General features: G+C 38.2%; 1 non-coding gene across 1 annotated transcript; it reads right to left on the bottom strand.

Moving 5' to 3' along the window:
- Positions 1-41,452: 41,452 nt before the first annotated feature.
- LOC130832165 (small nucleolar RNA SNORA11) lies at positions 41,453-41,582 on the bottom strand. The gene has a single exon (XR_009048242.1). It is a non-coding gene; the product is annotated as a small nucleolar RNA SNORA11 (small nucleolar RNA).
- Between the last annotated feature and the right edge of the window lie 30,507 nt (positions 41,583-72,089).

The raw sequence follows: 72,089 nt of genomic DNA, 5'->3' as shown, positions 1-72,089 counted from the left end.
AAGGAGAAATAAAGACTTTCCCAGACAAACAAAAGCTGAGGGAGTTCATCAGCATTAGACCTGCCTTACAAGAGATGTTGAAAAGACCTCCACTACCAGAAATAAAAAGGCAAAAGTACACAAAACTGTCAGGTGATAAATACACAGAATCAGAACATTGAAACTCTTTATCAGGATTGGTTGTTTTTTTTTGGGGGGGGGGCAGGGTACACCAAGTTCAATCATCTGTTTTTATACACATATCCCCATATTCCCTCCCTCCCTCGACTCCCCCCCACCCTCCCTCGAGTCCCCCCCACCCTCCCCATCCCACTCCTCTAAGGCATCTTTCAGGATTGGTTTTTAAATACTTTCTTATATTATAAAGGTTAAGGGGAAAAATAAAAATAAAAAAATTTTAAAAAAAGGTTAAGGGGAGGGAGCAGAAAAAATAAATAGCTACTTCCATTTAGCAACAAACTCACTACATAAAAAGGGATAATTTGAGACAACAAAAACACAAAAGGGGTAAAGGATGGAACCCATGTAAATAAATGAAGATAAGATGCTATCAGAAGAAAAAGGACAATGTTACCTATGAGATGTTTTATACAAACCTCATGGTAACCACAAAATGTAAATCTAGAGCAGAGAAGCAAAGCATAAAAAGGAGGAAACTGAGAAAAAATATCATAGAAAACCACCAAAGCAAAATGGCAGAGAGAAACACAAAGAAAAAGAAACAATGCAGATAAAGAGCAGCCAGAAAACAAAAGATAAGATGGCAGTACTAAGTGCTCATCTATTAGTAATCACCCTAAATGTAAGTGGATTTAATTCACTAATCAAAGACACAAAGTAGCTGGATGGAGTAAAAAACAAGACCCAACTATATGCTGCTTCCAGGAGGCTTACCTCAGCTTTGAAGACAAACATAGGCTCAAAGTGAAGGGGTAGACCACATGTTGGAACACAAAACAAGTCTCAATAAATTTAAGAAGATTGAAATCATATCAAGCATCTTTTCTGATCACAATGGTATAAAACTAGAAATCAACTAGAAAGAAAGCTGGCAAAGAAGAAGAAGGCTGGCAAAGTCACAAATACGTGGAGGCTGAACAACATGCTACTGAATAACTATTGGTTCAATGAAGAAATCAAAAGAGAAGTAAAAAATTACCTAAAGACATCAGTCTCCCAAGGCAATAGAAATAAAAACAAAAATAAACAAATGGAACCTAATCAAACTTATAAGCTTTTGTACAGAAAAGGAAACACACACAAAAGAAAACAGGAAAAGACAACCTACAGAATGGGAGAAAATATTTGAAAATGATGCAATTGAAAAAGAGCTTAATCTCCAAAATATACAAACAGCTCATACACCTCAACAACAACAACAAAAAAACTAACTCAATTGAAAAATGGCCAGAAGACCTAAATAGACATTTCTTCAAAGAAGACATACAAATGGCCATTAGGCACATGAAAAGATGCTCAACATCACTAATTATTAGAGAAGTGCAAATCAAGACTACAATGAGGTACCATCTCACACTGGTCAGAATGGCCATGATTAAAAAGTCTATAAATAACAAACACTAGAGAGGGTGTGGAGAAAAGGGAACCCTCCTACTCTGTTAGTGAGAATGTAAGTTGGTACAGCTGCTATGGAAAACAGTATGGAGGTTCCTCAGAAAACTAAAAATAGAATTACCATATGACCCAGCAATCCCACTCCTGGGCATGTACCCAGACAAAACTATAATTCAGAAAGATACATACATGTTCATAGCAGCACTATTCACAATAGTCAAAACATGGAAACTACCCAAATGTCCATAGACAGATGAATGGATAAAAAAGATGTGGCACATATATACAACGGAATACTGCCTAGCCATAAAAGAACAAAATAATGCCATTTGCAGCAACATCGATGCAGCTAGAGATTATCATACTAAGTCAAGTCAGAAAGAGAAAGACAAATACCACATGATATCATTTATATGTGGAATCTAAAATATGGCACAAATGAACTTATCTACAAAACAGAAAGACTCACAGACATAGGGATCAGACTTGTGGTTGCCAAGGGGGAGGGGAAGGGAGAGGGATAGACTGGGAGTTTGGGGTTGGTAGATGCAAACTATTACATTTAGAATGGATAAACAAGGTCCTACTGTATAGCACAGGGAACTATATCCAACCTCCAATATTTTTTTAAGAAGAATGTATATATATGTGTATAACTGAGTCACTTTGCTACACAGCAGAGTTGTTACAACACTGTAAGTCAACTATACTTCAATTAAAAAAAATAAAGGTATAGAGCAATAGGAAAAAAAATTACCTAAACACAAATGAAAATAAAAATATAACACACCAAAATCTATGAGACACAGCAAAAGTGCTACTAAGAGGGAAGTTTATAGCAATACAGGCCTACCTCAAGAAACAAGAAAAATCTCAAATGAACAATCTAACTTTATACATAAAAGAACTAAAGAAAGAAGAACAAAGTCCAAAATCAGTAGAAGAAAGGAAATAATAGAGATCGGAGAAGAAATAAATGAAAAAGAGACTGAAAAGACTAGAAAAATGAGTGAAACTAAGAGCTTATTCTTTGAAAAAGTAAACAAAATTGACAAACCTTTAGCTACATCTACTAAGCAAAAAAAGAATGCTCTGATAAATAAAATCAGAAATGAAAAGAGAAACAACAGTAGATATCACAAAGGCTTATAAGAGAATGATTTCTACAACTACATACCAACAAATGGACAGGTAGAAGAAATGGACACATTTCTTAGAATCATACAACCTTCCAAGGTTGAATCATGAAGAAATAGAAAATCTAAATAGACTGATCACTAGTACAGAGTTTGAGACAGCAATCGAAAAGCTCCAAAAAAACAAGTCCACGATCAAATACTTTCACAGTTCATTCCATCAAACATTCAAAGATCTAATATCTATTCTTCTTCAACTATTCAAAAAAATTGAAGAGGGGAGAACACTTCCTAACACATTTTGAAAGGCCACCATCATCCTGATATCAAAAACCAGATAAAGGCAAAACAACAAAAAAGAAAAGTATGGGTCAATCTCCCTGATGAACATAGACACAAAAATCCTCAATACAATATTAGGAAACTGAATACAACAATACATTAAAAGGATCATAACACTCTGATCTCAGATTTCCAGCCCCCAGAACTGTGAGAAATAAATTTGTTGTTTATAAGCCAAAAAAAATTATCGATTTTTTTTGTATGGATGAATTTATGGATGAACTATGAATTTCTCCATTTTTTTTTCTTACAATTTGTTTAAATCAGGATATGTTGCATTTGGTTGACATGTGTCTTAAACCTCTTTTAATCCATAGGTTTCCTTCCACTTGTTGTTCCCTTGCAATTTCTATATTGAGGAAACGTGATCATCCTGTAGTGTTCCCCACAGTTCATTTTTCTGATCCCATGCAGCGAAATGGACTGTTCCTCTTGTCCCTCTGTCCCCTATATTTGCTGTAATTGGTTATTACATCTAGATATTTGATCTGATTCAGGTTTAATGTTTGACAAGAATACTCCATCAGTGACTGTGTGTGTTTCTATGACAAGTACATAATTTCTGGTTTTATTTTTGTGATGTCAGCCATACTTGATTATTGTTTTCTGATCCTTTAATTCATTAAGGAAAATTGTGATTTTATAATGCTATCTTTCCTTCTTCATTTATTAACTGAAACTCTTCTTTAAAGGAAAACATCCCCCTCATCAACTATTTAGCTACCCTTATTTATGCTCAGTTCACATAGGAAGGAAGAGTAAATGCTCAATTTTTACTTTACTGAATAATTAGTTGGTTCTCTACTACCCTCCAAAGGCAATTAATGAGGGATTTTTGTTGTTGAAATATTTCATTAAAAATATTTCAATAAGTGAAAAGAAGACAATAAGCTGGTTGTGTGATGAATTTAAAAACCCTGTGAAGAATTTTTAGAGAGGTAGAAAGGCAGAAATAAGATAGTAATTTAAGGAACTAGCAGTGTTGAGGAAAAAATAGAAACTGGTCTTACAAAAGTTGTTTCATTTGAGTGTAACTCAAAATGGGTTTAAAAACAAATATTTGTTAAATGGAAATTTTGAAAAATAGAAGAACAGAGAGGCAAATCAAGTATCCATTTACTGACTGACGGACTTACACAGTAAGTGTGTCTTACATAAATTCAAAGCAAATGTGAGAAAAAAAGGTGTCATAACACAAGCGTTATTATTGGAGTACCATGTACATGCTGAAGAGCCCTGCTTATTTGCTTGGGATGGGTCACACATCTGCTGCATGATTCATATTACCCATGAATTTGCCTTAAAAATCAGTGACTCGGGAAACACACAAGAGGTGATTAGAGAAAGTTCTCCAAGGATGGTCATCAACAGCACACCATGAGAGGTCATGTACTAAACACGTTTAAGAACGAATTTCACTGCCCTCCTCATGCCATCACTTCTCATCAGCTCAGAGTCTATTTTATACATCAACCTGCCAGGTAAATATCTGTGCCCTTTCCAGGAGGAATATAGTGTAACACTTTTTATGGCCTCATTTCCAACTTTTGAATATACATTTTTTAACATACTATTTTTCAGGACAAAAAGTTAGAAATAGTACAGAAAGTTTCAATATACTTCATTCTCAGTTTCCATTTTATTAACATCTGAGATTAGCATATGTTACAGTTAATGAACCAATATTGATAATTATAATTAAAGTCCATATGTTATTCAGATTTCCTCAGTTTATGTCTATTGTCCTTTTTCTCTTATGTTTAGTCATCCTGTCTCCTAAGACTCCTCTTGGCTGTGACAGGTTCTTGGGCTTTACTTATTTTTGATGACTTTGACAGTTTAGAGGAGTATGGGTCAGATATTTTGTAGAATGTCCCTGTATTGGGATTTGTTGGATGTTTTTTTCTCATGACTAGACTGTGTGTTTGGGGAAAGAAGACCATAGAGATAAATAAATATGTTTTCATCACCTGTTAAGGGTATTGAACAAATTTAAAAGGGAATTTCACTCCCCTCCTCACATCCTCATCCTTCATGTGCTCAGCACCTTTTTCAGTGTCAACCTACCACATAAAGGTCTGTGCCTTTCAACATGCCATCAACATGACTTCTCACTGATGACACTGACCACAATCACCTGGCTGAACAGTTGTCCAGTTTCTCCACAGTAAAGTAACTTTTTTCTCCTGTGCTATAGATTGAATATTTATGTACCTCCCCCTCCCCCAAACCACATGTTAAAAATCTAACCCCCAAGGTGCTGATATTAGGAAGTGGAGCCTTTAGGAGTGCTTAGGTCATGAAGGTGGAACCCTCATGAATGGGATTAGTGTCCTTATAAAAGAGACTGCAGAGAGATCCCTCACCCCTTCTACCATGTAAGACTTGTTGGCCTGAAACAGAGTGCCAGATATTTTTCTAACAAAGATGTGTTTATCCAAGATCAGTAGAGAAGTGTTAGTCAGGGTATACAATCACGTGTGTGCACACTGCCCACACAGGAAAGGAGAACACTTTTACAGAGGGGAAAGAGAAGTTGGCAGGGCTATCTGAAACAAAGAGTCCATGGCTTCTCATTGGCTGAGTCCTTTCCAGACAAGAAGAGGACTCTTTCTTCCTGTTGGCTCCGCTATCCTCATTGGCTATGAGAGCTTCCCCTTCTGGCCTCCCAATTCTGTCTAACTGAGGTTTCTGTTATTATTATTATTATTATTATTATTATTATTATTTACAGATTACAGGGAAAAGACATCCAAGAAGCCCTCTCTGCACACCAAACCTCCCGGCCCTTGATCATGGATTTCCCATTCCCCAGGGCCGTGAGAAATAAATGTCTGTTGTTTATACACTGCCCCGTCTATGGTGTTCTGTGATAGCAGCTCATTTCATTACTGACACACTCCATCTAGTAGCTGCCATCAACAGGCTGTTCTTATTCCTCTTCCCCCTGATCTAAATTTCTGACTGAATTCCTAAAAGGAATTTATTTTGACTGATATCCTCCTGTCTCCACTCTGTCCTTCTTAAGTAATAGCAGCAGATTTCTCTCTAAACACTAATGCCTGTATGGGAGTGATAAGACTTACCATGCCCTTATTTGAACTTGATCCCCAAAGGTTAATTCTCTCCCTGGGACCCCCTGCCAATGTCTTTGATTGTTCCAGATTCCTAGCTGCTTCCTGCTTCTCCCCTGTTTTCTGGGCTTCCATCTGGTACCAGGAAGCCTGTCCTGCCACCTGCGGGAGCCAACACTGACACTCCCCAAGATTCCCAGTTATTGCTTGTGCCAAGTTTCATTTACACAGCACACACGAGTGTCTTGAGATACTTTAAGAGCCGTTCAGCAGCTGTGTAGCAGTTTTTTAAAATGTAGGAATAAAACAAAGTGGTACTAGTCCCCCCACTATCCTTTTTTAACTTCACTCTATTATAAAACTACTATACATAAAATTCTCTGAGTTATAAATTATTAATTTCCTTATTCATAGGCTATCTATATGCTTTATGGGCAGGCCTACTTATATCCCAGTGTTTTCATGGAAACTGCTTATAAGCAGATAAGTGTTGGAAGAAATGCTAAATGTTCATTTTCATTGAAATATCATAAATCCAATCCATGAGGAGTTCACTAAAACCATGAGTCAGCCAGAACCTATTCTCTGATGTAGCGACTCACTCATTTGAAAAACATTGCTTGGCACATGCCCAGTAACTAACCATGCTGTAATGTCCTTTGCTATAATTGCATTGACATACCTTTCTGCTGTTATGATTTTTTTTGTAATTTTCCGCAATAGATATGTACTACTGTCACACAAAAAAAGGAAAGAAAAACATTAAAAAAACAAAACAAATAATTTCATTTGCAAGAATACTTTCCTCAAAATTCCACCAGAAATTCAGTCAATAAAATAGTGAAATGTAAATAAGCAATTTTTAAAGCATTTTGTATAACATATCTTCATTTGAAAAGATGAAATGAACTCTCTTCTATAGTCTCTGTCCATGCTTCAGATGTAATCATTAGAATAGATTTTTAGAATGGAATTACTGGCTTAAAAGGTATGAAAAACTTTAAGACTTGACAAATACTGCCAAAATTCCTTGATGTTAATTCTCTAACATATATATTTTTGTATTATACATACACTTATCTATTTCCTTTGCAATTATTGAAGTAGTATAAATTTAGTGTCAAGTATAAGGAAAGTGCAACAAGTTTTTAAAAAGGAAAAGGGAAAAAAAAAATCACAATCTCAGTCCTAGAAATAATTACTTGATGTTTCCACTTCAGTGTGCCTTTTTTTTTTTTTTTTTTTTTTTTTGGCCTTGCCACTTGGCATGTGGGATCTTAGTTCTCCACCCGGGGATTGAGCCTGTGTCCCCTGCATTGGAAGTGCAGAGTCTTAACCATAAGGGAAGTCCCCTGTTTTCCTGTTTTTGTCTTTTTTTTTTAATGCATAGGTTTAGAAGATAGTCATTCCATTTTCTTATTTTATGAATATTTATATTTTGAAATTCTATACACTTTATTTTCCCAAATCATCATATCAAGAAAAATTATCTATTGAGTTTCATCTTACAAAATTACGTTAGCACATTTTTATTTCCCTTGCACTTCCCTTTCCACAATTTCCTACTCTCCATTTAAATAATCTGGAGATTCTTAAATTATATCTCATCACTTAAGAGTTACTTTTTAATTGCTGCATTATTTTATAACCATAATTGCAATATTAATTTAGACCCAACTCTAAGTTTGTTTTAATTCTTACTGCCACTGCATTTATATGATTTCCTCTTTCTTGAATAAACTGTCTGATTAAATCTTCATGAATCTGAAGTAAAAAGTTTTCAGAATGACTATATGGGTAGCACACAGGTTAAGCCTTTGCATCTTTAAGAGTAACTCTCACTTTAGTCAACTTTTTGTCTTTAACAACTGTAGATAAAATGCCCCTGTCTTCTGTCATTTCATTTCATTTATTCAACTTCAATAAATATGTTTGAACTCATCTATGTTTTTTTAAAAACCCTTCCTGGATGCCTGTGTAAAAGGTATAGATAGAAGGAGACAGAAATAAAGATGGCAGAGATAGAGATGACAAAAAATATAGATATATGGAAAGTTAACAGTGTAGCCAGGAAATGCCCGAGTCATTGTTTCATCAAAATAAGTTCTATGCAACACTGTTTTTACACATGTTGATAGTGTTACCCACGCAAAAGAGGTCATATAAATTATTTTAACACACTAGGTTAAAATAAAATGGACTTATTTGATTTTCCTAGTATTACTTCATCTAACTAGCAAGTATACAGTGTGACTCTTTCAGAAGCCATTATGTTATGTGAATTTTCCCACACTTTTCAGGCCATGAAACCATTTTCTAAATGAGCATGTAAAAAAGTTAACAGACAAAGGGACTTCACTGGTGGCACAGTGGTTAAGAATCTGCCTGTTAATGCAGAGGACACGGGTTCAATCCCTGGGCCAGGAATATCCCACATGCCACAGAGCAACTAAGTCCATGTGCCACAACTACTGAACCTGTGCTCTAGAGCCCTCAAGCCACAGCTACTGAGCCCACATGCCACAATTACTGAAGCCCAAGCACCTAGCGCCCGTGCTCCACAGCAAGAGAAGCCACTGCGATGAGAAACCCACACACCTCAACAAAGAGTAGCCCCTGCTTGCCATTACTAGAGAAAGCCCACATGCAGCAACAAAGACCCAATTCTGCCAAAAATAAATAAATAATAAATCTTAAAAAAAATAAACAGAAACCTCAGTTAAATAGAGTCCGGAGACCAGAAGGGGAAGCCCTCACACCCTGCAACATTGGCAGAGTCCAACAGGAACAAGAAAGACTCCTCTTCTTTCCTGGCAAGGACTCAGCCAACGAAAAGCCATGGACTCTTTGTATACTATAGCCCTCCCAACTTCCTGTTCCTCCCTGTAAAGGGGGTCTTCTTGCCTTCCTGTGTGGGGCTCACCTTGGCTGCAGACCCTGAACTGCAATTCTCTGCCAACCCTGAATAAACCCATCTTTGCTGGAGAAATATCTGGCAGTCTATTTCAGGTCAACAAGCGTCAAGTAAACATATTGTTCTGTGGAACACATTTGAAGAAATGTAGTTCTAGGTGTTGGTTCATATGTATTAATTTTGTTGAACACTTGGTGAGCATGTTTTTTATTGGTAGATTAGTATGTGTTTCAGGTCAATTTCAGGTCAATTTCTCTTATTTCTATGAGTGCTGCTTCTGATTTTTCCATCTGCCCTAGTTTTCCTCCTGTTATTCTGATTACAATTTAGATTGAAATCTCTAAATATGACTTTACTCTTTCCTCTTTTCTTTCAATTTTCTAATTTCTCTATTCTTTTCTCCTAAATCCTCTTACTGTTTTCCATTAGGATCCAGTTTACCATTGTGAAATTTTTATTTATATAAGAAATATATATATTTGATCTTCATCCTCGTTTCTGCCACAGAACTCTTAAAACCCTCAAAATTTCCTGAAAGGTGTCTTTCATTATTCGCAATAAGCCCCTTTCAAACACACCTTAGTTCATGTTAATGCAGTAACTTTTGGAAAGCCCCTAAGGATGGAGGCTGTTCACCAAATAAATCAACCTTGTGATTAGAGGTTTGGGACTTTCAGCCCCACCCCTATTCCATCCTTCTTCCACCCCATATCCTACCTCTGGGGTGGTTTAATTAACTGCCAATGACCAGTGACTTACTCAACCAGGGCTGCTTAATGAAGCTTCCAAGAAAATTCAAAAGTACAGGGCTCAGAGAGCTTGCAGGTTGCTGAACAGCTAGAGATGTGAAGAGAACAGTGGCTTGGAGAGGGCATGGAACCTCCATGCCCTTTTCCCCACCCATTGCCTTATGCGTCACTTCCATCTGCCTGTTCCTGAGTGACATTCTTTTATAATAACCTGATACTTTAGAGAGTAAAATGTTTTCCTGAGTTCTGTGAGTCACTCTAGCACATTAATCAAACCAGAGGAGGGGGTTGTGGGAACTTTCAATTTATAGTGGTTTTCAGAAGCCCAGGTGGCAATCTGGACTTAAGATTGGCATCTGGAAAATGGTACTGATGAACCTAGTGGCAGGGCGGGAATAGAGTCACAGACTTAGGGAGCAGACTTGAGGACACGGGAGGGAAGGGGAAGCTGGGACAGAGAGAGTGGCATTGACATCTATACACTACCAAATGTAAAATAGATAGCTAGTGGGAAGCTGCTGCAGAGCACAGGGAGATCAGCTCCATGCTCTGTGATAACCTAGGGGGTACCTGGGATTGGGTGGGGGGGTGGATAGGGAGGATGGGAGGGAAGCCCAAGAGAGAGGGGATAAGGGGATATATGTATACCTATAAGTGATTCACTTTGTTCTACAGCAGAAACTAACACAACATTGTAAAGCAACTATACTCCAATAAAGACAAAAAAATAAATAGGAAAAAAATTTTTTAAAAATCTGCATCTGGATTGGGGGAATTGGGGAGATGGGCAGACTGTGGAACTGAGACCTTAACCTCTGGGGTCTGATGCTATCACCAGGTAGTAGTGTCAGAATTGAGTGAAATTGTAGGGTACTCGGCTGGTGTCCCAGAATTGGTTGATATAGGAAAGTCCACACACATATTTGGAGTACAGAGGATCCTCTAAGTAGTAATAGTACAGAAAAATAGGAAGAGGAGTGTTTTTTCTTTATAGCCACTCACCACCTCCATCCTGACTTTACATTTGGTGATAATGTTCTCCATCATCCCACCATATTTCCTGATCACAGATTCTTGGTCACACAGCCAGTCTTACATTATTACATAGATGCAGATGTTTTTCTCTGTTAACTCAGAGAAGGAGAATTCCCCAACAAGAGGCTTCTGAGCAAAGCTATGAAAAACCTGTGAGACCTTGCCTTAATCAAACAGGCAATGAAAACTTATGTATGTAGCACAAATACCTCCCAGGTTCAGCAGCCCAAGTAAATTGGGAAAGATTCAGAACCATGAAGAGTTTCATCAGTAGATTATGATCCTTGGCCATTCTTTCTAGCAACGTCCGGGACATCTTACACACACACACACATACACACACACACACACACAATGACTGGAAGCTCCATCAGCACAAGCTCTGGGTCCTGCTCACCACTGTTTCTCCAGAACCTACCTAGAACAGTGCCTGACTCATAATAAGTTTACTTATCAGCAGCCTATTTGTGGCAAGAGACAGAAACCCACATGAAACCAGATTAAGTATCAAGGGGAAAGTTTGGCCTAAGTAACTGGGAAATCCGGAAGCGCACCTGGTTCCAGAGATGAGTGAATCCAGGGTCCAGAAATAATGTTGTTGGGCTCAGTCTCTCCATCCATCTCCAGCTGAAAGTCCTTAAATCTTAGAGTTCTCATAGGTCAAGTTTAGGGTCCTTTTGTACCTCTAAATCAAAATCTGTGTTTCGAGTGCTGGCATAAACTTAAGAGTCCACTATGCAAAACCAACTCTGGTAACAAAGTTTGGAGGAGGAGGAGCCATGATACACAAGCCCAGGACGGCAACAAGGAGGGAAGAAGGGGGGCTTAACAGAAGAAAAGGGTGGGGTGACCTTACTAGGTAAAGAAGGAAAGGATTCTACAATTCACTACCTCCACAAAGTGGATGATCGAGGAATATGTATTGAACAAAAGAACAGGTTTGTCTCTTACAAATGTCACCCAAGTCTCTCTCAGTCTTCATGTCTTATTATTTCCCTTTCAGTCTTGAACTCAGTGACAATTTTAACTGGGTACAGCTGAGGGAAAGCCAAACCAGGATGCTTTGTCCTGGATCCTTCCTGCTTACTTTTTGGGAAGGCTATGAATGACCTTCCCTAAAATTGTGCTACTGTGTGAAAGCTGTCTCATAAATGTTATTAATAACTGCAACCTTTATATTCACACTTGGCTAATTCAATGATTTTAGCCACCTAAAATACTAAGGATTAGTCCCAAACTTAGTATGTAATGGATTTGCTAAGTTTTCTATTAAGCCTAGCACAGCAGTCAACGTGGATTAAGTCAGCTGTAATTTGTGACACTTCTAGTGCCTTGCACCTAATAGCAGGTGCTGGTTCAGATGAGAGAAAGGAGTTAATTCCAATGGTTGGCAAACTATATTCAATTTATAGTTTCAACAATGACATTTTAATGTCTTTAAAAAGTCATGCCTTGTGAGCCCTACCCATATTCTGCCAATTGTAATTCCTTCCACCAAAATAACATGCTTACATGCTGGGCTCCAAGCCTACCTACCATAGGAAATTGTGCTAACACCTAACAGAGAGGTATGTATAGTTCAACAAAGAAAAGTAATCTTCTCAGAAGGAAAATGCACTTCCTAAAATTTCTCTATGCATTACGTAAGTCTTTGGAAGATCTGAGAAATGTGCCTGTGGTGGTGTTTTACTTGGAATCTGAAATAGATTTCGGTCAGTTTTCCTACTATTTTGCTAAGAAATGGTTAACTTTCTAACTAAAAAGCCACTATGTTTAGGCAGTCATCACTATCCTAAACTCTTATATTTGTACAGAGTTTTAGAGCTTCAGTAGTACTTTCATTCATATATTTGTGAGCCCTACAGCACCCAATATTACTCACTCACAATATCTGAGACCTGAACTATTCTAGATGAAACTGTACCTAAAGTTTGTCTCTTAAAACCAGAAGACCCATACACTTATGGTCAATTAATCTACAACAAAGGAGGCAAGAATATACAGGAGAGAAAAGACAGTCTCTTCAATAAATGGTGCTGAGAAAACTGGACAGCTCCATGTAAAATAATCTAACACTACACACAAAAATAAACTCAAAATGGATTAAAGACCTAAATATAAGACCAGATACTATAAAACTCTCAGGGGAAAACAGGCAGAGCACTCTTTGACAAAAATCACAGAAATATTTTTTTGGATCCGTCTCCTAGAATAATGGAAACAAAAGCAAAAATAAACAAGGAGACCTAATCAAAGTTATCAAGTTTTGCCCAGCAAAGGAAACCGTAAAGAAAACGAAAAGACAACCTACAGAATGGGAGAAAATATTTGCAAATGATGAGACCGACAAGGGATTAATTTCCAAAATACACAAACAACTTATACAGATCAATATTAAAAAAAAAAACCTAATCAATAAACAGGCAGAAGACCTAAATAAACATTTCTCCAAAGAAGACATACAGATGGCCAACAGGCACATGAAAAATGCTTATTGTTAACTCCTAGAGAAATGCAAATCAAAACTACAACGAGATATCACCTCACACCGGTCAAAATGGCTATCACTAAAATGTTTACAAATAACAAACGCTGGAGAGGGTGTGGAGAAAAAGGAATTCTCCTGCACTATTAGTGGGAATGTAAATTGGTACAGCCACTATGGAGAATAGTATGGAGGTTCCTGAAAAAAACTAAAAACAAAGCTACCGTATGATCCAGCAATCCCACTCCTGGGCATATATCCAGAAAAGACAAAAGCTCTAATTTGAAAAGATACATGGAAACCAGTGTTCATAGCAGCACTATTTATAATAGCCAAGACATGGAAGCAAGTGTTAATCAACAGATGTATGGATAAAAAGGAGGTGGTGTGTATATATATATATACACACACACACCATAAAAAAGAATGAAATAATGCCATTTGCAACAACATGGATGGACCTGGAGATTAGCATATCGAGTGAAGTCAAGAGAGAAAGGCAAATATCATATGCTATCACTTATATGAGAAATCTAAAAAAAAAGAACTTATACACATGAGCTTATTTACAAAACAGAAATAGAGTCACCAACATAGAAAACAAACTTATGGTTACCAAAGAGGAAAGGGGTGGGGGGTGGAGGGATAAATTAGGAATTTGGGATTAACAGATATACATTATATAAAATAAATAAACAAGGACCTACTGTACAGCACAGGAAACTATAATTAATATCTTCTAATAACCTATAATGGAAAGGAATCTGAAAAAGAATATATATATACACACATATATCTGAATCACTTTGCTGTACACCTGAAACATTGTAAATCAACTATACTTCAATAAAAAACAAGAGCATAAGGAATTGAATTACCATGTGCATATAATTATAATGCAATATTTTAATGGAGTTAAGACTTCACGTCACCAGCAAGAAAGCAACACTTTGTCAGACAAAACTAATTGAATTAATTTTACATCACTGAAAGTCATTTTCATGTGGATGGACTACATCATCACCAAATATTGCCACTGTGAAAGATCCTGCCTTCAATTATTGCCATAGAATTTTATAATATCAGTGATGATTGTTTGAAAAAGAGGTCTTTTATTAAAATTCCAATGTTTGGGTGTTTGAAGTAAACTCCCACTTAAATGATTTTTTTCTAATATATATATTTGTAACTTTGGGGAGTAAAATTTGTAATGAAATACAATTTTAAAACATTTCTCTTCCTCACCTCATTTCATACACACATTCATTCAAATGGCATTTATTGACTTCTGGCTTCTGAATAGGATGTAAAAAGATGGAAAGAATGTGCTTCTTTAAAAAAAAAAAAAAAACCTAGATAATTTGCAAAATCACAGCTATTAAAACCCCATCAAAAACTTATCATAGGACAATTAACTCACCCAAATCCAAAGAAAGGCAGATGTGTCCAATGAAAGACAGGATATGAGCATGTGTATACGTGGGGTGTATACTGGAACCCATTCAAGCTAGTAAGAAGTATTCGGCTGAAATTCCTAACAAGTTCCTGCAGTCTCACTGTGGCATAGCAGGAGTGTACAGAACCCCTGACAGCCGCAGACAGACCAGCACCACAAAGAAGGCTTTTTCCAGGATCTCTCCCTGCCCCAGACTTTCTCATGATCACCTAGGAAGGTCTGCAAGGGGATATGAATTCTCCTATGTCTACTGCTCTCAGGGGTTCTGTCCTCTCCTGTTTTTGGAGGGTGGTAAATAGGCATACGACCAGGTACTCAACATCATTAGTCATTAGGGAAATACAAGTTAAAATGATAATTAGATATCATTACACACCTATTAGAATGACTACACTAACTCCACCAACTGTTGACAAGGATATGGAGCAGCTAGATGTCTTATACTCTGAGGGTGAAATGCAAACATGATAAACCACTTGACTACAGTTCGATGGTTTCATTAAAAGGTAACTATATACCTACCATGTGACATAGCCACGCCAGGCCTATGTGTTTACAAAGGAGGAGGGGGAGAAGCAGGAGGGGGAGGAAGGAGGAGGAGGAGGAGGGGAAGGAGGGAGGAGGAGAGGGAGAAAGAAGGGGGAGGAAGAAGAAAAGTGTTTGCATCAATATTATTTCTAAGAAGCTAAAACTGGAAACAATCCAAATGTCCATCAACTGGTGAACACTACTCCACACTAGAAAGAAACGAACTCTTGTTGCAAGCAGCAGCATGTCTTAATCTCAAAATAGTTTTGCTGAACAATGCCAGATAATAAAAAGAGTATACATGGTATGATTCCATTTGTATAAAATTCTAGAAAATGAAAACTAATCTACAGAGAAAAAGCAGATAACTAGTAGTTGCCTAGAGAAGGAGGGGAGGGCAGGGAAGAAATTACAAAGGAGCATTAAGAAATTGTGGTGATGGTTCCCAGGGTATATAAAAGGTCAAAACCTACCAAACTATTATTTTAATATATGCAATTTATGGTATGTCAATGATACTTCATTAATGCTCTTAAAAATGACAATTACAGCCACTCAAAATTTGATACAAAATATGAGGACATATGTACTCTTTTATAATCTGCTTTTGTTTTCATACTGTTTCTCCTGCCTTAACCTATCAGAAAACAATCTGATCAAAAACTAATCAAGGGACTTCTCAGATGGCGCAGTAGTTAAGAATCCACCTGCCAATGCAGGGGACACGGGTTTGATCCCTGCTCCAGGTAGATCCCACATGCCTCAGAGCAACTAAGCCCGTGCACCACAACTATTGAGTCTTCGCTTTAGAGCCCAGTGAGCCACAATTACTGAAGCCCACGTGCCTAGAGCCCACGCTCCGCAACATGAGAAGCCACGGCAATGAGGACCCACGCACCACAATGAAGAGTAGTCTCCGCTCAGCCACAACTAGACAAAGCCCATGTGCAGCAACGAAGACTCAACACAGCCAATAAATAAATAAATAAACTAGTCAACAGGACCATTTCATTAAACAGTTGAGCTACATGATTATCTTTGTCATGCTTTTTTTTTTTCTATCACTGGTAGTTTCGGTGTGCCAAAGGGATGGGGCTACTACATGTATATGTCCTTCAACGTTAAACTTAACATACAGTGTCAAAATTTTTATCTATACTTTGGCCTTTTATTTCTAATTATTTTTAAGCCAATATTCTTGCTCTGCATTGTTTGTATTGATAATAGTAGAAATTTGAAACACAACATGTCTATTATTAGAGGATACACTACAGAATATCACACAGCATGGAAATAACTAGGAAAACAGCAATTAAAAGTAGCAAAAGCAAAAAGGTTATTTTGTTGTTACTTTCCTAGAACATTTTGCTTAGCTCATTATTTATTCTTTCTTATCTAATAATAAAACAAAATATTTAAAATGTGAATTTTTTTCTGATTACTGGTTTGTTCAGAATTGGTATAATTTTATGACATATCTAAATATAATATAAATTTCAAATAATTAAATTTCTGAATAAAGTTTTCATCTAGACTTTAATCCAAAAATGATCAGATTTTAGTTAATCATTTGAGATTGTTTTTACCTGCGGTTCCTTTCATACGGAAAGAGAATGATGTCTGTTTGAATTCAGTTTTGACATTTATTGAGTTTCCTCTGGGTTTAACATAAGAATGGTTTTGTAAATGTTATATTGAAATAGAAAAGGACAGTCACTGAGAAAGGTAAAAATTCAATATTAAATCAATTTGTTATAATATTTGAATCTTGCTTATTTTTCCTCAAATTTTATTTGAAAAATTCCAAACCTATAGTAAAATCAAAAGAATATCCCAGGGGACTTCCTAGGTGGCACAGTGGTTAAGAATCACCTGCCAGTGCAGGGGACATGGGTTCAATCCCTACTCCAGGAAGATCCCACATGCCACGGAGCAACTAAACCTGTGAGCCACAACTATCAACCCCATGTGCTGCAACTACTGAAGCCCGTGCACCTAGAGCCTATGCTCCACAACAAGAAAAGGCACCACAATGAGGAGCCTGTGTACTACAGTGAAGAGTAACCCCCACTCTCCACAACTAGAGAAAGCCCATGTGCAGCAATGAAGACCCCACACAGCCAATAAATAAATAATTTTAAAAAATATATATCCCAGGACTTCCTAGGTGGTGCAGTGGTAAAGAATCCGCCTGCCAATGCAGGGAACACGGGTTCGAGCCCTGCTCTGGGAAGATTCCACATGCCATGGAGCAACTAAGCCCGTGCGCCACAACTATTGAGCCTGTGCTCTAGACCCCATGAGCCACAACTATAGAGCCCATGTGCTGCAACTATTGAAGCCCACATGCCTAGAGCCTGTGCTCCGCAACAAGAGAAGCCACTGCAATGAGGAGCCTGCGCACCACAATGAAGAGTAGCCCCCGCCTGCAGCAACTAGAGAAAGCCCGTGTGCAGCAAAGACTCAATGCAGCCAATAAATAAATAAAATAAATTAAAAAAAAAAAGAATAAATGCAAGTTTTCCTTTAAAAAAAAAAAATATATATATCCCATATACCCTTCTCCTAAATTTACAAACTGTTAGCATTTTACCATATTTGTATATAGATAAGAACATAAAAATGTATACAACTGTACCTAATATTCTATTTTTGCAGAATAATTTAAAGATGTTTTAGATATTAGAACTTTAGCATATATCTCCTAAAAATTAGAATAGTATTATACATAACATAATTCTGTTAGCAAAAGGAAGAAATTTGATTGACTTATGTTTTCTAATACAGTCCACATTCAAATTTCCTCAATTATCCCAATATCCTCTGTAGCTTTATTTCTACCAAACTAATCGAATAAGAGAAATCATATGCAGAAAATGCATTCTTATCAACATCCTTTCATGATTAAAAAAAATTCTCAGCAAATGAAGTCTAGAAGGGACTATCCTTCTAATAAAACATTTATAAAAAACTATTACTTGATTATTAGAGAGCTAAGGCCTAGATGAGGGGTTTTGCTAAATAATCAGAAAACAGAGAACAAAAATGACCATCAAAAGTGTTGTAGCAGACTAACACATATATGCAGAATATAGAAAAATGGTACAAATCAACCAGTTTGCAAGGCAGAAATAGAGACACAGATATAGGGAACAAACATATGGACACCAAGTGGGGAAAGTGGGGAGGGTTGGGGGGGGAATGAATTGGGAGATTGGGATACCAAACTGAACACTCTAAATATATGCAGTTTATTGTATGGTAACTGTATCTCAATAAAAGTTCTTTAAAAAAAGGATCATAGTCTTAAATATAAGATCTAAAAATATAAAACTTTTAGAGAAAAAAAAGTGTTGTGGCAGATTATTTTTTCAAAGATGGTTACAACAACATCTGCCATCCTGTGCTTTTCTGCAATGAGAACTTGCCACTCCCCTATCAAGAAGCCTCTCGCCTTGAATCTGGGCTGCCCTTTGTGACTTGCTTGTAACCAACAGAATGTAATGAAAGTAATCCTGCATGATAGCTGAGGCTGTGTCAAGAGAGACCATGCAGCTTCTGCCTGGCTTCCTTAAAATATTTGTTCTCCACGTGGTACTTCTCAGGACATTGCCTCTTGGAACACAGGTTCCATGCTGTGAGGAAGTCCAAGTCACACAGAGGCGTCATGTTTAGGTGCTCCAGTCGACATTCCCATATGAGCCCAGCCTTGGAGTCCTCCCCACCCAGATGCCAGATGGGTGAAGCCTCCACATAATTCCAACCTCCAGTTGTTTGCATCACCTTCAGCTCAATCTGAATCTGTATGCCTCCAAATTGCAGGACGTAGACAAGCCATCCCTGCCAGACCCACAGAATCTGTGAGCATTAAATAGTTGTTTTTTATGCCACTGAGTCTGGGTGTTTTGTTACAGAGCAATAGATAACCAGAATAAGTGAAAAAAGAAGAAACAATTTAATAATGCCCACAGGGAGGCAAGGGAATGAAGAGGTATATAGATGATTCTGTGTCTCTTGCTTGAGGGCTAGGGGGATGATGGTCCCCATTACTAATGGAATGCAGATTTCCAGGGATGGAGGAGAATCAAGGAAAGAGATCAACCTTCTCTGGAGCAGCATGAAAATGAGGGACATTTTTTGTTTTGATGAGAGGCTTGTGATTGGGCTCCCTATAACCACTCTCAGCACTGGGAGGACCACCACCGTAATTCTCAAAAGTATTGAAGTTTCAATTTACTGCAGCCAGGCTGATCCTGAGCAAGGGCTGGCCAGTCCACAAGAATTATTGTCAGTTGTCTGAAGTAGAGTACAGATCTACACACTGAAGTGCCAATGATGAATACATTGCAACATACTGAATTCTTGTGAAAAACTGTTAAATAATGAAAACTACCACTGATGCTTGCTGCAGGCCTTTTCAGATGACCTACATTATGATGGTTCAACAAACACAAAACAAAAAATTATGAGATGAAAGAATTATGTCCAAAATCAAACCATCCTCAGAGGATCCAGTAAAAAAATGTTCTCATAGAAAGCAGCTTTAACATTCTACAAACGTAACTGTACCAAGAAAACAAGCAGTGATGCAGATTAAAATCACAGAGCCTCTAGATGAGCCAGTAATTCATTACAGTTGGTACCCATTATCTTGGCTATCAGGAAAACTAAGGGGAAAAATGGACCATACTTAACAGTGAGGTTTAACAAAAGATTTCTCAAAAAGAACCTCACAAAAAAGCAGTTTTGTTTTGTTTTTGTTTTTTTAATTAGTAAAGATCCCAACAGGCGGCCACACCTATGTTCTTTAGAATCCTCTGGACCTTCACTGTTCATTAGAACTGCTTTATTCAAGAGCACCATAAGACTATTGGCCAAAGGCAGTGTACTAATTCAGCCTACATTCTTAAGTAGTAGGCTGTGCTACACTAAATAAATACATTGGCCTCTAAACTCCCCCCCTCAAAAAAAAACTATTACTAATATCACATGTAGTGGAAAATTATTGAAAATTTTCTTCCTGGGATCAGTAACAACACCTGGATATCTGCTATAATCACTTCTAATTACATCATAGAGGAGAGCCTAGCCAATGCAATAAGGCAAAAAATATATAAATAGTGTAATGGAAAGAAAGAAGTAATCCTGTCATTATTCACAGATGGCGTGATTGCATAGCTAGAAAAGCTAAAAGAACCCAAACTATCAAATTAAGAGAATTTAGCAAAGTTTAATGAAATTAAAATCAATACTACCATATACAATTGCATCAAAAATATCAAATACATAGGAATAAGCTATTGAATTGATACAAAGAAAACTTAAAAACATTTCTGAAAGATATCAGAGAATTACTAAATAAAAGAGGAACTGCAGGGACTTCCCTGGTGGGGCAGTGGTTAAGAATCTGCCTGCCAGTGTAGGGGACATGGGTTTGAGCCCTTGGCCAGGAAGACCCCACATGCCATGGAGCAACTAAGCCTGTGCACCACAACTACTGAGCCTGAGCTCTAGAGCCCACGAGCCACAGCTATTGAGCCCATGTGCCACAACTAATGAAGCCCGTGCACCACAACAAGAGAAGCCACTGCAATGAGAAACCGGCATACCACAACAAAGAGTAGCCCCTGCTCTGCAACTAGAGAAAGCCCACGCAGCAACGAAGACCCAAGGCAACTAAAAATATTTTTTTTTAAAAAAGAGGAACTAGAAGATTCAAATTAAGATGTCAATTCTCCCAAACCTACTTATATACTCAATGTAATTCCAATTATCCAGCACGTATTTTATGAAAATTGGTAAGCTGATTCTAAATTTATACAGATAGGAAAAGAACCTGAAAGAGTCAAAGCAAATTTGAAGAACAAAGTTGGAGTTTCTACACTACCAGATAAGATTCATTACAAATTGACAGTGTGATGTTGACACAGTGACGAACAGACCTAGGAAATAGTGGAGTTTTGTTACAACAGCCCAAGGACACTTGAACACTGGGACAATTGATACTCCACCAGGCTAGCCGCCATGCCCATCCCCACAGGCAATGTACATTCTACCCTCTACATCCCATATCTGCTCATACATTCCATCACTCTCTTTCCTGATGTTGTTAGGATACTGTAATTTCTTCCAATATAACCTTAACAACAAAACTGTCTTTATCTGTATCTAGTAGGCTGTTAGCTCATCTATCAAGTATTGTTTAATTTCAGTGATTCAAGAATTCATTTCTAGGGCTTTATTTTCTAATTTCTCATGTTCTTTTTTCATCATTTTTTTTCCATTGGAAATCTATTTCTTTATTCTTTTAAGTATATTTTTGGTCAATTTCAAATTGCTCTGGTATTTCTGATTCTTAGGGAGTTAATACTCATGTGTATGGCATTGACTGTTGATTTACTGGTTTTTCTTTGTGTTTGTCTTCAGCAGTGGTGATTAGTCTATGATTCTGTACCTACAGTTATGAGAAAAGTTTCGTGTTTACATCTGAGAGGGAACCAGATTTTTCATGGCTGACTTTTCCCGCATCCCAAACCTGGACATGCAGCTACTTCCCAGCTCTGCTCAGGAACAGCGCGTGGAATGTTTCCAGTCCCTTAAACCAGGGCAGCAGGTTGTGGCTCCGAAATTCACGCATGACACTCAGTCCTAACTTTTTCACTTCATGGACACCTGTGTCACTTTTTGACCATGAGAAACCTGGTCCCCAACCACTAAGGGCTTTAGTTCTTCCTTACTATTCACATTTCCATTTTTGTTTTGAGTACTAGTGATTATGGTCTTTTGAGTTCATCTATATACTTATAAGTATTTTTAAGATCGCCCCCTCACACAAGCTCAGATGATCACATTGCTGGAAGGTCAAATATTTGTCTTTAAAAAGGGGTGCCTATTCTATGTACTTTTTAGGTAGAACTGATATGGTCTTATTTACGTTGAGTACGACGTTTTCTATTTTTTGGCCTCATTGGAATTTCTTTTGCTTTCTTTTCCTGCATCCTCGGTAATTGATTTTATTATCAGGGAATATAAAAAGTTACTATAAGCCCCCAAATCTTCAATTCAGCCACTATAAAATTTGAATTTAAAATTTATGTTAAATATTAATTTTTAAGGAAGGAACCTGGTGTACCCATCACCTGCTTTTGATGCTACAAACACTAGGTTCACCTTTAATTTGTTTACTTAGGAAGAAAGAATATGTTTAAGTATTTGAATGACAATTTCCACAAAGTTTATTTTAAATCCATGTTTATTATGAACCTTGTCATCACAAAGTTAGGCTTCTGAGTATCTCTATTTACTAAGAAAGTCAATGATGTCCCCTCAATTATTCAAAAATCTGTTTTAATAATTCTGAGGACTATTGACTTCTAATAATGAAACTAAGTATTTGGCACAGAAAATTACAGTAAGAGAATAGTGTTTTTACTTAATGTTGAAAACTATGTCCGAAGAGGTTATTTTTTCAGTCTGGGAGGCTCTGTGTGATCTCCCTGCCTTGTTCCCTGACCCGATCTCATTTCTTTACATTTCTTCGTATTCCCTCTCCAGCTACACTGGCCTCTCAGCTCTTCCTAGAACACTCCAGACACACTCTCAACAAGGCCCTGCTTCCTTCTTCTGCCTGGAACACTCTGTTCTGATATCGACGTGGTTAATTCCTTCACCTCCTTCACATCTTTGCTTACAAATCACTTTCTCAACCAGACCTACTTTCTCTGACCACCTGATTTACACTTGTAACCTGCCCACCACCCCGGCCCTTCTCATCCCCCTTGCCTTTATCTTCTTTTTCTCTTCTACAGCTGATGACTGTGGATTACCACTTTTCACTCTAAGATGTGCGTTACTCATGCGTGTCATATAACGTGTTATGTTTTGCTATTTATGTCTGTGCACACACACACCCTGCCCTGGCTGATCTTTGTGGTTCATTATTGTTTTGTTGTTGACACTCAAACACATCTCAAGGGCAGAGAATAATATATAAAATATAGTTAACGGCTCAATACATGGTTGTTGAATTGAATCTTTTGAATTTTTCCCCCACAGATTCTGGCGTCACTAATATTACAATAAATTTTTCAATCCGGATAAGAGTGTTAAAGAGTCTCTTGAGGTTAAGAAGAGCATTTTTAAGCGTCTCCCCTCAGCATAGATTGTATGAATAAAAATAAGAGTGGCAGTCACCATTTAAAACAATGTAGATGCTTGACTTTATAAGGATTAAAATCTATTAGGAAAATAGTACTAAGGGAATATTTAGGTAAACAATTACAAGAGTGTAATGTTCTTGGATGTTATTAGGAGTAAAGTTATAACACCTGGGCCCTAAGAAGGGCTCTGAATCCTGCATTATGAGTCCAGGAAACTAGTACTGGCTGAAAGTAAATCACTTAGTCACTCTGTGCAGATGGGGTAATCTATACAAGCCTTCTGTACGCTTGGATTTCTAAAATCCCCCCAAGTTTGTATATTTCAGAGAATATTACAAAGAAAGGTTAATAGTTTGAGGAATTTTCAGGACTTTTTAAAAATGCTTTGGGCTTCCTAGGTGGCGCAGTGGTTGGGAATCCGCCTGCCAGTGCAGAGGTCATGGGTTCGATCCCAGCTCCTGGAGGATCCCACATGCCGCGGAGCAACTAAGCCCGTGTGCCAAAAAAAAAAAAAAAAAAAAAAAAGTCTTCAAATAAAAATGCTTCTTCTGGACATCCACTTTGGCCAAGAGAAAGTAAGACAGTCCAGAATCACCCCACACTACAAACAAATGAAAAATCAGACGAAAATGTAAGAAAGAACAATCTTCAGACATTAGACCATTGTCAGCACCAAGCTGTGATTCCTGAGAAAAGGGAAACACACCTGGTGGGCCCACCCATTGCCTAGGCTTCCTGCCTGGAGGGAATTCCCCCTAAGACAGCAGGTTACTCCACAAGCACCCTCTAATGGAGCACCAGCCATGTTGTACTGTGTCTATTTCTCTTTCTCCTTAAACTATGAAGTCCTGCTGAAGAAGGAACGCTTACCCATCTCTATATTCCCAAAACATACCACAGGGAAGGATCTAAGTAAACATTTGCTAAATGAAATAAACCCTGCAAAGAATGGGGAGTGCAGGTACCAGCATTTACCGACTGAGAATGCCCCTGGCAGCAGACACTTCTGTATTTTCCCATTTCGCAGCCACAACAGCCTTGTTGGAAAAACTCTAACTTTCACATTTGGAAACTGGCTTGTTAAGTGGCCAGAGCTGATCAATTGCATGCACTCTTTCTGCCCCATCTTGCTTCTTCCTACTTGAAACAAGTTGCCTTCTACAAATTCTCCATCATGTAAATGCCCTCAGTCATAAAAACATAACCTCTACAGCGAGGAGTTTTAAAGTATTCTTGGGTTCTCTAAGTGGGCAAAGTCCAGTGGAAAGATGAAATAATTTTCTGGGAGAATTTTAGAATAAAGGAGAAAGCAGCATATCCAAGAGCTGTTGCTCTCTCAGAGGATGAGGACTCAAAATTCATTTATCCAAAGTGACACTGCACGTGGCCAGCTCCCTGTCTTAATTCTCCAGACACAGCCCGAATGACTTCACCACTGCCTTCCTAGAATGTCTGCCTGTGTTGGTATCAGATGCCCCCGTGGACGGTAGGTCCCAGCTGCTGAGTCTGCCTCCTGCCCCGATTTGCTGCCTGGGATTCAATTTGCTGCCTGGGAAACTTTCACTCATTAAATCATGTGTATAAATAAAACAATGCTAAATAGGCATGGACAGTGAGAAGATTATTCACTCAATTGAGAATAGGAATTAAAAATGAAAATGCCTTCTGAAAGGAATTTAAAATGAAATATAAACCTCCCATTTTAAAATAGGAGGTGAGCCAAAGGACAAATTAGTCTGGGGCAGTAAGAGACTGCTTCATAAATGATGAAGGTGACTTTCTAGTTGTGGTCCTCTTTGCTGACGTCAAGATAGTGAGGCCAAGTATATTTAGTTATTCGTATCCTGTGTATATTACTTTTCAACTCACTATTATTTCTTGTGGAAAGGGTCTTTGGCCTTTCAGCTACAGGTTTTTTCCTATTAAGCAACAAGGCTGTTCCATCAGAAGTATTTATATCATTTGATTGCTTTTTGCAAAAAACTATCTTATTTTCAAATTTCAAGTTTTCTGTAAAATTAAAAGCACTTTGAGTGTACCAGATTCCTTTAAATGCTCTTTAGTATTTTAACAAAGTTCTTCTCTAGACTGAGAGAAATTGAAAGAAAAAGAAAGAAATTGAAAGAGGTTGAAAGAGAAAAAAGTTTAAAGAGAAAAAGAGATTGAAAGAGAAACAGACTGAGAGAAAGAGAAAGAGAGAAAAAGACCCTGTAAAGCAGTGTTTTCCTGGCTAGTCGAGGACATTTTACAGATGAGTACATACCATTCCAAGAGCGAATCTCACAGGTACACAGCAGACACTGCAGACTTCTCCAGCCTGCTCTCTGCTTCCCACTCTTCAACAGGCAGAGTGAACATCCCTTCTCAAACAACCACCCCTTTTCATTGCTTTAAAGCAGTAGTTCTCAAAGTGCTGACCCCGCCCAGCCTACATCAGCATCACCTGGGAACTTGTTATGCAAACTCTCCAGCTGACCCAGACCCACCCAATCAGAACCTGGGGGTGGGACTCAGCAAACTAAGTTTAAGGAGCCCTCTGGGTAATGGAGAAACACTGACTTAGAGCAGCCATTTGAAAGCTGGCTGTACTTTGGGCTTCTCTCAGGAGTTTAAAACTACAGCTGTCAGGGTCCTGCCCTCAGATATTATGATGTGATCGGTTTAGGAAGTACCTTGGACACCAGGACTCTTAAAAATTCAGCAGGTAATCCTAATGTGCAGTGACATTGGAGAACCCTTGCTTCAGACCTTGTTTTACTCCTTACCCATGAAAACAAGTCGGTCTGGAACAAGGTGCCAGCTCAGTGGGCTGGACCCACGTACTAAGGAAACTGTTCACAGGGAACCTTCCAGGAGAGACCTTGGTCATATGTAAACCCAGATGCCAGGTACCCTGGATTCTCCTGGGCCATCTGAATCCCAGGCTTCTCCTGAGCACCCAGGTGTCCTACGTTGTACCCAGAGTTCAATCTAACTGACATCACCTGAGGCAGCAACTAGGAGAAGATTGGTGGAAAATGATGAAATATGATTCTTACATTTGATGCTACTTATGAGTTTCAGATTTGAGGGTAAAGCTTTTTCTAATCAATGGAAGGTAGCACCTTGGTATATAAATTTGTATGTCATAAATAGAAGCATAATTTAAGCTACAAAGCATTTGTTCCTTCCTGTTCTATCAAGCAGCCTTGATTGGACCTTCCCTGAGCTCCCATAGTTGCTTTATTTCGACACACATGAGGCTGTCTTCCAGGTAATTGCCCCATGCCTCTCGCTGCTGGTGGGCTGCAAGCAGAGAATGCATTTTATACATCTCTGCACCTCCAGGGCCAGGGCTCAGCGGGCATCCTTTAATATTTTGAATGAGTCAGTGAATGAACTATGAAACCTACTCCCAATCTCTAAGCAAGAATTTGTATAGTCTGTAGGCAGCCACAAAAAAAAAAAAAAAGAGAGAGAGAGAGATTCATGGCTTTCAGCAAGACAGAGGCTATAAAAATGGGGTCAACACACAGGGAACTGAGACTGTCTCCCTTGTCTCCATTCCCCCTTGTTCTCAACAACGTAACTGATCTTCAGAAAGTGAGAAGGTTGACATTTTTTGAAAGAAAGTTCGGACCTTTTAGGAAAAGCAGAGTGGGATACATTTAAATCCCCTTAAAAGCAATGCAATAACAGGACAAAATAGTCTTCAGGGGCTCTACCTCTGCAGTATGTATGGTTACGTGGTTTTGTCCACACAAATTACTCCAGCATGTGTGCTGAGGTCAACGGTGAGATACAAATATGTTTTTGCAAATAATCGAAGCCCTAAGGATACTTTCTTAATAGTTTACTTAGGAACTATATTCTAAATACATTCTCTAAAAAGGGGGAGGTGACCTCCTACACCATTAGAGGGACTGTAAATTGATGCAGTCACTATGGAAAACAGTCTGGAGATTCCATAAAAAAACTAAAAATAGAGTTACCATATGATCCTGCAATCCCATTCCTGGGCTTATATCTGGAAAAGATGAAAACTCTAATTCGAAAAGATACATGCAACCCAATGTTCACAGCAGCACTATTTACAATATATGGAAGTAAACTAAGCGTCCATCAACAGATGAATGGATAAAGAAAATGTGGTACATGTATACATTGGCATATTACTCAGCCATAAAAAGAATAAAATAATGCCATTTGCAGCAACATAGATGGACCTAGAGATTATCATACTAAGTGAAATGTCAGAGAAATACAAACATTGTATGATCACTTATATGTGGAATTTAAAAAAATAATACACATCAACTCATTTACAAAACAGAAACAGACAGTGGTTAAGACTTTGCCTTCCAGTGCAGGGGGTGCAGTTTTGATCCCTGGTCAGGGAGCTAAGATCCCGCATGCCTCGTGGCAAAAAAAAACATAAAACATAAGCAATATTGTAACAAATTCAATAAAGACTTTAAAAAAAATGATCTACATCAAAAAAATTGTTTTAAATAAACAAAATAAGAATAGTATTAAATGCTTTACCTTGAGAAGGCAAAGTGATATAAAACATATGAAAGCACCGAGCACTTGGTAGACATTCCTTAAAAGTTAATTATTCCACCCCCCTCCTTTCTTTTCAGTCTATGAGTGCAGCTCAGACATATTCCTTCCTTTCTTTCTCCTCTGTGGGCATCTTATTCTCCACGTTCATTAGAGCTCAGAACTTCCTGCTTAGGAATCTCATTTATTCAGTTAGTCAACAAGTATTTGTCCAACATCTGGGAGATACTAGGCACTGTAGTATGTTCTTGAGAATTTAGAAGTGAGAAAAAACAACAGATCCTGTCCTCTGTGAATTTACAATACAGTGTGAGAGAAAAACTATACATAAAATAACTAGTGAGTTAGAGCAGTAGTTCTCAGTGGGGAGTGGGGGTAGGGGTTGCCTCCAGGGGACATTTACAATTCTAGAGACATTTTTTGGTTGTCATACCTGGGAGAAAGTTGCCTCTGGCATCCAGTGGGCAGAGGCCAGGAATGCTGCAAAACATCCTACACTGTACAGGACAGCCCCATAACAAAGACACATCCAGCCCAACAGGTCAATGGTGCTGAGGGTTAGAAACCCTGAATTAGAGATATGACAAATGCTAGGAAGGAACAGGGAGCCACCAGAGTGCCTGATTAGATGAAAGGCTTCAGGAAGGTGTCCTAAGGAAGCGACACTCAGGTGAGTCCTGCAGGATAAACAGGAGTTCTCCAGGTGAGGGGGTGGCCAGGGGATGGAGGCCTGGGGGAAGAAATTTAAAAATACTGATGCCTGCATGCCATATTTATCAACCAAATCAGAACCTCCCAGATTCTGTTGATTTTAAAGCTTATCAGATTAAGAGAAACCCATAAGTCTCAAAAACAAAAAGATTGATGGTTGTTCTGAAGCATACTTTTAAGATTGATGGCAAGATGAGGTAGAGAGAGAAGTCAGTGGTGCAGGACGGAGAGGAAATAACAGATGAAAGAGGTCATGAGAAGGGAGGGGAGGGGATCAAAGGAAGGTAAGGGGAAAAAATAACTTTAGAGTGGAGGAACCTGGCACATTCCACCTCTGTCAGACGATCAAGGTCAACATCGACAAGGGTAAACAAGTTGATAGAATTCACCCTTTATATGATGTGTTAAAAATGGCACCTTACTTCCATGGTCCTCCTTCCCCAAAACATAATCTCAGTCTAATCATGAAATAAAACAGCAGGCAAATCCCAACTGAGGGATACTCTACAAGATCTCTGACCAGTACCCTTCAGAAAGGTAAAGGTCATCAAAAGCAAGGGAAGTCTAACAAAGTGTCACCATCAAGAGTAACCAAAGGAGACGATGACTAAATGCAATGTGCCATCCTGGATGGCACCCTGGACCAATGAAGGAACATGAGGTGAAAACTAAGGAAATCTCAACAAAGAATGGACTTCAGCTAATAATCATGTATAATATTGGTTCGCTAATTGTAACAATTACAGTATACTAACGTAGGATGTTTAAGAGTAGGGGAAACCAGGTGCGGGGTATATGGGACCTCTACTGTTTTTGCAGTTTTTCTGTAAATCTAAAATTGTCCTTAAAAAATAAAGTTTATTTTCAAAAAACAAACAAAGTGACACAGGGATGCATTTTCATACATTGCAAGCGGGAATGCAAAATGTTACAGCCACTTTGGAAAACAAATTAACCATTTCTTATAAAGTTAAATATACCGTATGACCTAGTGACCCCATTCCTAGATATTTACCTAGAGTAAAGACTTCACGTTCATGCAAAAACCTTTACAGGAATGTTTCTTTGTCATTGCCAAAAGCTAGAAATAGTGCAAATGTTCCTCAGCTGGTAAATAGGTGAACACACTGTGGTATATCCATACCAAGTAATATCACTCAGCAACAGAAAGGAGTAAACTACCAATGCACGCAGCGCTGTGAACGAATCTCAGATGTGTTATGATGAGTGAAAGGAGCCTGATTCCGAAGCCTCATACTGTATGATTTCACTTATATAACATTCAGGAAAAGACAAAACTATAAGGACTGAACATGAATCCTGTCCAAATCTTCCTACAGAACACAGCCTAGGAGGTTATCTTGATTGTCATTCTCCCTAAATGTACAGCCATCCAGGCATTCAAAGTCTCGTGTTGTTCAGGCTCAGATTAAGTCCCTAAGCTACTTTGGTCAAGGTTACATTTTTTATTGTCACTAGATAAATAAAGCTCCAATATTTTGCTCACATTTTTCTTCATAATCAGAATAGCTCCTTCATTACCTCATGCTTTTCAAAATCCTACTAATAATTGAAAACCCTCAAACCATTACAGCCTAAGTAAATATCCCTGTGCAATCCTAGATTTGTATCCCATATTCTGGTTACTAATTATAATATTAACTCTCAACAGATGATTGCATGTTACCTATTAACCCTCATTACCTCCACTTGGCATATGGAGGTATATATGGTTTTCTTCATTTTATAAATGAGAAAACTGAAGTTCGGAGGTTAAGTTACTTCCCTGAGATTGTGGCTACTAAATGGAGAATCTGGGAAACCTTGAAATGCTGAATCCAAAGGTTGTCTTCTTTGTGCTATATTTCACTATCTTTTATATTGTTTTATTTTTTAATTTTTTTATAAATTTATTTATTTATTTATTTATTTATTGGCTGTGTTGGGTTTGCTGCTGCATGCAGGCTTTCTCTAGTTGCTGAGAGCAGGGGCTACTCTTTGTTGTGGTGCACAGGCTTCTTATTGTGGTGGCTTCTCTTGTTGTGGAGCACGGGCTCTAGGCGCATGGGCTTCAGTAGCTGTGGCACATGGGCTCAATAGTTGTGGCTCGTGGGCTTAGTTGCTCCACGGCATGTGGGATCTTCCTGGAGCAGGGATTGAACCCATGTCCCCTGCATTGGCAGGTGGATTCTTAACCACTGTGCTACCAGGGAAGCCCTTTTTTATATTGTTTTAAATTTGAATGTCTTCATTCCACAACTAAGCCCCTTGAGGACAGGAGCTCTTTTACATACTTATAAGGATGGATAGATGATAGATAGATAGATACTCCTTTTGTATTCTTCAATGGGCTAAATAAAGAAGACACTTCTAAAACAAATTTTTTTAAGGATTTAGAATTATGGCCTGGGAGGAGATCCATGTCCCTAAGGCCATTACCCTCATTCAATAAACAGTAAACCAAGCAGCTTTGTAGTTAACCTATATGAGCAAGTATGGCCTTCATGGGTTGGGTGTACAAACTTTCTGAGCATGTTCTCATACAAAATTAAAAAAAAAAAATCTGAATCCTAGAAAAAAATGCCAAAAATGAAACTAACCAATGTAAGAAGAAAATACCCCCTTCATCCTTAACCACCCAAGTCATATGTATTGTACTATACTTCAAATATTCTTTGAGATCTTGAGCTGCATCCCTTTCTCTTGAGTTTGGAGCTTCCTGTTATTTTTTTCTTTTATCTCTTCCTATTGATTTTTTCCCTTCTTTTTCTTTTGTCTTCATTTTTATATTTTACATGAAGAACTTTTCAAAGATAGAAAAATTCTCTCAAATATCACAGATGGACCAAAATGAATTACAAAACTGATTCTGGAAATGGACATTTTATAATACAGAACAATACTTCTATGAGAGCAAGATAAAAAAAAATTTAGATTTACTTCATCATCAGAATGTATTTAGTTTCAAGTTGTTGTAAATCACTGGCTAGTTTGAATTTTATTAAACATCTGTTTTTGAAATTTTCCCACATATTTCCATATGACTTATAGGATGGCCACTAGATCTTTCCTTTATCATCAACCAATGACACTACAAAAAAAAAAAAAAAATTGTCCATGCCTGCCTTTGTTTCCTGAATAGAAGGCAGCTTAAATAAGATTCAAAATATACTAAATAGACAATATAAATTTTTCCAAGTGCACTCTTTATTTATATATATGAAATGGGACTCAAACTCCCTCTACTCTGAAATTCCAAAGCCTGAATTCTAGTATTCTCAATAATACAATGTTTAATTAAATGTATTTTTTTAGGTTTTTTAAAGTGAGCAAATGATATAATGCATGTGAAACACCTCAGAGTGGTATAGAGTAGCTGCCTCAAATGATGGCTAATACAATCTTACACAGTATAATCTTGTATAACATAATCTTCTAGGTCACCCAAAACCTGGAAGCATTCTCTGGGGCATCTGAATTGTCCCAAGGCATAATACTAAGTACTATGATTTCTGAAACATTTCTTTAGGTGTGTCTATTAAGCAATTATATCAGTGAGTGATGTTGCTTTTAATATTTATTACCTTGGTTTACTCTGCTGCATAGAAACCTTTTAATCTGATGTAGTCCCACACGTTTATTTTTGCTTTTGTTGCTTTTTATTTTGGTGTCAGATTCAAAAAATCATCACTAAGACTTATATCAAGGAGCATGCCATCTATGTTTCCTTCTAGAAATGTTATAGTTTCAGGTCTTACATTCAAGTATTTAATCTATTTTGAGTTCATTTTTGTGTATGGGATAAGATAGTGGTCTAGTTTCATTCTTTTGCATGTGGCGGTTCAATTTTTTCAGCATCATTTATTGAAGAGGCTCTTCTTTTCCTGTTATATATTTTTGGCTACTTTGTTGTAAATTAATCATCATATGTGCATGGGTTTATTTCTAGTCTCTCTGTTCCACTCATCTATGTGTCTGTTTTTATGTCCATATCACACTGTTTTAATTACTATAGCTTTGTAATTGTTAGAAATCAGGGCGCATGATGCCTCCAGCTTTGTTCTTCTTTCTTAAGATTGTTTTGGCTATTGGGGTTTTTTTATGGTTGGTCCCATACAAATTTTAGGACTCTGTTCTATTTCTGTGAAAATGTCATTGGAATTTTGATAGGTATTGCTTTGAATCTGTATATTGCTTTGTGAAGTGTAGAAATTTTAACAATGTTAATTCTTGTTTTCCCATGAGCATGGATTAGCTTTCCATTTATTTGTGTCTTCTTTAGTTTTTTTCATTAATGTTTTACAGTTTTCAACATACAAGTTTTTCACCTCCTTGGTTATATTTATTCTTGGTATTTTATTCTTTGCAATGCAATTTTAAATGGGATTATTTTCTTAATTTCTCTTTCTGATAGTTCATTATTAGTATATACAAATGCAACCGACTTTTGTGCATTGATTTTGTATCCTGAAACTTTATTGAATTTGTTTATTAGTTCTAATAGTTTTTTGATGGAGTCTTTAGGGCTTTCTATATATATTATGTCACCTGCAAATTTTATAGTTATACTTCTTCCTTTCCAATTTGGATGTCTTTTATTTCTTTTTCTTGCCTAATTGCTCTGTCTAGGACTTCTAATACTATGTTGGATAACAATTTAAATACATGAGAAATTGCTGCTCTAGAAATGTTGGAGACTCTTCAATTTGTACCTCAGATTTATATCCATAAAAGGTTTGGAAAGATATATTAACATTAGGTTAAGTGTTCCACCTAGTGGCCAAATCAAGCCTAATATATTTTATCAGAATTCTTGGAAATAGCTAAAAGATTAAAGTAAGTTGGCAGGAACTACCTCCCTTTCTCTAAAAAAAAGAAATGTATATAGTGAGTAAGCCAATCTAGGTTTGAGTCCAGGCTCTGCTATTTACTAGCTGTGTGACCTTAGTCTAGTTAATTAACACCTGGGAACTGGGAAGCTTGAGTTCTAGTCCTTGCTTTGACACTATAGCTGTATATAATCCCATGAAAGTTCTGCCAGGCTGTACCAGTCAATAAAGCTTCCTACAGATGGTATCTAGGCTACTGTCTAAATCCATGTATGACCCTAGGTCTAAAATTGATAATTTTGGATATAACCATGAAAGAATTGATTTCATGAGTGTGAGAGAATTGCTGAGAAGCTCAAACAGCTGAGTACATCTAGTTGAAACTAAGGACAATTACAGCAGCAACCAGTTAGTCTCATAAAAATGGAAGATTTCCACTTCCTCTTTGGAGAATTTCACGTAGGAGCGGCAAGCTCTACAAGGCTGTCCCAGATGCAACTATTTGGACCCTGCAGATGAAGTGCTGCCTCCCTCCTGACCAAAGGAAGATGACCTGGCATCTCAGGGGAATGCAGGTTGCCAAAAGGAGCTTCTCCTTTCCTTTCCAGCTAGAGGCTTAGGTTAACTACTGCTAGACCAGGGGATACGGGAGAGCATGTCCTCTGGAGAGGACATTTCTTCTCTCCCCTTTAAGCCTTAGTATCATAGGAAGCATCAAATAAACACAAGCTTCTGTGTTTAACCTAAATAATGTGCACATGTTAGGCATACCTTCACAAGCACAAAGACACACTTGTGTCTGAAATGAATTTGTAGCCAAATCTGTGACCTGAGACACTTCCATCGCCCATCATCATTTAGTGGCAAAGCACAAAACACTTTAGGCACCCTGGGAAATTGATTAGGGGCATTGTTTAGTCAAAGATTGGCTGTTCATAGCCAAATATTCAAATTTGACTGTAAACCTTCTGCAGTGTTATTTCTTTTGTGAAACAAGGGGTAATAGGTGATCCTTAAGTTCTTTCCAACTCTGAACTTCAAGTGCACAGGGCTGTGCTGGAGCTGGCCCTACCACCTCTCGAGAGCCAATTGTTAAATATTTAGAAATTTTACAAGCCAATGGTTAAAACAGAGATAACATGAAATTGCTGTGTTTGGAATATTTACAGCACAGAAATTGGCAAAGGATACAACTTAGGGCTTTTTTTTTTCTTTTGAGAGCTAGCTTACCAGCATACCACTGAATACAAGCCATTTAACCAAATACCATGCATGTACAGGGCACGGTTTTAGATGCTATAAAAGAATCAGACACTTGGCCACCTTCCCAGGTGCCATTTGAAATGTGAGGATGCATTTTTGTTTGTCAAAACAACAGACGGGCATTATAGGCATTTAACGAGCAGATGCTTGTTATGATAAATATCCCACAATGTGTATGATTGTTTCTCCAAATGAAGAAACATCATGTCTAAAATGTCAAGAGCAACCCCATCGAGAAGCAGTACAAGCAGAACAAATATATTCTAACACCAACTAGGGGTTGCCTTCTTTGAACCTCTATAGGAAATCACATTTGTGTGAAATCATTGTCTATAGAACTAGCAAACATAAGCAGATGAGGCCTCACCCTAGACAGGAACCTGTTCATAATTTGTTCCCCTACTTCCTAAACTCTGTCTCCAAGTGTTATTTGTCCTTTCTTCTTGCATCTTTATTTTTGTCTTATTGCTATCTCCACTCTAAATCATTGATGAAAATTTTCTTTTAGTTTAGTTCTAATGAGACACTATTAAAAAAGGGGTTGTTAATGGAACAAGAATATGGGAAAGAATATGGAAAAGAATATATATATGTGTATAACTCTACAGCAGAAATTAACACAACATTGTAAATCAACTACACTTCAATAAAATTTTTTGAAAAAAGAAGAAGGAAGAATCGTGTTAAGCTGCAAGTAACAGAAAACCCAACTAGTAATAGTTTAAGCATATGATGATTTTTGTTTTCTCTTATACTGATGGCATGAGATAGACGGTTGCTGGCTTTTTTTTTGTTTTTTTAACAGCTCAGAGATAGTGGCCTCTTCCTAATGGTTTCAAGTTGCTTAGGAAGCTCCACCCATCAAGACCATTTCCCCAGGAGGAAGATGAGGAACCATATCAGGAAAGGGAGTCATCTATATCCAAAAGCAAAGGCTTTCTCAGAAGTCCCTAGTAGACTTCTTATCCCTCAAGGACCAGGCTCTATCACATGGCCACCCTAGTCGCAAGAGAGTGTAAAGTGGGATTTTAGCTTCCTATACTCTATAATAAATAGAGGAAAACAAGGAAAAATGGGTTGGAATGAGTGATGTGAGAGCCTACCCAGTATGTGTCACAGGCAGAAACCTTCCTGCAGACCTTTAGGGAATATTGCAATTAAATGTAGGAATATTAAAGGTATAGAAATAGGCTTACTCAGAATGGATTCTTATTGTAAAACAAATACAACACAGCCACAGGTTAGTTGCCACATTTATGGGCCCTTATCCAGGATTGCTTTTTTCCACTTCGATTCATTCTGAAGATCCCTGTCAAAAATGTTCACCCTTTGGAGTCCATAAACAATGTATATCAAATCATCACACTGTACACTTTAAATATCTTACAATTCTTTGTCAATTATAAATTTTTAAAAGCCATGGAAGCATTAATAAAAGAAGAGATACAGAGGCCAACATTGACAGTGTGTGCCCAGGTTCTCACTAGGAAAATTCTTCCCAGTGGATTCTGTAGTCCATTCCACTGGCTTCGGTGTCTACTGTGCAAAGATGAATCAAGCTATGTCAACCATTAATCATTTTTTAAGTGCCCTTGATTCACAGCAAACGTCCTGGGGAAATGATTTCATTTCTCTAGAATGTCTGTCTTCAGGGAAAGAATACACCAGTCAAGGGGACTTGGAATGTGAGAGCCTCAAGGTTTAGAGCAGTGATCCTCAAACTGTAGCGTACAGTAGGAGGGCCTAGTAAATCATAGCTCATTGGGCCCTCCTCAGAGAATCTGATTTGGTAGGTGTGTGGTGAGGCCCCAGAATTTATATGTTTAACAAGTTTCCAGGTGATTCTGGTCTGGGGACCATGCTTTGAGAAACAGTGCTTTCACTGAAAGGATGTAGAAGATAAACTTAAAGGTGGTAGGGGGCTTCCCTGGTGGCGCAGTGATTAAGAATCCGCCTGCCAATGCAGGGGACACAGGTTTGATCCCTGGTTGGGGAAGATTCCACATGCCGCAGAGCTACTAAGCTCGTGAGCCACAACTATTGAGCCCATGTGCTACAACTACTGAAGCCGGCACACCTAGAGCTGGTGCTCCACAACAAGAGAAGCCACTGCAATGAGGAGCCCGCGCACCACAACGAAGAGTAGCCCCCACTCTCCACAACTAGAGAAAGCCCACGTGCAACAACGAAGACCCAACACAGCCAATTAATTAATTAATTTTTTTAAAAAAGGTGGTAGGATGCTGAGAAGGATAACAGCTAGTGTTTCACCTGTGAAGGAAAAGGCAGGTTATCAAGAAAGGGGGATGAGAATGAAAAGAGGCAGTCATGAGGAGAGCGTAAAGATGTAAAATAGCCATCACAGGGAGTAATGAGCACTCGCGCAGGGATGACACTCTGCCAAAGTACTAATGCTAACAGTTTTCATTGAGCAGTGACTCTGTGCTAGGGACTGTGCTAAGAATTTTGTGTGCATTTATCCCTCCTAAAACCCTATGTATTAGGAATTTCATAAGCCCCATTTTACAGGGAGACAACAAGCTCACAGTTCTAGTAAGAGGAGAATCTAGGATTCAAATTCACAAAGTTTAATTGCAGAGTTCATGGCATCAGCAACCATGCTATTCTGAGTTTAAAGCATTAAACTCCTTTATTTTGAAATGAGTCTCATCCAAAAAGCCCCACCTGACTTCCTGTGGTCAATGTTGAGAATTTCTCAGGAAGCGTCCTTTAGATTTGCTCATTCTGCTGATGATAGTAACAAAGCAAAAGAGAGAGGTGTGAGATGCGGCGGGACAGGACGGATGAGCTGGTTCCTCTGGAAGGGCTCAAAGCTTGGATAGTGCGCTACAATATAGCGGACCCTCAGCCTTCCAGATCAGCTATTAAACTCTCATGTCCCCAGCGGACCGAAAGCCATTTCATTCACTTACAGTGAAGAAAGAATACATCCTTTCAGTGGGTACCAGAATACTTATCTTTAGAGCAAGTTCCTCCCAAAAAAATCAAAGTATCTGGGACAGAAATTAGTAATCAGAATGCCATTTGTTGAGTAAAGAGTCAGACTATTTACAGGTGGTAAATTGAGATTATGATATTCAGCCAGGAGACCATGGTATGTTTAGACAGGTATCTTCAGCCAGCATGCATTCTGATATCTATACCCATGCTATGCTGGTTATTAAATATTTTTTGTATTTAGATTACCTAGATGATAAAACACATAAAACCATAAATCACAGCTGCTCTATAGGAATATTAATTTAGAAACAAGCAGCAAATAATATGATGACTAATACTATAAAGTAGAACATCTTATCAAAGGAAGATGTTATATTTAGTATATTTTGAAAGTAGGAAGATATCTAAGAAATTTTCAAGTGATATAGATTTTTTTAATGTTTACATTAAACTGACTCACTGATATGCTGAACTGTTAACCTGGAGTAGTTACTAGATGGGTTCTATTCAGTGGGCATTTGCTTAGGAACTCCCCATTCGAAGTTATCGCTACAAAAAGAAAGAATCGGGACTTTCCCAGTGGCCCAGTGGTTAAGAATCCGCCTGCCAATGCAGGGGACAGGGGTTCAATCCCTGGTCTGGGAAGATCCCACATGCCGGGGAGCAACTAAGCCCGTGCGCTCCAACTATTGAGCCTGCGCTCTAGAGCCTGTGCTCCACAACAAGAGAAGCCATCACAATGACGAGCAGCCCCTCCCCCACAGCTAGAGAAAGCCCACGCAAAGCAACAAAGACCCAATGCAGCCAAAAATAAATAAATAAATAAAATAATAGTCTTTAAGAAAAGAAAAAAAACTATGATGCAAGTTTTTTTTTCTTTTTTTTTAAATTGGAGTATAATTGCTTTACAGTGCTGTGTTGGTTTCTACTGTACAATGAAGTAAATCAGCTATATGTACACCTATATCTCCTCCCTCTTGGACCTCCCTCCCCCCACCAACCCACCCATCTAGGTCATCACAGAGCACAAGACACAGAAGCACTGCCCATAGTGAGCAATGAATTCAGAGTTCATGGGAATAATATTAAAAGATGAAAACTTTGTAAAAAGCTAATAAAATCAGCCTCACAGGAAACTATACTCAATATTTTGTAATAACCTATAAGGAAAAGAATCTAAAAAAATTAGATACGTGTGTATAACTTGAATCACTCTGCTGTACACCTGAAACTAACACAATACTGTAAATCAACTATACCTCAATAAAAAAATTAAAATTAAAAATTTTTAAATCAGCCTCATCCACACAGAGATCACAGGCAATTTTTTACTGTTATAATTTAAAAAGTATTTCAAAACTATAAATGCATACATTTTTCCTTTAGCATGTAAGTACCTCTAAGAGTACTTTTATTTATAGACTTTCCCCCGGTTATCAAGAACCTTAAAAATGGCCTCAAAAATAAATATCACTTTTCGGTATGTGGAATTTTAAAATGTAAAGGTTTGGACTATATGAAAATTGAGCGAAAAAAACTATGACAATTTGCTATTCCTCAAGGAAAAAAGTAAGATGCTGCCAAACTTATGAAATCCATTCACCAGTTTAAAAACTGGAATTTAAGGGAAACGTTGCTGGCAGTCGGGTGGTTGACTCTGAGCCTCCACTGCAGGAGACACAGGTTCAACCGCTGGTCGGGGGAACTAGGATCCCACATGCTGCGCAGTGCGGCCAAAAAAAAAAAAAAATAGAATTTAAAAAGGGGCTGAATGGTAACCTGGGATTTGGCGCCATCTACTGAGCAGCCATCATAACTTCTCCCTACCTCTTTCTGCAGCCAGTGTGTGTTATTTAATTTACATAAAGAAATATGTACTCGTGTGAAAATGACAAGAAAGTAATTTGCAAATGTAAAAATAATTACTATGTTTAGAGTGGAGCTTTGTTCTTTTTGAATGGCCATATATATTTTTTAAGAAAATAGGTTGATTTAAACATTTACAAAACACAAGAAATACAGAAACTTGAAACACGTGGGCAAAATGAGAAAATGAATAGTGCCAGGATAGGGAATGGAACTCCTAAGGTCACTCACCATAAGAAGGCAAAGCATTGGAGATTGTCATGGATCTGGTGCTAGTGACCAAAAGTCATCTGACCAGTAAAATTCTTTTTCTCTTACTGTCTATGCTTAAGGCTGGCTATCTAGTGTAACATAAGTCAACACCGCCTATGAATTTAGCACTATGTAAAATTTATTCTAATAGATTTACCCCCTGGTGGTAATGGGAAGAAACTCTGAAGGCATCCTTTGAATTATCAAAGAAAATTAAATATATGGTTAGACTAAACCATGTATTTACTTCCAGATTCAACTGTATTGAGAGTGTGAGCTTCTGGGGCTTTGCCTGGGCCATGTAAACTACAACCTTGTAGGAGGCTAGGTACTGAAAAAATGTGATGTGCAGGTAACTTTCTTGGTTGCCAAGAAGTAACTTCTCCTTCCCCACATGTTGTATACTGAAGATTAAGGACACACTTTAGATACGTTTGTAGATACATTTTCCTCCATAGGAAGGTTTGATGGAAGCTGTAATTACAGATCCCTGTTTGTTCATTTGTTTCACACGTATCTCCAAGAGGACTAACATCAGACTATATCTCTATTTTGTTCTCCACTCTGTACACATTTTCCAGAACAATGTCTGATATACTGGCACATAATAGTACTCATACAGTAGGCACTCAAAAAATGTTTTAATTAAGTAATTAAAATATAAACCTTGGGCAAAGGTGAGGGGGGAAAATAGGAAAACAAAAAATGACAATCAGGGGAAAGCAGAAAGAAAACTCGAGAGGCCTATTTATTGGCCCTCACAGTAGGACCAGAAATTGCTCTAGGCACTGATTTGCAGATCTGAGCAATATTTGTTTAGAGTATGACCATATATATACTGTACTTTTTAATTCCAACTGATATTTGACAGAAAAACACAATTTTCTTTGCAAGAAGATTCATTACAAATGGCTGAAAGTTAAAATGCTCCCAAACCTGGTGTGTCAGTCAAGGTTTAATTAGAGAATTAGAACCAATAGCAGTGATGTATCTAAGAAGGGATTTGTTACAGCAAGTTGACCTAATGGAATTATGGGAGTGGGTTAAACAGTCTGTGGAAGGCGTTTGTTTCTAGTGCCAGGGCCCGAAGTGAGTGGGGCTGGCACTCAGGAAGAAAAGATGGATGTAAGAGGGAAAGAGCAAGGAGAAACTGGAGCCTTCTAGGAAGCGATGGGAGTACGTATATTGAGGGGCTGAAGCTCGCATCTCTCAGTCCCCAGCTTCGGTGCTGAGAGTGACCTGCAGGTGGCGCTGGCACCCACCTCAAAAAGCTAAACACTCTCCGGGGCACGGGTGCTGCCCACTTCGACCAGGTGAGCAGACAGGCATGCGCAGAACAGCCCCTGGCGCCGGCACGCACGCCCTGGGCAGGAAAATGATCTGCCGCTGCTTCCCTTCCCTCTTCCAAGTCTTGCATGTAAATATTCTCGTGGACAGTGCTGGCTCTGCAGGGAACTCTGCAGGGAAGGGAGTTCTGGAAATATAGATTTCAACGACCAGTGAAGCCGTTTTCTTTGTGGAAAGGTTTTCAACTACAAATTGCATTATATCATGCCGCGTGGAGGTGCAGGGGGCATGTGTTGGGTATTTGCTCATAGGAAGGCCACAAGCTTTGTGCCCCTCCTCACAATGAACCCAGATTCCTGTTGGGTGTGTTATAAACAGATGGACCATTTCTTCAGGCCCCCTGCTCTGAGCACACCCCAAGATTTATTTTTATTTTTATTTTTTTATTTTTAAGCTCTTTATTGGAATATAATTGCTTTACATTATTGTGCCAGTTTCTGCTGTACAACAAAGTGAATCAGCTGTATTTATACATGTATCCCCATATCCCCTCTCTCCCACGACTCCTCACCCTCCCTATCCCAGCCCTCTATGTCATCACCCATCATCGAGTTGATCTCCCTGTGCTATGCAGCAGCTTCCCACTAGCTATCTATCTTACATTTGGTAGTATATATGTCAATGCTACTCTCACTTCATCCCAGCTAATGGGGCTTGACTGAGTGCAGTTCTTCCACTATTGGCTGTAGGATCTTTTTCACTTAATCTCTCTCTGGGCTAAATTTGAGGAATGATGTATTCTGACTACTGTGGAATTGTTTGCTAAAAATTGAAAAACTGAGTAGGTCAAACACTCCTAGAAAATGTAAAAACTGTACCGAGAACAAGAGTGATCATTCAGCACTCTGGAAGACACAAAATAATTATGTACGAAGAGGCATTAGATGAATCATCACCCGTGGGGCATTCGTAATGGTAGAATGACCACATATTTTAACATTTTAAATAACTAACATTATTTCACCTTGACCAAGAGCCCTCTTATTTGCATTATATCATGATAACCCTCATCCAGCATCCTTGAGGTCATAGCTGCCTCTGTAATCTATTTTTCATTATACTGTGCCAAAATTTTTCACCAAAAGAAAGAGAAAGAAGTTGACAGTGAGAAAAAGAGAAGACAGTAAAAGGTCAACACAACACCCACAGAAAATTATGTACTTTCTTCCTGCTTTTGGAGGTTAGAATAACTTTTATCAGGGACAAAAAGAAAAGGTACTGCATTTGGATTTCACACATGTAAATATGCAAGGAACAGCTGCTATAAAAAGCTTTTTTCACTGTTCTGGATCCTACAGGGTATGTGGCTTTCACTTCTTCTTTACTCAAACATTCATTAAGACTTCCCAGAATAAAGGACAAGATGAATCATCATTACAAAAGCAAAGTGGAAACCCAGAAAATGATTTTTATAAAATGTAAATTTTCTATGTCTCAATGCAAAATACTCACTCATCATTTTCAAGTGTGTCACAGCCATTTGCTACGTCAGACTGTACAAGTGTGATTCATTCTGGAAAAAGAAAAAAAAAGAAGAGCCTTTTTCACGCCCCTTTAAAAAAAAAAACATTTAAAATCATTACAACAGGAAATGATATATTGTACTCGAAAAGTATAATTTGGAATATCTTTATGTAAACTGTAAATGTGCTCACAACTGGTAAGAATAAAAGGAAGAGCAAATAGTTGTGACTTTTTAAGTTAAAAGATCAAAAAACATTTTGAAGGTTGAAATTAGTCCTCAAAAAGATAAGAAAGCATTTCATAAATTTTATTTTACCAGCGGAGAATCAAAATGTCTTTTGCCCATGGAGGTGGGAAGAAAGAGACAGTGCTTTCAAAACACTGAAACGTCAGGGGACATCTTTAACAACATGGCATTTAAAACAGGAACAATGTTATCCCCTTGTCTATTCTTTCAGGAACAACAAAACGCAAGCAAAATCTGAGTGCAGTGACAGTTTCAACTTGTATATTATAAAACGGAGGTGGGAATCTTCATGAACTTTGATAAATTCATTAAATCAACACTTGTTGAGCGTATGTACGAGGTATTGTTCTAAGCCCCATTTAAGAATTTGCTTCTTTCTCTAGGGGAAAAAAAATGCCATTAATCTCAAAAAAGAAAGAAAGAAAGAAAAAGAAAAGAAAAAAAGGAAAGAAAGAAAACTATTGTCTTAAGAGTATAGGCTTTCAGTGTCTTTCACTAACTCAGTGAACTAAAATGAACACAGACTCTCCCTCACAGCCCTTTGACATCATGCTTTGGCCTCTCTGTTCAAGTGCTGTGTCCTGAGATTCTGCCTTTAGCAATATCCTTCAGTTTTCTCTTCATCTGAGAATCCCCTTCTGAGCCTCGCCTCTACTCTGTCACACACCTCACAAGCCCTCTATATCCCACATTGCTTGTTTGGGAAATTCAGTACGAGATGTGTTAACAGAGGCTTTCTCCCCACGATGTAGCTGAACGGAGGTCCGCTCAGTGTGGAGAGCCTGAATGGACCGGAAATGAGTAAGGGGATATGGAATGCCTTCTTTCAAAATTTATACTCCAGCAGATACACTAGAGGTAAAGGGCATAAAGAAAGAAAGAAGAAAAAAAAAAGCAACTCAGCTCAAAATATTTCCCAGGAACAAGCCACCAATCAGAGACTGAATTGTGCTGACAGTTCCATTTAATAAGTGCAAACACACATTAGGAGGGCTAATCCTACTAGTCACTCACATTTTAGGTCAATATCCAGTTAAGCTTAAACGTAGCTTTGTTTGAAAAGAGAAGACAAGGTCAACTGGGATATCCGGGCAGGCCTGCGTGAACTTTCACACAGTGGCTAATGAGACGGGCATGCAGGAGACCCTGTTGTACAGCATAGATTGGCACAACATTATAAATCAATTTTATATATATATATATAAGACAAAAATGTTATCTGTAAGATCATGTGTTTATTGTCTTCTTTTCAAGTTTTATGTATTTGGAATAATGTCATAGGAAGTAAAATACTTTTGATGTTTAATAAACATACCTGGTTCCTCAATTATAGTAAATAATACTTTTCGTATGAAAGCATCAGTTCTATCCACACACTTCATTATCAAAAATGTTTAAATTGAAGGGATAGGATACCTTCAGTTATGCAGGATGAATAAGTCCTAGAAATCTGCTCTACAACACTGTGCCTGTAGTTAACAATACCGTAATGTGGATTTTTAAATTTGTCAAGAGGATAGATCTCATGTTAAGTGTTCTTACAATAAAATTAAATAAAATAGATAGATAGACGATAGATAATAGATGATAGATAGATAGATAGATGATAGATAGATGATAGATAGATAAGATAGATAGATAGATAGATGATAGATGATAGATAGATAGATAGATAGATAGATAGATAGATAGATAGATGATAGATAATAGATAGATAGGAATAGTGGCAAAGAATTACAGAATGCCCTAGAAATAGGTCTCAAAAAATAAAAAAAATTATTCTCTGCATTCTTTCTAAAACATACATGTAAAGGTGAAAAGCAGAATTCATATAACTTAATCCAATCTGTTCCTCCTCATTTCTGCATGGAACTCATGAATTATGTACTGATGGATAATTCCTTTTATTCTTTGGACCAGATCATGCTACTTCTATGTCTTGCCTAATATATCATAATAAGGTAATAGTCCCAATCACAAGCCAATTTTATGACTAGACTGTCAATTTGCTTTTTTCAGGTAAGACCCAGTTATCAGTGTCCCGAGAAGCCCCTAAACAAGGAATCGTCAGTCTAGTTGCAGGTACATCAGTACCCACAGGGTTTGCCCCCTTTCTCGTTATCATTTTTGGGTGACTTCAGCTATCTTTTTTTCACCTGTGGAGAGATATGACCGAATGAGAAAATGGGGAAAGAGGGGCATTGCAAGTAAAGGGAGATGTGAGGGTGACAAGGCAGTGAGAGAGAAATACCTGGCTGCCTTCCATCCTTTATGGAAAACTGAGTAAGAGAAGCATATACACAATGTCCCAGAAAAAGGGTTTAAACCCATATTAACAAGCTGGAACTCTGGTCAAATCTTACACTGAAAAAATTAATAAGGGCAAATATAAAAGTCTTGGGTGCAAAAAATCCCAGTGCCACGTATACAGGCTAAGGACGCAAAGAACTAGCAGCCATGTGTTAAATTTTTTTAATTTGTATCGTTGACCAGACATTCATTGTCAGTAAACAGTGAATTATGGCTGAGAAAATAAAAACGCTCGTGCAGTTTCAGACAGAATCCAGAAAAAAGAACGTGCATTCCACCTAGGTCCACAGTGTACAGCATCAGCAGCTAGGCCGTTGCATCTAATTCTGGACACCATGTTTTAAGAGTCACTTGAACACATTTAAAGAACAGTAAAAATGGTGAGGAGACCAATAACTGTTTTATGAGCAGGAGAGGAAGAAACATAAAGAGAGCTGAGCTCCTGTGGATATAAGCAAGAGCGAAATCAAAGAGCAAACTAAATCCTGCTGGACACAGAAAACATCTGTGGCATGTTACGGGGCATAGTTTCAGTCATGGTGGGTCCAGAGTAAAAAGGATTTCTTATACTGGTATTACAGACAGCGGCTGGTTCATCTTTCTAAAATGTAAAATAAGCTTTTAAGGTGCACTCATTGATACAGATCAAGTGCCTAAGAATAAATAAAAACATAATTTACTTTAAAAGATTGGATGTACAAAGGGGTGGCATGACAGAATTTGTTGGGGGGGGGGGTCGGGTTATGGAATTGTTCTGTATCTTGACCGTGGAAATGGTTACACCACTCTTCACATATGTCAAAATTCATAAATCTGTACACCAAAAAAAGAATAAAGTTTACTGTTGTAAATTGTAAAATAAACAACTAGTCAAGACATTTTAAGTTTAAAATAAAACAACGCTAATTTTATCCAAAGAGAGCGTCTTGTTTATACTACACAACACACTGATTCTGGAGTAGAAAAAAGACACTAATGAGAGCCCAGGCATTTAACCTTTCTGATGCTCTTTTGGTGGTTGATACGCATCCTGGAGGTATTAAGAAAGGCCCATTTAAGGAAGGGAGGGAATATGGGGATATGTGTATAAAAACAGTTGATTGAACCTGGTGTACCCCCCAAAAAAAAAAAATAAAATAATAATATAATCAAAAAAAAAAAAAAAAAAAAAAAAAAAGAAAGGCCCATTTAAGTCTTTTCCAGAGTTAGAGGGGCAGGGACACTGGAGAAGAGAGACCAGCCTCTCCTCCCCTTCCCGGCATAGGACAGAGGGGAATATGCTCTACCACGCATGGATGAGCCCGGATGGTCCCTCCACCTCCAAACTGTCTAAACTGAAAACTAAAAATAAACAAAAAAGAAATGTGCACGTATTCTTTCTCGTCCTCTTGTTTCTCCTCCTTTAACTGTAGAGGTTATTTATTATTGAGTTTCTAGGATCTTAGCCTGACCTGGAAGTCTAAACATATCATGTATTTGCCTAGAAAAGAAAAATAAATCTGTTTATGCATTCACGTGAGTTTGGATCTACATTTTCAATGTGATATAATTCTCATTTTATGTCTTTTTCTTATACAGTGTTTCATCAGATAAGAAACAATGATTTAAAAAAGTAAAAATCAACTTGTGAGTTTTCTAACTAGTTAGTGTAATTTAAAGACACTGAGGGGGTTCAGTTATTATTCCAGCAAATGCAAAGTTTCATACTTAGCATATGAATTCCGAGTTGTAGATGTAACCAGAGCAGCTCATAATTCCAGCACCACTGCTACCCAACACGTGAGCGGAAAAGGCTGCCTGTAACAGAAGAGGGTTTTGTAAACAAGAGCCTCATGCTTCATTGTGTCACCAAGATGTGACACCTAGCTTCCTGCTCCAGAGAAAGCCAGCCCCACCCCCCACCCCATCTGTTAACGAGCCCAGGGTCCCTTGCCTCCTAAGGAAGACGTCTGGGAGGAGGTCTTGGCTCTCTTCTGCTCCACCATGCCCCCTGGAGACTGCAAGATAGAACAATTGCTCAGCGGCTCCCATAGCAGATTTTAAACTGGGTACCTTCCATTCAGAGATGATCATACAATCCCCTAGGCTTTGTGGACACTTCAGCTCAGTCGTCAGCAGAAGCCCAAGCCCCATGAGTCAGCCATCATCACTCAAACAACTAGGTACCTGGACCCATGTGACCCAATTCCCCTTTCTCTCCATACTTCCAAACCCTGCCAGCGCACTCTATGCAACCCACAGTGTGTCATCAGACAGTCCCTTCCGGTCATTGGCTTCTCTAAGCCTTCTCTTGTTGCACACCCTGTCTCAAATGTGATTGTTCCATTAAACGTCTCTTCCTCTTTCCCCACCACCCTCCGGACTGGTAGCTCTCTTTCCGCCCTGACCCCATGTAATTTGGGGTCTGGAAATAGGGTATTGTCCTTCTATCTTCCTGTTGCAGAGATAAAACTCTCAATTTTTTTCTCTAAATCTGTTTCTCCCCTAGGCTTACTCAACCCAGAAAATAAGAGAAATTGATTGTTCAGAACCCTGGCAGTTAGGTTTGATGAACTTCTTTTATCACACCAGCATTCAATCCATCGGAAAACCTATCAGTTCTATCTCCAAAATGCATCCCAATTCTGTCCTATTCTCTCCACTTTCACCATCACCACTGTAATCCCAGTCCTGCCAACTCTCTCCTACCCTCTTTTCCTCCACTCTTAACTTCCTACGGTCCATCTCCCCATGGGAGTGATCTTTCCTTTAAATGGCTATAGTGCCACAGCTCTCTGCTTCTTAAAACTCACCAAGAGTTTCATTCCTTACCTTACCTTGCAAATCCCTGTGTGATCTGGGCCCTGCCTACCTCTCTGGCCTCTTTTTGTGCCACTTTCAGCCTTGTCCATGCAGCGGGTTCTCCTGTGTCCCCCAAAAAAAAGATATCTGGAATTCCTAACTGCCCCTCCCATACCCGTAAATGTGAACTTATTTGGAAATACAATCTTTGCAGATGTAATCAAGTTGAGATGATATCAACACAGTATGCCCTACTCCAATGACTGATGTCCTTATAAGAAGAGGAAAAAGCCTGGTGAAAACAAAGACACAGGGAGGATACCACGTGAGGACAGAGGCAGAGACTGGAGGGCTGGGTCTACCAGCCAAGGAACACCAAGGGTTTCCAGCAACCATCGGAAGCTAGAAAGAGGCAAGGAAGTAACCTCCCCTGGGATCTTCAGAGGAAGTATAGCCCTGCTGACAGCTTGATTTTAGACCTCTGACCTCCAGACTGTGAGGCAATAAATTCCTGTTATTTTAAGCTACTTAATTTATGCTAATTTGTTAGGAAGCCATAGAAAATTAACACACCTGCTAAACTCAAGTCACATTGGCTCTTTTGGGTTCCTTAAACACACCAAGCTTATTCCAGATCTAGAGACTTTGTTCTAACTTTCCTCTTTGCCCAGAATGTTCTTCCTCCTGTCTTCATGTGAGCATCTCCTCTGTGTCATTCAGCTCTCAGTTCAAATATCACCTCCTCCATCACCAAGCACTCAACCTAAAAGAGCCACCAAGTGACTCAATTACATTGACCTGATATGTTACATGACTATACATCGTCTGTGTATACCTCCCCCAAACAATAACACACACTCCATAGATAGTGACTTTGTCTTATTCATTGCTACATCCTGAATGCCCAGACAGTGCTTTAGACTTAGTAGGTAGGGGACCAATTGGTCCCGCTTTATCTGAGATTGTCCTGGTTTTAAACCTTAAGAGTCTAGTGTCCCTAGATGCCCCTCAGTCTTGGGAAAGCAGGGATGGCTTATAACTCTATTGGTAGATACTGTCAATCCAATTACCAATAACACCAGGAACTGGATGAGTGAATGAACCTTTTGCAGAAATAAATGTCTTACTCACTGGAATCTAACATGCTGTAGTTGAGAATTTCAGTCACAAGGTGGCACTAGACTACTAGGTTTATTAACACCAACTTCCATTTAGATTAACTTGGTAGGAGGTGACATCACAGTCTAAAGTATTAAGGTATTCAGCTGTTTTTCAGAGTTTCATTAGTTTCATTAGAGTTTCTTTAAGATTGAAGTATATAACTATATATATATGAGGACCCTTTAATTCCAGTGCCTATTTCTGACAATCATTAAATTTTTCCATATAGAAAAAAGGTGAGTTTATAAATACTACGATTAATTTGCATTTTTCATTTTATTTCTAAAACTTGTGTCACACTAACATGAAAAATCTATAGTTGGACAGATAAAACTGACTACAATAACATCTTGTATCCAGGAATTTAAAATGTAGCAAGTATCTGTGTATTCACTGTGTGAGCACCTAAAGATTTTGATAGCTGCACAAAAAAATCAACTTGCCAGAAAAATCTGATGTCAGAAAGTTTCCAAAGCAAGCCTTCCTCAAGTTTACAGATCCTAGGTAAGAGATAATCCTAACCTGGTTTTATTTTCTAGCAGAACCTTGTAAAGTCACCACGGCAAAAGTGTTCACCTCCAGAATTCTTGTCTTTAGAAGAGATTTGCTACTCTGATTATCCCATAAATTAAAATTTGCTCCAGGGAACAGTTAGGGGTTTTTGTTTGTTTTTGGTTTAAATCTCCTAGTATTAGATTTTTTAAAAGTTTTTTCAATTGAAGTATAGGTAATTTACAACATTGGGTTAGTTTCAAGTATACAGCAAAACGATACAGTTTTATATACATATATATATACACATATATATATATTCTTCAGAATACTGAGTATAATTCCCTGTACTATACAGTAGGTCCTTACTGTTTACCTTTTTTATATATTCCAGTTTCTAAAACAGAGGTCATAATTTAAGGAAATTTCATCTTCTCTTATCCCCAAAGATTAAGGTAGTTCAGTCTGATCTTGGCAAGACATGATACTATGTTGGTTTCATGCAAGCAACAGTATATGTTATTTACAAAGAATATATGTTAGAGCTAAAGTAAAAGAACGGGCTGACAGATACCATGCCGAAATCTTCATGGTGGTGGCTTTCAGGGAGAAATTAAGGGAAATTGGATCAGGGAGGAGGTCAAGGGGACTGCAGCTTAATTGGTATTATTTATTTTACAAAAGAAATGACAAAAGTTTGATATTTGCTTGTGTGTGCTAATGTTTGTTATATTACATTCCATTGTTTTCTTTCATTTTAACTTTTCTGATTAGAAGAAGGAAGGAAGGAAAGGAAAGGAAGAAAGAAAGAAGAAAGAAAAAAGAAAAAGAAAGAAAGGAAGAAAGAAAGAAAGAAAGAAAGAAAGAGAGAGAAAGAAAGAGAGAGAGAGAGAAAGAAAGAAAAAAGAAAGAAAGAAGGAAAGAAAGAAAGAAAGAAAGAAAGAAAGAAAGAAAGAAAGAAAGAAAGAAAGGAAAGAAAGAAAGAAAGAAGAAAGAAAGAGAGAGAGAGAAGGAGAGAAAGGAAGGTAGAATTGTCCCCAAGGGTCATAGGACTCCTGCCACAAGTCTGTCAAGGCAAGGAAAGAACAGAACATGTTCAAGATGAAGCAGTCTTTGGCCTCCTCAACTGACACTTTCATGAAGATATAAGAACCCAGGATGGGTTATTCCAATTGGAAATTGTTTCATTTTGTTTTGTTTGCTATTTAATTTTTTTTCCATTTTCATTGATATAATTGAAATATAACACTGTATAAGTGTAAGGTGTACAGCATAATGATCTGACTTACACTTACATACATCATGAAATGATTACAATAAGTTTAGTGAACATCTGTCTCATATAGATACAAAATAAAAGAAAAAGGGAAAATATGTTTTCCTTGTGAGAAGAACTCTTAGGATTTACTCTATCAACTTTCATATATGACATTCACTAGTATTAATTATATTAATCATGTATATTACATCCCTAGTACTTATTTACCTTATAACTGGAAATTTGTACATTTTGACTATGTTCATCCAATTCCCCCTGCCCCCAAGCCCTGCCTCTGATAACCACAAATCTGATCGTTTTTCTATGATTTTGCTTGTTTGAAGTATAATTAACCTACAGGACTGTGTTAGTTCCTGGGGCACAGCAGAGTGATTCAATAGTTCTAGACATTACAGAATGATCACCATACAAATCTAGCTACCATCTGTCACCATACAAAGATACTATATCATTATTAACTGTATTCCCCATACTGTTTACTTTATATCCATAACTCATTTATTTTGTAACTGGAAGTTTGCACCTCATAACCTCCCTCACCTATTTCTCTAATTCCCACCCGCCCACTCTCCCGTTAGAAATTTTAACGGGTCAATGGATACGTGCGTCTCTTTCTTTTCAAGCTTGTTATTAGAAAATAGTGTTTTGTAAAATGCAGTTCTGAGGACAACATTTTATAGGTAATGGTCTCACACACGAGCGAGATGGAGGAAGGGTGAAAGGGGGAAAAAGAGATGGAAGGATTGGAAAGTGAATCAGTGCAATTAGAAACCATTTACCACAAAACAGTTGAAGGTGACAGACTTGTGGGGAAATCTCTGGCATGTTTAAAATGCTCTTGTGGTGACCGTTTTGCTTTACACAAATGGAGCATAATACAGGCCAGAAACCCAAGGTTATTATGGCTGGGAAAAGTATATGAAAAACCCTAGGTGTCTTTCCCTGCTTTCAGTATTTTTCAAGTGGTTTTTAATAGCTGTGAAATAGCTACTTCTTAGGGAAAAAAATATTTTAAATATATCTATACATAGTGAGATTTTTTTCTTTAATATTCTTCAATATATTTATATTATTTGGTTTGGAACAGTTCAGATTCAATGAAAAAATGCTGTCTTATCATCGGCGAGGCCCTAATCCACATTCCTAATTCCCTTTCAGGAAACTAAAGCACAAACAGAGGTTAATAAAATACAGAAACAGTACATTGACCCAAGATCTTGTGAAAGGTAAACAGGAATGAATAGATGAAACTTCCATAGAATTCAAGTCTATTACAGCTATACCGTAACTTCGTATTTGAGCACTTTGAGTAAAATGCTTTCTCTAAAATTTATTTTGTACTTTACTCTTTTTTATAGTACAAAACCCAATTTAACTTTTTCTCTCCTTCACATTCAAAACTGCTAGTTGTTACTATATATAAAATAGATAGTCAACAAGGACCTACTATATAGCACCGTGAACACCACTTAATACTCCATAATTACCTATATGGGAAAAGAATCTGAAAAAAAATAGATATACGTATATGTAGAACTGAATCACTTTGCTGTACACCTGCAACTAACACAACGTAAATCAACTATACTCCAATATAAAATTAAAAAAAAATTTTTTAAATGCTAGTTGTTTTCCTGACCAATGAGTAGAAAGGCATTCTCGGGAGCTGCACTAAATGCTGTTTGTTTGTTTGTTTGTTAGTTAAGGATCTCATCTGCTTTGCTTGAAGGCTATCTTATTATTTGAACAGAGGTGGAAGTAGTAATACTTGTTGATATGTTGTTCATTGAGGGATGCATTTTTGTATATTTGTTTGTTCCTCAGATGTGTTTTTGAATAGTTGTGACTAAGAGGCCCAAAGAAAGTGTTCATTTAGAGCAGGAACCTACATAGATTGGGTGGCAGGAATCTAAAAGATCCATGGAGTTCTCTACAGATACCTGCAATTAATTCAACCCTCTCTGTTTTAGGAACAACAACAACAAAAAAAGATACCCTTTAAAACTTTCATTTTCCAAAATACGTTGATACAGAGTCTTGTGATAAAGTAAATAGTCCTGTTTTGATCGGAGAGGCAGCATACACAGTGGTTAGAAGCGGACTCCACCAGACTGGGGAAACTTACTTGCATTCCTATGCCCCTATTTCCTCATCTATAAAATGGCTATTATACTAATAGTACCTCCCTCATAGAGTTTTCAAGAAGAAAAACATGAGTCAGTATTTGCAAAGCACTTAGAACAGTGTTTCGCACATAGAAAATACAACAATCATAAAAGCTACATTACAGTAAAAAAAAAATGTTAAGGCAACAATTTGGGGGGTTCATATTCCTGAATGGAATATATGTTGTTGTTCTTTTCTACGTGATTCTAAGCATAAATATGAATCTGGGTATGTAACCCTGCCCAGGGCCAGCTTCACCAAAATGCCACCCACCCAGGCCCCCACACCCATCTCAGAAGGGCCCCATGCTGGGTTTAACGCTCCAGTCTTGAAATTCCTCCTACTTTTTGAACAAGGGGCCCCCGTTTTATTTTGCAGTTGGTCCTGCAAATGATGTCCCCGATGTTGATGATGGCCACCTAAGGTCCCTCTTCTGTTCTCCTTGTTTCTTTTAAGCCCAGAGGCCTTAAGCTGGTGGCGGCGCCCTCTCTCTGCACTCAGGTATGGAGTGGATTGCTTTGGAGGACAGGAAACAATTGAAAGCTCTCAGGCACCTAGGGCTGTCCTTGCTCACAGCATCCAGCCGACTGACTGCGGCAGGGGAGGGGGCGGGGGCTGAAAGGCTTGCTTTGCTCCCTTCCCCCTGCCTTCGATTTGCAAAGGTAATGCATCTATAAATATGCATTTACAGAGAGGAAAAAAGAATTTTTCCTTCTTGCACACACCTTACACAAAACTATGCTTTATTCAGGGCCATTTTCCCTTGGGAGTTGAATGATCAAGTTCAGTGTCTCCCCTTCCTTTTGGGATCTTTCTTCCTTAAGAAGTAATAAAGCAGCGTAAGGCAGTAGGAGATTTTTTTCATCCTAGCTGCACCACCTCAGACAGGCAAATCAGCCAAGCACCCTTGGCCTCACTTTCCAATTGTTTTCAAATGAGAACAGTTGCCAGAGATCAAAAGGAGATAATGTTTAAAACAACTTGTTATCATCTGGAAGGTGGGGGCAGTAGTCACAGCCTGAAATAATCCCCTCTGCTCTCTCTCCGGGGGTTGCGGGGGGGGGGGGGGGGGCAGTGAGGCCCCTCACAAAGTAACTGACTTCATTTCCCCAATGGAAACGCCCGGCACATTAAGTTATTCCATCAAAGTTTTTCATAGTAAAGGGTAAACAAAGGTACACACATGAAATAAATAATCACTGATTACGCATCTTCTTTGAGTTACAGAAAAAAATCACCAAGAAGTGGAACAAGAAACACGCATTTTCCTCAAAGCGCTCACACGATACGCAGGAGTGATGATGGAGGGGTAAATGGGTACCATACAGGATCCTGAGCATTTTAATTAAGGGAAATGCAGTCAGTGTTGAGGCATCATCTGTTCTCCCAGAGGGCCCTGGGGAAGGCTCCAAAGGGAAGGCTAGAGGAATTCACCATTTGTAAAGGGAGGAGGTTTTCCCAGGCAGAGCAGAGATCCAAAGTGGGGAAGGTGCATGGCGTGAGAATTTGTCCTCACAGGACATGTGTGGACAGAAATAAGGGACAAGGAGACTAAAACAGGAGGATGGATGAGACTTCTTTCTGTAGATGAACCAGTGGTAAGCCTTCATGGGTTTTTTTGTTGGTTTGTTTTTTAATTATTTATTTATTGGCTGCACTGGGCCTTCATTGATACACATGATACTCTTCGTTGTGGTGCTCGGCTACTCATTGCAGTGGCTTCTCTTGTTGCGGAGCACAGGCTCTAGGTGCTCAGGCTTCAGTAGTTGTGGCACATGGGCTCAATAGTTGTGGCTCATGGGCTCTAGCGCACAGGCTCAGTAGTTGTGGTGCACTGACTTAGTTGCTCTGAGGCATGTGGGATCTTCCTGGAGCAGGGATTGAACCTGAGTTCCCTGCATTGGCAGGCAGATTCTTAACCACTGTGCCACCTAGGAAGTTCCAAGCCTTCATGAGTTTTTTAATACAGGGTGCTGTGATCAGAATTGTTTAAGAACGTAATCCTGGGGAATTCCCTGGCAGTCCAATGATTAGGACTCTGCCCTTCCATTGCAGGGGGCATGAGTTCAACCCCTGGTCAGGGAACAAAGATCCTGCAAGCCATGCAGGGCAGCCAAAAAGAAAAAAGAAAAGAAACAAAGTAATCCTGGACATAGTACAGATTATGCACTGACGTGAAGAAATCAAGGAGGCAAGGGAATTTAGTAATAAAGAGACTATTCCAAAGTGTCCATCGACTGGCAAATGGATAAATAGATGTGGTCCATCCACACGACGGAATATTATTTGGCCATGGAAAGGAACAAAGTACTGATACACATGGATATATATGTACGGATATGGATGAATCTTGAAAACATGATGCTAAGTGAAAGCAGCCAGTCACAAAAGATCATATATTGTATGATTACATTTACATGGAATGCCCAGAATACACAAATCTATATAGAGAGAGAAAGTCGATTGTTGGTTGCCAGGGGCTGGGGGAAGAGAGGAATGAGGAGTGAATGCTACTGCGTACGAGATTTCTTTTTAGGTGATGAAAATGTTCTGGAATTGGAGAGTGGTGATGGCGCACAGCTCTAAATATACTACAACTCACTGACTTGGACAACTTAAAATTATACAAATTAAAATTTTTAAAAAGAACCAAAGAGAATTAGAACCAGAGAAAATAAAGAAATAGGATGGGCTCCAAAATATTTAGAAGATGCATTTGCAAGAAAATGCATTTAGAAAATATGGCAGTTAAAAAAAAAAAAAAAGTTTTCCACCAGTCTTCCAACCAAAGGCTGGATGGGGCTGAGACAGAGAACAGACAAAGAAGAAATATTCTTGCAAATACTGATCCGGGTTTCAGATGTGGCAGGTCAGGCAGTGTTACAGAAGGTTACACGACGTTATTGCAGTTTATAGAAATGGAGGTCATTAGCAGTCAGAAAAGAACAAACCATTTTTTGTGGACCTTTTAAGGAGGCTACATTTAGCAGAAAAATGTACCTTCTTCTTGTTTTGTTTCAAAAGGAATTGTGAAGCTATGTATAAAAATGTGTAATATATAAATACTGTAGGATAAAGTGTGACTGAAGCAAAGAGGTATTAAGAATAAAAATGGTCAAAGGAAGCCGGGGATAAGTACTGTACAGCAATGTATCTCAAAAGATCTCTTGTACTTTCCGAAAGTGGGTGCAAATTGAGCTCTGAGGTTTGGTTTTGTTTTCTTTTAACAGCAGGAGCATGAAGTACAATTATCAGAGAAGCCTGATCAGTTGGTTACAAGAGTCACTGGTTAATGAGGGGTTTGGATTCTTGACTTCCTGTTAATTGAGGTTTTGCTATATAAGCCTTTCCTGTTTTGCAGATTAAACTGCCACTGCTGTCATGTCCAGGTGTGTGTGTTTTGTAGCGAACTGTGCCTCTCACCCACCAGGTCTGCAGGAGCCCTGCTGGTGGGTTCACCCGGCTGTGAGAGCTCATCTGGCCCAGGCGCACTCTCCTTGGAAGGAAAGAGCCAGGCTAGGGAGACCAACTGCTGTTCCTTTCCAGCAGCGGCATACAGTCACCCCCCAGCCTTTGACCTTGGGCTCCTGTGTGTCTTCTGCACAAAACCGGGCCTCTGGAAAAAGTCAGTGAATTAATAGAAGCGCTTTGACCACCAGAGTCTGAACATAAACTCTACCAGTTCTAAGGAGATGCCTAATGTCTCATCCTTTCCCATTCTACCCGCCCTCTACACCCTAAAATACAGCAGCAGCTAAGCTGCTTTAATATCCAATTGGCTACTAAAAATAAATTTAAAATACATTGACCAGTAATACTAAATATAGAAAAAATAACAAAGGATACCTAGGGACCCATCTTACTGCTGAAACGCAAGTAATTGCATCAATTTCTCACAGCCAGCACAGAACTAAGGATTATTATCACCGAGTGGGGGGTTCTCTAGCTTTGAGATTCTGCTTTGATTTCCCTCTAGTAGGTCCAAGGGACTTTCTTTTAATCAGATGACAGCATCATCCAAACACAGGCATTGCCTTTGGGATGGGATATTTTGCTGTTATAGGACAGCCTGAGGAACTAGAGGAGGGGGGCGGAGGGAGAAGAGAAGGTAAACAGGCTGCAGTGAAGAAAGAAGTGCTTCTAAAAATAAATAAGCTATAGGGATATATCATACAACACACAACACAGGGAACATAGCCAATATTTTAACCCTTAAAAATTGTGAATTACTATGGTGTACACCTGAAACATATACTATTGAACATCAACTATACCTCAATAAAAAAATAAATTAAAAAAACTTTTAAAAAGGAGTCCTAACAATGTGGTTGCAACATTAGCAAACACCTTGAAATATCATTTATCACTTTCTAGAAAAGTCATGATCCCTCATCTGCCAGCTCATCCTTTTCCAACTTACTGTTATAGGTTTTAGTATTTACAAGAGTTTTGCTTTTGAAGCTTTTGGATATACAGCAGGTTACAAGTCAACACAAGCAATCTTGTAGGAAGGCCTTGGGAGACTCCAGTTCTAGCTCTGGCCTTGAGATTAACCAGCCCAGTGGGCTGTTCCAGTCACCCTTCCAACCTGAATGTCCTCTGATAACCTGATGCAGTGTAATCACCAAGAATAAGGTAACTGGCATTGGATAATGCCCGCCTTGAGTCGTGGTTTTGTTATTTATTTTGTAGCCGTGCTAAGCCTCAGTTTCCTCATCTGTAATGAAAGTATAAAGATAATGAACACATCACCTACTTCACAGAACAGTTATGAACCCTAAGTAAGGATGCGCTTAAAATGCCTACCCAGGCACTGCCATATACTAAGCCTTACAAAAAAGTTGTTTCCTGTTTTTGGCATTGGGAATCACCTAGGATTTCCCTGGTGCTCCAGTCTTTAAGACTCCGCACTTCCATTGCAAGGGGCATGGGTTTGATCCCTGGTCGGGGAAGTTCCACATGCCATGCAGTGAGGCCAAAAATTTAAAAAGAAAAAAAAAAAGGAATCACCTAGAAGAAATAGGTAGGCTCTAATATAGAAAGCACAAGTCACTTTATATTTAACAAGGCCTTTTTTTCTCATTTCAAAAGTAATATCTCATTCTAAGATATTCAGAAAGTATTTTTTAAGCATTAGTTCTTCAAGGAAAGATACACAGAAAGTGAGAAAGAATTTCTTCTAAAATATAACAACTTTGGAGGTAAAATGACCCAGTGATTTTAAACTGTAGTATTACTGAATCCAAGTCTTTCAAACTTCAAAAGTCATCCATCCATTAAGCTGCAGAATGCACAATTCTAAAACCATACATAAAATCACTGTAATTCATGGTCTCTCTTGGGTGGGGCTGTCATTTTAAAGATGAGTTCTTTTCAAGAAGGAAAGTTATGGAAACCATTACCAACACATTTCTCCTCGACTCCCTGCTTGTGACAGCCCTGTTTCCGGTCAGCAAGTGGCAGCTGTTTTTGATATCCAGTTGCCATCTTCCTCTGCACCTGCCCACTCAGCCAGGCAGAGAGAATTTGCAGCAAGCATGGCCTCAGAGCCAGGGTCCTGGCAGCCTTCCAGGGTCTTGATACATGGCTAGGAACAAGACCCTGCCTTACCATATCAACTCGCTATGGCTTATAGGTGATGCTAATGAAATAGCTCAAGAAGTATTTATGAAGATGGATTTGTGCTGGGGACTATGGGAAATAGACATGGGACTATAAAGAGGAAGACAGAAGACGTCACCAGGGTTTTTAGTCCTTGTGCCCTTGTACCTCTGTACCTACACTATGGCTGTCGCAGTAATGTTTTACGATGCTAAAAGCCTACCAAAAATATCATCAGCCATAAAAAGGATAAAAAGGAAATTTAGATATACACGACAACATGGATGGGGCTTGAAACCATTATACTAAATGAAATAAACCAGACAGAAGAACAAATATTGTACAATTCCATCTATAGGCGGTCCCGAGAAGAGGCAAATGCATGGAGCCAGAAAGAATTGGGTTACCATGGGTTGAGGGGAGGGGAGAAAGGGGAGTTGTTGTCTCATGAGTACTGAGTTTATGTTGCGAAGGACAACAAAGTTCTAGAAAAGATAGTCATGATGGTTACACAACATTGTGTGTGCATATAATGCCACTGAAGTATACACTTAGGTAGGTTAAAATGATAAATACTATGTTTTGTGTATTTTACCACAATTGAAAAAAGCAAAGCAATCAAAGCAGTGGGGAAGGGGAAACCTTGTTCAATTCAGTTTCTCAGAGAAAACAAGCAGCTTCAGATCCAACTTAAACACTAACAGTTTGAACAACTTGCTTGGGTATCACACATATCAGCTTCAAGGGAGTGGCTGTCTTTGGAAGTACGGAAAGGATAAGATGAACAGTGGAGAGTTACTTTGACTATAACTTTTTTTTTTTTTGGCCGCACCATGCAGCATGAGGGATCTTAGTTCCTCAGCCAGGGATCAAACCCGTGCCCCTGCAATGGAAGAGTGGAGTCTTAACCACTGGACAGTCAGGGAAGTCCCTGTAACTCTTTACTTAAAAAAAAAATACGGGGATATGTGTATAAAAACAGATGATTGAACCTGGTGTACCCCCCCAAAAAATAAATAAATAAAAAAAAAGTAAAAAAAAAAAAATCTGAATAAAGTATGGCAAAATGTTATCTGTTTGATCTGCAGTTGTTTATGTGTCTGTTACATCATATTCTGTACTAAATAAACGTTTCACACCTTCAGCTTCTACCCTCAAGTCTCCAATGGCCCCTCCCACATCCTCACTTTCTGCTGACCTTGCTTCCTACTTCCCAGAGAACACAAACACAATGAAAACTTCCTAGGCCTCCCCCTCCATATCCACCCACTCACTAACACCTGGACCCACACATTCAACTTTCCTGCCCACTACCATAGAGGGACTGTCTAAATCCACTTCCCTCTTGGTCACTGGGTCCCACTGCCTGTCATCCTTTCAAGGCCATCTGTGCAGTAATTCTTTATTGCCTATCTCCTCTGCCAGAACATACTGTCCATAAAGGCAGGGATCTTGTCTCTAGAGTTCTCTGATGTATCCTAAGCATGGAGATCAGCTACCGGCATGTAGTAGACTTGCAAAAGCTATTTATTAAATGAATGAATTTACTCTTTTTTTTTTTATCTGTTTGAACTATTTCAATATTTTTTAAAATGAAATATTTGAATAGATACACATAACTTGATTTCATGAAATACTTGGAATAAACAATTCTCCCCTGTTATTCCCATAAACCATTTAAATGTCCCAGAGGGTTCCTTAAAACACTAAAAATAGAGTTGCCATATGATCCAGCAATCCCACTCCTGGGCATATATTCGGGAAAAACAAAAACTCTAATTAGAAAAGATACATGCTAATTCCTAGCAGCATATTCACAATAGCCAAAACATGGAAACAACCTAAATGTCCACTAACAGATGAATGGATAAAGGAGATGTGGGTGTGTGTGTGTGTGTGTGTGTGTGTGTGTGTGTGTCTATGATGGAATACTACTAAGCCATAAAAAAGATTGAAATAATACCATTTACAGCAGCATGGATGGACCTAGAGATTATCACACTAAGTGAAGTAAATCAGACAGAGAAAGACAAATATCATATGATACCACTTATATGTGGAATCTAAAAAATAGATACAAATAAACATTTACAAAACAGAAACAGACTTACACACTTCAAAAACAAACATGGTCACCAAAAGGGAAAGGTCAAGGGAGGGATAAATTATGAGTTTGGGATTAACAAATACATACTACTATATGTAAAATACATAAACAGCAAGGTCCTAGAGCACAGGGAACTATATTCAATACCTTGTAATAACCTATAGTGGAAAACAACCTAGAAAAGAATATATATATAATATATATATATGTATATATAACTGAATCACCTTTTGGTACACCTAAAACTAACACAACATTGTAAATCAACTATACTTCAGTTTTTTAATTTTTCTTTTAATTTAAAAACATATAAAAAAAGAAAAAAAAGTCCCAGAGGTATCAATATTTCTACATCCAAGCCACATCTCCCATAAGTCACACACAAAATACTTTGTCATCCATATGTCCCCAATATTCTTGTGGAAATAGGGCCACCTCCCTTTCCATGGCACAGTGTCTCTGGACCCTGGACACCAAGAAATGTGTGCAGCCCATATTCTAACAGTCAAGAAATGTGAAAGTCACTTTAGTACAGACAAAATCAGAGCCATCAGAATAGAATGGGTTAGGAGCTGACTGTACTTTTTTTTTAGACAGCAGAAAGTGCCAAGGCAAGATCTTTGTGACTACTTAGAATACTAAACACTTAGTCTGAATTACATGTGCTATGCTTCTTAAAACACTAAACAAAGTGTGGGCTTATAGTACAGAAGTGGTTATTCTTTGCTTGGCCTCTGTACTTCCTGTCATCAAAGCAAAGTGTGAGGATCACCATCAAAGAATTTTTTTTCTTCTGACCTACTTGAGAACACTCTGAACTGATCAGTTGTAAAACATTCTGGAAACTTGACAATGTTGGCCTTAACAGTGACCAAAAAAAAAAAAGAAAAGAAAAAATATGTGCCTTGAGGGAGATCTCTTTCAGCAGAATCATACAGATAATTTTTTGTTTTAAAATGTTTCACTCTAATAAGTGACCTGATTAAAGTTGGAGGCTTGGGACAGTATTTTATGATCTATTATAAATTACAATTAAGAATAGATTAAGAGCCTTTTTAGCTTGCATGTAAGCTAACAAAAATTTAAATTTACCTTTACATACTGCATGCTTTATCTCTACAGCTAGTTATTCCACTGTATCTTAAATCCAATACACTTAGTACTGGGGAGAAGATTTTAAAGATGCTTTCCCTTTGGCACATGGTACTTCGATGTAGGAGCAGCCTTGTGTACATTTTGGGAGTGGGGGTTAAGCTTTAAAGAATAGGATTTCTCTTCTACGTTCCATGACTTAATTTAGGGGAAAACCAGACCCGAGGATCACAACAGCTTGTTTAGACTCAAGAATTCTAATCATTTCTCTGGGCTTGTCCTTAATCTAAAGCATTAAAGATGGGTTTCACTTCTAACCTTGCAACGAAAACGCCACCAGAGTTTGTCAGGTCGGGGATTCACTGCCCCTGCAGTGTCTCTTCGGCAGCTCAGCTCCACATTCACACTCAGGACTGACGTGCTCAGAAGTTGAAGTCTGTGATTGTCGGTGCTACCAAATGATTTGTGTTCATGAACTTCCCTGTTCTTAGCACAAGAATAAGTAACTTTTTTCTATTTCTCCTTCATTAGAACAAGTAAATATTTATAAAGGAGATCCAAGTATGGTATTCATTACAGCCTAAAGTCAAGATACAGAGTGAAAACCAATTACAGTAAACGATATCAAGTCTCTTAGGAAATTTCTTTTCAAACTACCTTAGAATTTAATCAAGTGCTTATTTGTATAAACCCAACTCAAATCAAGGGTTTCTAAGAAGCCTTTTAAAAGTTAGTTGTTTTTGTCAAGAACTAGTAAAATGGAAAACATGTTTTCACTGATAGACATGAGCTTATTTGAATATGTAGTTGATATCAGAGTTCTATAGATTAGCAAATGATTAATAACTGTTATATTGAGATATATATATATGACTTGCCTTAATGTTTCTAAGGTACTGAAAACCTTAGAATTAATTCACGTATATTCTTTGTGTTTACAATGACATTTCCAAAAGAATGCTTTTTTAAAATCACTCAAATACTCTTGTCAGATTAAGACCTTTATTAATTTGTGTCCCATCTTGACAGAGATCATGTCTTATTCATTTTTGCACTTCTAATAATTAACAGGATCCTGGGGATATATTTGACAATAATAAACATTTGCTGAGTAAAAATGCAGGCACTTGTTGACATCAGCAAGTCATATGTAGAAATCTGTCTCCCTCTTTGACATGAGTTTTTGACATGCACACCTGAGCACCAGTTTGATCTGGAAAACTTGGCCCTTAAGGTATTTCCTTTAAGATTGATTTGTAGTTCATCTTATTGTTTTCACTGAGGGTCATCAATGGATCTGGGTTTTCTTACCTTTTCCCCTCCCCCTCAGTTCTTCCTCAGGGGCCATCCGCTAAGAGATGCCCTCTGTCAGCATTGGCTTATCCTGTCTACAGAGATGTCCTGAACGTCTTCTACAGGCAGCAACTGCACGATGATGATCATTAAGGGAAAGATGGACCCAGTCTTCTGCTAAACAGGAACTATCTTCCACCACCAGGGGAAGGACTGACAGCCTAAGAATGAGGATGGAATCGCGAAAACCACTGAAACCTGGAGGAACATGAGCAGCTTTTTATAGTGTAGAAATGGGCAACCATGCACTCAGAGAAGATGAGCGTAAGTTCCCACATTCGTGGCCACTGCTTACAAGGAACACTGTTCAGAGCGATCGTGAACAAACCCAACCACTCACGTTTCACTATTTGGGGTTAAAACTGACTGCTTAGCACACTTCTCTAGATCTCTTTAGAAGTAGGTGCCTTTACAATTTACCACATCTCACTAATCAGAGAATAATCTAGAGGTGACTATTCCAGACACCTTTTGATGAAAAGAAGCAATGATGTGGGAAACTTAGGATTGGAAAAATGTCAGGTTTTTATTCACTCCTGTTTTTATTCTGATTAAAAACATAAGGCTGAGCCTAGGTCAATTTCACCAACCTCATAACTTGCTAGTGGTTCCAGAGGCAGATTTGGTAGTTATCTTACAGGTTCAAAAGACACCGCCTACTTTGGTACCCCTTTTGTTTCTGAGGTCCCACCTAAATTTGCTTTTAATGAGTATGATCTCACATACCTCTTAAAATTGTGTCTCAAATAATTCCAGGGTCCTCTCTCTTCCCCACATTTGTCTGTAGAGCAAAATATACTCTATGGGATTCAGAAGAAAAGAGATTTTATTCTTCCCTTGAGTCACCCATCTCATGCAGAACCTGCAGCTGGATCCTCCCCTTGTCTTTTAAAATTTAGCCATGGCCTTGGGATCTGGGGACTCTTAGCCCCAGTTGTGTTCAATGGCTTTCCTGAAAACATTATGTGTATTAAGACACTGAGCTAGACAGCCAGGTTAGACTTCAGTTTCAACGAAGGAAAAGCAAGCTCATTAAGATAGATGTTTGTAAAAGAGTACTTAAAATTAACATCCTGGGGAAACCAACAGAACTTTCTGTTATCTGATTTCTTTCCACATATGGTTCAATGCACCGCTAATGGTTTCCATTTGAAAAAGCAAATTCATTTAGAAAGAAAGATGTTTTGTAATGTATATAAGATTTCATGTTCTTAAGAATATCCCAGTTCTTTAGAATTTGAGTGATTCAATCTAAGAATTGCCAATGATAATTTCTAAACATAATTAACCAGTATTTTACAATATTTGAAGTTGCAAACTTCATTGGTTCATAACTGGGGGTTTACATACACACTGCTCAGTGAACTCATTTACAAAAGTTAGAAGGATATGTGAGCACTAATAATTTTGTGGGATTAACATCATTTCCTAAAATATCTGCCTAAGAACCATCCTGCATATTCCCACACATTTTCTATGTTCACATGCCCTTCTGCGATGTCTTCTTCCATTTTGCAAAGGGGCCTGCCTACCTTCTACTCTGGTGCATGGCTCCAAGTACTAAAAATCTCTATTAAAATGATGGGTGTTGAGGAAGCCATTTAATGAGAAATTAATTTGCTGTAAACCTTCCTCACTACATATTTTTCAATTAAGACCCAAATGTGACTTCAGTACCAATAGCATTTTGGCTAAAGTCAGGATAATCCGAATTGAGATAGGTGGAAGTGTAGAATGGCAGGATCAACTTTTCCTTTTTCATACTCCAGTTTCAATAATACAGATCTCTTTTAGGAGGGAAACTTGTGAGCAAAAGCAAAGGAAGCTTCAAACTGAAAACAGATTTCCCAGTGTATGTAAATGCAATCTAGTAAGAGATATACTTAAAAGTGTTATGGAATATGATGACTTCTGTTCATGAACTTGAAAGACTGATTTGGTAACAGTCAACATATACCCTAATCCCTCTTTGTGCTCTTGAGCCAATTTCTTTTAGGTGGTTTAGCACATGAATAATTAGATCATAAAGCAATTTAAAGTTTGAGGTTCTACCTCTACATTTTTGGTGGGAATGTAAATTGGTGTGGCCACTATGGAAAACAGTATGGAATTTCCTCAAAAAACCAACAATTGAATTACCATATGATCCAGCAATCCCACTCCTAGGCATATATCTGGACAAAACTATAATTCAAAAAGATACATGCACCCCTAGGTTCATAGCAGCACTATTCACAATAGCCAAGACATGGAAACACCCTAAATGTCCATCAAATGGGAAAAGAAGATGTGGTGTATACACACACACACACACACTGGGTTACTACTCAGCTATAAAAAAGAACAAAATAATGCCACCTGTAGCAACGTGGATGGACCTAGAGATTATCATACTAAATGAAGTAAGTCAGACAAAAGACAAATATTATATATCATTTACATGTGGAATCTAAAATATGACACAAATGGGCTTATCTACAAAACAGAAACAGACTCACAGACATAGAGAACAGATTTGTGGTTGCCACGGGGAGGGGCGAGAGGGAGGGATGTAGTGGGAGACTGGGGTTAGCAGATGCAAACAATTATATATAGAACGGATAAGCAACAAGGTCCTATAGTACAGCACAGAGAACTATTTTCAATATCCTGTAATGAACCATAATGGAAAAGGATATAAAAAAGAATGTATGTGTGTGTGTATATATATAAAAAACCAAATCACTTTGTGGTACAGCAGAAATTAACACATAAATCAGCTATACTTCAATAAAATTAATTTTTTAAAAATAATAATAAAGTTTGAGATTCTAGGAAGATAATTATGCTTCAAAGTAACTGGGTAAGCTGTTAACAGTTCAGAAGAGCCTATTTTAATTCTATCTAATCAGGGACTCCATTTTATTTGTCTTAAAAAAGCAATACCATTTCACATTTACATTGCAATTTACAATTTGTAAGGATTTTTGACCTATATATTTTCATTTGATGTTTACATCAACTCCACATGGTGGTCAGAGTTTTTTTTTTGAGGGGACTGGGTGAAGGGAGGAAAGAATGGACCCCCAGAGCAAACTCGGGTCTTCCAGCTCCTGGTCCAGTGCTTTTTCTATTCTATCAAACTGACTCTCAGTTAGATGAAACCCTCCATTGTTTGGGGCTGTGCCTTAATCCTGACGTGAAACACCATGGTCGACTTCCCAGGCATTCCAGTGGTTAACACTCCACACTTCCACTGCAGGGGGCACAGGTTCAATCCCTGGCTGGGGAATTAAATCCCACACTCCACGTGGTGCAGCCAAAACAAAAACAAAAACAAAACCCCAAACCAAACAAAAAAACATTGCAGTAAATAAATAAATAAGCAGAGTGCTAAGTACAAAATGTATTAATACCAATATAATTGATTATTTAAAATTTTAGGCCAAGAAGCAATTGTTTTTGTCTTGTTTTGCTTTTATCAGGACTTCTTTTTCTTAGAGCAGTTTTAGATTCATGGAAAAATTGAAAGGAATGTGCAGAGATTTCCCATATAATTCCTGACTCACACATGCATAAAGGCAACAGTTTTAATCCTTTATTAAAGCATAAATTTTAGTAAGTAATTTGAGAGTGTAACAATTGAGCTGCCATTCAATATTCCCATTCCATCATTGTGCAGACTTAGAACAGACTTGGAGACTTAGAACAAGAACATGTGATTCTAAAACAGGATTGCAGTGATGGTCACAGGGCTACATAAATTTACTAAGACTCATTGAACTTAACATGGGGAAAATTTATAGCACATCAATTGTACTTCAGTAAAGCTGTTGAAGCTACATACCACTGGTATACACTGAATTGTGGCCCCCAAAATTTATATGAAGTACTAATTCTAGTACTTCAGAATGTGATGGCCTTTGGAGATAGGGCCTTTAAAGGGATAATTAAGCTAAAATGAGGTCATTAAAGCTGGCCTTAATCCAACATGACTGATATCCTTTAAGAAGAGAAGATTTGGACACAGACACACACAGAAGAAAGACTATGTGATGACCCAGGGAGAAGATGGCCATCTACAAGCCAAGGAGAGAGGCCTCAGAAGAAAGCAACCCTGCCAACACCTTAATTTCAGACTTCTGCCTCCAGAACTGTGAGAAAATTAATTTCTGGGGACTTCCCTGGTGGCGCAGTGGTTAAGAATCTGCCTGCCAGTGCAGGGGACACGGGTTTAACCCTTGGTCTGGGAAGATCTCACATGCTACAGAGCAAGAAAGCCCGTGTGCCACAACTACTGAGCCTGTGTTCTAGAGCCCTTGAGCCACAACTACTGAAGCCTAGAGCCCGTGCTCCACAACAAAAAGAAGCCACCACAACAAAGAGTAGCCCCCACTCACCGCAACTAGAGAAAGCCCACGTACAGCAACAAAGACCCAACACAACCAAAAAATAAAAATAAATTAATTAATAAAAAAAAGAAAACAGTTAACATTTTAAAAAAAAGGGAAAAAAATTAATTTCTGTTAAATCACCTAATCTGTGATAATTTGTTTTCGCAGTCCTAGCAAATCTACCCCCGAATCTACCCCCCAAAGATACACATACACATGGATGAACCTAGAAATTATTATACTGAGTGAAGTAAGTCAGACAGAGAAAGAAAGATATCATGATATCACTTATATGTGGAATCTAAAAAGACGATACAAATGAACTTATTTACAAAATAGAAACAGACTCACAGATTTTGAAAACAAACATGGTTACCAAAACGGAAAGGTTGGGTGAGGGATAAATTAGAGGAGTGTGGGATTAACATACACACTACTATATATAAAATAGATAATGAACAGGGACCTAGTGTATAGCACAGGGAATTCTGCTTAATGTTCTGTAATAACCTATATGCGAGAAGAATCTGAAAAAGAACGGATATATGTATATGTATTACTGAAACACTTCACTGTACACTTGAAACTAACACAATATTGTAAATTAACTATACCCGCATTATTAAATAAAAATTAAATTTAAAAATATATATAAAAACAAAGAAAATTTAAAAAAGATACACACACACAGATACACATACACAAATGCTACCTAACACAGCTATGTGAAAACTTGTCTTTATGAGTAGCTTTGGATTTTTACTTCTCCCCTGGGACACTATTTTACTCAAAATGGTTTATGCTTAAATTTTAATTATTTATATTTTGATGTTACTTATTACAGATTTAATAACAAACTACCAAAATTCAACATGTAAAAAAGCTGCATAGTTACATAGTTCAACTCAATAAAAATAGAAACAAGCCATGCTCAACTGTGAAGAATGACTTTCCCCAAGTTCCACCATCACTGGTGGACATCTTGAGAACTGGGAGCCGATATCTGGGCATCTGTCTCTTGATTAAAAATATCGATAGTTGCAGTGAAGGCTGCCCAAAAAGCCGGGCCAAAGAAAGAGCAGATGAAATTCTCGCTACACAAACTGTGTAGAGTTAGTATAATCAAAAAGCGTAGAAATCACACCATGAAGCAAACACTATTTCTTACATTTCTTAACAGTAAAAATTTCCCTTGTTTCAATTCCCTTCTTCATTTTGTACCACAGTGACATGTTGCGGTACAATGAGATCCTGAAATGACAGAAAAACATTGAGGTGGAGTATTGTTTTTTGTCAGATGAGTTGCGAGTTGGGCAGAAATGAAGTTAGACATTGACAGGCAAAGGGATATTTCTTTCAGGTGCCCATCGCCACACTTCATTGACAGGTGGGGTGCAAAACGTACATTGCTGGGTTCAACATGTAATATCTTGCAGGACTTTTTTTTTAATCACAATTGCAAACTAAAGTTTAACTTGATATAAAGAGAGATTAAAATTCTAAGAACCATCTTCAAAAAACACAGTACCATCCCCAGTTCTAAGAAAATAATTTGTTCTCTGTAGACGTTATGGAAGGAAAACTCCCCCAACAGATGGAACTTAATACTTTATAGAAAAAAATGATGGCCAGGCCAATGAAATGTTGGGTGGTGTTCTAAACCCAGAGGTCTGTACCCCTGGTATTTGTTTTAGTTTTTTCTTTATGCCTTTATTTTGACCACTTAATTCTCTTTCATACAGTCCACAGAATTAGTGACCTGTGAGACCATTTGCCTTTCAAGACCATCTCTAGTAAGTTCTGCTGTGTTTAAAGATACCATCCCACTGTAGTAATCCCCAAAACTCGGCTCTTTCTTCTCATTTTCTCTGGACTGACAATATTTAACAGCTACCAGATGGAACTGCCATTAAAGAAGTACATACATGAGACCCTAAATCTCTCAAATTCTAAAATCCTGACTACGTAAACCTAACACATTTCCTGCACTAGGTGGCTGGTAGGTTTCACATGTTATGCTTTCATTTACCTACAGGGAAGCTGTCTGTATTTCCAAGAACATGGCAACCATAGGCATTCACTTTATCGGCAGAGCAGAGTTTCTGATCATCCAACCATGCCGCAGAGTTGACGTTATTCCCTCACCTCGCAAATGCTTTCTCAAACCTTGTGATCATCTGGGTAAGCAAGTCACAGCTCCATGCTTTCAACAAGGTCAGAGCACAGGATTGAAAAATCAAAACATTAAGCCAGGTCTTACACTAAATTTCACTGGGCTTCAGGGTAAATATTAGCAAAAGGCAAATATCTGTGCTTGTATGATTATGCAGGCTAATGGCCAGACAGCCAATGGTCTTTAGTTTCCATCTTGGCTATAAAGCAATGTAGGGAAAAAACCCTGTCTTGCCATTCTGTCTTATTTTCCTATGTTGACATCAAGTGGACCCATTTTCTTTTTTTTTTTTTTTTTTTAAATTTATTTATTTATTTATTTATTGGCTGTGTTGGGTCTTTGTTGCTGCGTGTGTAGTTGCGGAGAGCGGGGACTACTCTTCGTTGTGGTGCACAGGCTTCTCATTGCGGTGGCTTCTCCTGTTGTGGAGCATGGGCTGTAGGTGCATGGGCTTCAGTAGCTGTGGCACATGGGCTTAGCTGCTCCTTGGCATGTGGGATCTTCCCAGACCAGGGATCGAACCCGTGTCCCTTGCATTGTAGGGCAGATTCTTAACCACTGCACCACCAGGGAAGTCCCATGGGGACCCATTTTCAAAGAGAATGTTGGTTGGTCATTTCAGGGCACAAGCTTATGAACATGGAGTTCGTTCCTGATATAAAAGGAAATTGAGAGTGCCACAGGATGAGGCTCGGGCTGAGAATAAGAGGAAGAGCTGGCAGTAATCCAGCTAGAAGACCTAGATACTGATAGAAAAATATAATTTATTTTTTTAAACAACTTTTTCTTAAAGATTTTTTTCTTTGATGTGGACCATTTTTAAAGTCTTTATTGAACTTGCCACGATATTGCTTCTGTTCTATGTTTTTAGTTCCTTGGCTGCAAGGCATTTGGGATCTTAGCTCCCCGACCAGGGATCGAACCTGTAACCCCTGCATTGGAAGGTGAAGTCTCAACCACTGGACCACCAGGGACGTCCCAGGAAAAATATAATTTAGAGCAAGTCCTTTATTCTACTAGCTTTCTGTGTAAAGGAGGCCATAATAACTCCCTTCTCATATTAACACTCAGAAGAAAGTTCCTAAAACAATAAAGTATATTAGGGCAAAAGAGGAAATGGAGTCTGGTGAATGTACCAGAGAAGAACAACTAGCAAAATGATGAATTAAACTTCTGTTTACATTTCTATTGTGATGGATCATCCCTTGTGAGTGTAATCTCTATGCTTTGATTATAGCTATCAGCATATAAAAATATTACCTAAGCCTCAAAAAACAAAGCACAGTATAGGTTCATAGCCTCATAAAGTTTGGTAAATAAGCAACAGAATGGTTTGGAGGGCATTCACAGGACAAAGAAACACAGCATTTGGAACTGTTAGCTGAAAGTAAAATTCAATATGATGTATCCATATACGGCTGACCTTGGAGATGAAGGAAAATGAAAAATCAAATTATGAAAAGTAATATTTTCAGGGACTGCGATGTATGATGTTTCTAGGTAGAGTTCAATTCACTGAAGATAAAGGTACCATGAAGCTTACCTGACTATATTTAAAATAGAAAATCATTTCTCTACTTGAAGGGAAATCTATTAGCTACATTTTAGTAAACACTGCATCAAGAACCTGTAAACTTCACTCCTCCGGCAGGAAGCATCTTGGATTGGTTCAGGCTGTATTACAGGCTGGTCATTATAATATTTAGAAAAAATGTTATTGTCATCTCTGTATTTTATTCAACATAAGTATGTTAGTTTCCTAGAACCATAACAAAGTACCACAAACTTGGTGGCTTAAAACAACAGAGATTTATTCTCTCACAGTTCTGGAGGCCAGAAGTCTGAAATTAAAGTATCAACAGGGCCATACTTTTTCTGAAGGCTCCAGGACAGACTCCCTCCTTGCTTCTTCCCAACTTCTAGTAGTGGCCAGCATTTCTTGGCTTATAAACTCATCGCTCTAGTATCTACCTCTGTCCTTATGTGCAGTTCTTTGGGTATATCACCGTGTCTTCAAATAGCTTTTTTTTTTTTGGCTGCCCCATGTGGCTTTTGAAATCTTAGTTTCCAAACCAGGGACTGAACCCAGGCCACTGCAGTGAAAGCACCAGGTCCTAACCACTGGACCACCAGGGAATTCCCAATATGGCTTTTTTATAAGGACACCAGTCATTGGATTTAGAGCCCAATCTAATCCAATATGATCCCAATTTAACCTAACTAGTTACATATGCACAGACCTTATTTCCAAATGAGGTCACATTTT

Source organism: Hippopotamus amphibius, chromosome 11, assembly GCF_030028045.1.
Source record: "Hippopotamus amphibius kiboko isolate mHipAmp2 chromosome 11, mHipAmp2.hap2, whole genome shotgun sequence".
Lineage (NCBI taxonomy): Eukaryota > Metazoa > Chordata > Mammalia > Artiodactyla > Hippopotamidae > Hippopotamus > Hippopotamus amphibius.
The sequence above is the reverse complement of the archived record's forward strand: the minus strand, read 5'-3'. Positions and strand labels throughout refer to the sequence as shown.